The sequence below is a fragment of the Falco peregrinus genome, chromosome 5 (assembly GCF_023634155.1).
Source record: "Falco peregrinus isolate bFalPer1 chromosome 5, bFalPer1.pri, whole genome shotgun sequence".
Classification (NCBI taxonomy): domain Eukaryota; kingdom Metazoa; phylum Chordata; class Aves; order Falconiformes; family Falconidae; genus Falco; species Falco peregrinus.
Genome location: NC_073725.1, coordinates 14,633,350 through 14,699,393, shown reverse-complemented (window position 1 = coordinate 14,699,393; position 66,044 = coordinate 14,633,350). Strand labels below are relative to the sequence as shown.

General features: G+C 42.7%; 2 protein-coding genes across 4 annotated transcripts; both read left to right on the top strand.

Moving 5' to 3' along the window:
- Positions 1-26,695: 26,695 nt before the first annotated feature.
- On the top strand, positions 26,696-51,697 carry ENTPD3 (ectonucleoside triphosphate diphosphohydrolase 3). Of its 3 annotated transcripts, none has more exons than XM_055803924.1 (11): positions 26,696-27,001; positions 27,682-27,732; positions 30,883-31,003; positions 36,233-36,350; positions 39,912-40,062; positions 40,832-40,991; positions 43,023-43,253; positions 43,686-43,958; positions 44,055-44,165; positions 44,648-44,785; positions 47,796-51,697. In XM_055803924.1, the coding sequence occupies exons 3-11, from the start codon at positions 30,884-30,886 to the stop codon at positions 48,027-48,029; spliced, it is 1,536 nt and encodes a 511-aa protein (XP_055659899.1). In that variant the 5' UTR covers positions 26,696-27,001; positions 27,682-27,732; position 30,883; the 3' UTR covers positions 48,030-51,697. The 3 variants fall into 3 exon arrangements, with proteins under 3 accessions (XP_055659899.1, XP_005242311.1, XP_055659898.1); XM_005242254.3 differs by lacking the exon at positions 26,696-27,001 and adding an exon at positions 27,281-27,479; XM_055803923.1 differs by lacking the exon at positions 26,696-27,001 and having other exon boundaries at positions 27,281-27,732.
- Positions 51,698-53,212: 1,515 nt separating this feature from the next.
- On the top strand, positions 53,213-56,816 carry RPL14 (ribosomal protein L14). Its single transcript, XM_055803935.1, has 6 exons — positions 53,213-53,512; positions 53,996-54,097; positions 54,730-54,824; positions 55,528-55,627; positions 56,005-56,058; positions 56,629-56,816. Exons 1-6 carry the CDS (start codon positions 53,510-53,512, stop codon positions 56,794-56,796), a joined length of 522 nt encoding a protein of 173 aa, XP_055659910.1. The 5' UTR covers positions 53,213-53,509; the 3' UTR covers positions 56,797-56,816.
- The last annotated feature ends 9,228 nt before the right edge of the window (positions 56,817-66,044 follow it).

Here is a 66,044-nt window from a genome sequence, read left to right as displayed (position 1 = left end):
AAAGAGGTTTCAAAGCTAAGTTTCCGCTGGTCTGAAGAAAAGAGGCAGAGATGGCTGTGAGGCAGCAGGGATACCACAGGAGAGGCATGTTGGTGCATGCTGTGCTACCCATTTGGGTTTGCTGCAAGCTACCCCTTGTGAGCAGAGGTGAATATTTCTTTCTAAAGAAAAAAATCTTTTGTAGGAATTGTAGGGAAGCCCGCAGCAATTGCTACTTTTCGATCTCAAAACAACCTTCTAAAAAAACCAATCAACCCAGTCTTTCATAACACTTCTAAAATCACTGAAAACATTCTGCACAAAATATGCCAGTTTTTCTCAACAGAGTTTCAAGAATTACTGTGATGATTTTTCATTCAAAAAGCATGTATATTTTGAACAAAGAGAAGCAGTTTTCTCCTAAAACTTGTGTCCCTTTTCATGCAAGACTTACTTAAATATTACAGAGTCAGTTGGTTGACAAATGAGAAGACCAAGACCCTGATCTCACGGCTGGGCTTGTGCACGTGAAAGCCTTCATTAGCAAAGGTAGTCAGCTAAATTACAGTCAAATTTATGGAAGGAGAGTCAGTTTAAAACACTGTCACTTGCAAGGCTAAGTATTTAATCCCTCCAAAAAGCATTTTCAAATTAAAATGTGTTGACATTTCTATTTTTTATAGACTGTACTGAATACCAAGCCTATTCTATGACCCAGGAGCAGTAGCCAGTATTTCTAGGAGTGTAGTTTTGGTGTGCGTAGTGTAAGTTGGTCTTGCTTATTCTAGATACAGCATGATGCTAAATCATATGCTGTTGGGGTAAGACCTAGATTTATAGTGTTTAGATTACTTTTTAATTGAACTGAGTCAATCACTTTGCACTTCTGCAGCCCATTTCTTCCCCAGCACAGCCCATGGCAATTTAGAAACAGCACATTGAGCCTCTCAGCTATTCATGAGGGTGACAGACATGAGAGCTGAATTGGAAGGGCTGACACTGCTGGTGTGAGTCAGTGTCACAGTAAGCTTTGGCTTTAAACTATCTGGAAAATATATTTTATTAAGCCCTTCTTTAACAAAATCTTAAAGCTGTAATTGATTAGACCACCCAAATTTGCACTGCATGCTCTGAGCCAGTCGGCATTGAGATGGTCGATATCTTCTGGAGAGCACTGAACAGCTTATAGAGGTGAGGTCTCCTGAGCCTACAGAGCATGCAAAGCAAACTTTAAAGCAGAAATGTTAACTCTGAAACCTGTCAGAAGAAAAAAATAGTTTTTTATTGCTAAAAAGGTGCAAAGGCCTGTGTTCATGCTCACTAGAAATCAGCTTCTGAATTGTCTGTAGCTTCTCACCACAGCACTGTGAGGTGGCACAGCTTAGGTTGCTGTTTGTTTTCATACTCTCAGGCCTGAGATGGAAGAAAAGTACTTCTGCTATGAGCCAGAAAAGGGACAGAAAGCCCTGGGTAGGTCTGCTGAGGCATGCTGCAGGTATGACCCTAGGAGGGGCCCCAGCTTGGGTCTCCCTGGTGCCAGTAGTGCAGTGTGGCCAGTCTGATGGTGAGGCAGCACGGAAGTGAGTTTGGTCTAGAGGGAACGCTTTGGATGTCTTTCCGCTGATGTATCTCCAAGTCACGGCCAAATGGCTGTACGTGCATAGGAAAATACTTGGGCACTATGGGCAGACCATGCTTTGAAACCAAGTTTCCAATTGAAAAAGAGGGGTTCCTCTGGCAATTTGAGTAGAAACCTGCAGAGCTTTGGTGGTGCTACTAGATTTCACACTTCTACTGGTTCATGACCTTTTCAGGTGAAAATCAACCCTCCTGGAGAGGAGTTTGTTAAATGAAACCCTGTTTTTTAAAAATTAAATCTGTTCTGGAGTCAAAAGCTATCTTCAGAGCTGCTGACATGAGACCTTTGTTAACCAGTTTGAAGCCCCAAACAATTTGGCAGCATTGTTCCCCTTGGATATAACTACAAAACCTGTGCAGAGTAAGCAGTCAGGAATACGCCTTCTCTTTGGGAGCTTCCCAAACATGGGGGAAAGCTCTGGATATCCACAGCTATTTGTGCATTGTCTGCAGAGGAGATCAACAGCGTTATTTATGCAAAGAAAGCAGGAATTTGTTTCCATCAGGTTTTTATCCCTAGATGCAATATAGTCCTCAGCATATCCTACTTAAGTTTTTAGGAGGGGGAAAAAAGGAAATTAGGAAAAAATAAGATGTAGTGGGGTAAGTTAAACCTGCTGAAATGTCTGCCAGTCACTCAGTGTGCCTCCCCATCACTCCCTCTCCATCCCATGATTGTCACAGCGTGAGCTTTAATTGATTTTATTTTTTAAAAAAAAGAGAACCTGGAGGAATAATAAGGGCGACTAATGCAAATGAACCGTGTGTGCAGTCCTCCCCGCTGCTTTTCTCTCCTCCCTGAGGAGCCCTAGCAGGATGTCCTCTGCAATTAGTATTTCGTTGAAATGAAACCTTTTTTGCTGCAAGATGGTTACAGCTGGTGATAGCGTCTTAATACAGTGTGCAAGGTCTGTGGGTCTGCAGAGATTTCATGTTCATGCAAATGAATGCAAATGATTTTACAAGGTGTCCTGATGTTGCTGTGCTTGTTCCTTCCCTACAAAACAGGGACTACAATGTCCTGCAGAAACCCAGCCTCCTTGCCTGCCCTTCCTGACAGAACAGCCACCGACACACAGGGCTCATAACCCAGCTGACCAGGAGCAATATCCATCGTTCATTTTGCAGTTCTGTTTTTACATGTTTCCACAAATAGCGTGGGTGATCATTTAGAAGAGGTGAACTATTAAAGTGGCTGTGTCTGTGCATGTATTCACTTGCCTTTTTTTATGGCTCTGTCCAATGCCAAAGCAAGTTTTGGGCCCTTCTTGAGGCATCCCCAAGCTTTCCCTGGCTGTTGTGCACTCAATGTAGTCCTGAGATGTCACTTCATGGTCTGTGCCATTTGGGGTGGAGAAAAGGACAAAGGGAAGGGACAGCCAGCCACGTGAATCCCCCTTCCAGATCAGATATCGGAAGGAGGAAAGTGTGTTGTGCTTTTGCTTGCACTTCCTAGAGCCCAGTTCTGTACAGACAGACCATGACGAGCTTCTTGCTGCCTGAGCTCTTTCTAACTCTTGGAGGGAAAAACATATAGGATCTATTTGTAAAAAATGCTAAAAATTTGATGCACATGAAATCTGGACACTTGAAAAGTGGGAGAGAGCTTTCGCAAACAGATCCTGGTGCTTGCAGTCCTGGCATGCAGCTGGCTTTAGGTTTGGCTTGTGAGGGCATCTGCTCTGCTCACAGACCTACAAGTACTTGCAGGTGTGACTTCAGCAACTCGTTTGAAAATCTTGCCAAATATTACATCAATTTTCAAAGCAGGAATTCTGGGTTATACTGCGCAGGCTGTACTCGGGGCCCAGTATTTTGTCTTGTATATGAATGTGCAGTGGGAACAACTTAATGTTGGATTTCTGCTCGTCTTTGTGTAAGTACGTTCAAAATCTGACTTCTTTCCTATGACCTAGTGTTTTACTTCCCTCGTTGTAAAGCTCTTCTGAATTACAGCAATTCTCTACTTATACAAAGCAAACAGTTACAGGAGATTTTGTTGAAATAGTTTACCTTGTTACTGAAACCTTTTAGTTTGCTGTGTCAAGAGGAGTTTGTCAGTGTGACGTTTCGGTGGCCTGTTGGCTCAAGGTGCATTAGCATCTCCCACCGCAGAAGTGATTGCTTCTTTCACAGGACCAGTTTGCATTGCCATCCACCTCTGGCAGGGACTTGTGACTCTCCAAACACCAAGCAGGTTGTCTCTTGGGGCTGTCGGGTACTTGAGAATTTTTTTCCCCATGAAAGTTATGACTATTGAATGTAGACTGGCAGATGAAAAGGCTGTATCTTGCTGTCTATAGGCAGCTCTGCTATGTAGCGTGCATTTTACAACCTATTTCTTATTTTTTTATTATATTTAATTTTTATTATTATTTACAGTTTAATGTTCCTTTGCTTTCTTCCCATCCTTTTACCTTCCATATGCTGAGAGCACTCTTGTTTTCTTTCACTCTTTGTTCTCTTTCAACACAGGAAATGTATTGTATAAATTCAGTTCCAGATGGTATTTTCCAGTTGTCTTATTAACCATATGGCTTTACATTTGAACCCTGCAGTGTATTTCACATGAAGTAGGTTGGTACTTCTTTTGCACTGCCATGTCTGTAGCCATTTCTGTGCTGCTAACCTTCAGCCTGTGGAAGACATCGCATAGCTCCAGCCACCACACAGGAACATTCCTCACAGCCACATGCTTTCCCAGAAGCAGCACCATTGCCCTTCTTGAGCTCTGAGGGAAGCTATGGCCTGGGAGGTGTTGGGATGGAGAAAGGCAGTAGCATTCCTCTGTTTGCATAAGCAGTGCTAGAATTGTTGCAGAAGCATGTGACATGGATGCTAAAACAGGCCCTGGCTGTACTGCTCCTCTTGGTTCTGCACAGACCTTGCAAAACATGGTATGAATCCCTACTGAGTGATTTTGGGCAGAAATGCTGTAGCAGTTATGAGTAAATTTAATTCAATCCTTCCACTAGGCTGGTGGCCTGTGTGGATGTTTTTGTTGTAGAGGAAAAATGGCACTGTTTTTTCACTTGTTTTAAACTCATTTCAGCACGACATAAGCTAAACCAGAAAAATCCCTGTGTATCAGAAAGAGAGGCTGACCCTCAAGCATTGCTTCTTGTGACAACAGCAGATTGAGCTCACACTGTGGCTTACCATTGCTCTGCTCTTCTGTGTAAGCAGATCTTTGAACCAGCAACAAAACCTGGTCCAGCACAGCTGCATGATACTTGCCTGTGGTTAAGGGGTTGGCAGTGTCTTCCTCACTCTGGCTGTGTGATGCAAAACCAGGAAGGGAAGAGAGCAGGCTGAGGGCAAGCTCTGTATCTCCAGAGAAGATAGGGCAAGAATATTAATGCTCCTATGCCATCTACAGGCACATCTCAAGGAGAAACAAGGAAGAGTAAATCCTTTGTCCCTCAAAGCTGTTTCTCTTTCCATCTTGCACTCCTACATTGCAGTCTTTGAATGACTGTATTCTTCGCACTTGTTCCCATTGATGGAATGCTCTGCCTGCAATCTCTCTCCCCTCATCCACAATCTTTCTTCTACAGTCACTGCCATTGCATCAGGGTTGCAACCCTTGGAGCACGACAGGAGAAAAAACTTGCCAGTGGGAAGGGTGCTGGCACTTCTTTGCTTTCTTCACCAGATGAACCTTCCAGGATACATCAGAGATGCATCATGTACTATCACATTTCTGTTACCTGGAGGGTTTCTTGGTTAAAAAAGCCAGAGAAGCTGTCTTCAGGCTGTACCTGCAGATTCCAGTCTTCATTAAAATTGATTGCAGTGCTCACATTAAAGTCACCCTTTCTTCAGTTACTTCCTGTGCTGGTGCAATGCCAAACAGGGAGATACCCCTCTCTGAGTGCAGCTGTGGTGCTTGGGAAGGTGAGCCTGGCACATAGGAAAGCCAGCCCTGATGGATTTTGCATTGTGGCAGTTGCTGTATAATTGCTTCATCTTCACTCTCATAATTTCTTTGCAGAACAACAGCTGTGGAGAGCTGGATTTTGTTTCATGCAGCCCCAGATTTTGTAGTCTGTTTTCCTAAGGAAGCACATTTTGTGCTATCACATTGTGTGCCAGTGCCACTGTGTGTACATCCTTCACTGCCCATCCTAGGGACTGCTGAACATGCTGGGCAGCTCCTGGAACCAAGCCTGCAGAGGGGTACCAGTCTCCGAGACCATACATTCCTTTGAGTTTTAGGAAAGGGCGCATCTAAGCAAAAAGGGAGCAGTCTGAGTCCAGCTGCTTTTAGAAAAGACCCTGCCCAGGAGCAAGACAGTGTCCTAGCTGCAGAAAAAGATCCAGTAGGAGTTTATGTTTGTCAGAAGTAAGGGGACAGACAGCCCCTCAGTCTCTGATCTCTAGTGAAACACACTCCAGCCATATGGAAGTCACTCAGCGACAAGATCTGAATTCAATGAAAACAGGCTGTATCAGGTTCAGTGCTTTGTGTGGGCTTGTTTTTCTGTTCATGTCTCAGAAAGAGCCCCTCTGCACCAAAAATTCAGCTTGCCAGACAAGTCAGTGATGTGAGGAGCACCCCTGACAGAAGGTCTGCCTCATAGCGCATCTATTATTCACAGGGTTTGCAGAGTGCAGGGAGTTACAGAAGTTGTGTCCTGCCGAGGCACAGAATGTCTCAGACAGGAGGAGAATAACAACCTTTTTCTTCCAAGGTACATGTGGCCCTAAGCATCTCTAGAGATGCACAGTTAGTAGCTGATTGGAAATAGGCTTATTTTATTTATGCCTGCATAGGAAGCCCTGATTTTTTTTTATTTTTTTTTGAAGCAGTCGGGAAAAAAAACCAACATGTTTTTAGCAAGCTAGGAGAGGTCTTAATTCCTTCCTTCCCAGTCGCAGGAGCATAATGAGTGGGTAGGGAGGCTGGTGCACTGCAATGATAGATTGTGAATTGATGCTACTTGCATGATGAGAGTCATCGAAAAATAGTGAGTTACAGGAATAATTGCAGCCAGCAGTTGTCACTGAGCTAGTTAATCAGGACTGCTTTATACAAAGTGTTCCCCCCGTCATTTCCACTGTACCAAGCGTTCAAAAAAATAGTAATGAAAAATCGGTTTGTGGCTAGTGCAAGGGGGGTGTGACCACCAGGTGCCACTCTCGCTCCACGGGGAATACGGGGCAGTTCTAAGGCCGGGCATTGTTTGCCGGAGAAGCCCAAACAGGCAGCCATCACTCATTTTGTCCATCGCTGCAATTTCCTACTGGCTTTAGCTGGGAGAGTAGCTGCTCCCCACCCTCCAGTAAGGGGGACATTTGGAACCCCCCCGACGCTGGAAGATCGTGGGTACCGCTTACCCTGGTCTAAGTTTCGGTTTGCTGGCAGTGTTTCTGTGCAGGGAGGGAGGGCTGTAGGTGGAAAGCTGCTGCTTGATAAGGCTGTGACCTCCTTCACCATCTCCTCATTCTGCTGTACATGGGAAAAGTTGGGTGCTTCCTCCAGCCCACATCGCCTCCAGGAGGGCTGGACACCCTGTGGTGTTATTTAGCACCAAACAGATTTTGTAGTTGCTTTAAGCACAAGTTACCTCTTCAGTTCTGGCCGTGGAATTCAAGCCTAAGTTTTTCCACAACATGGCCTCGCTGGTTTTGCTCATCTTCTGGGCACAATTTTCTGTGTCCTAGGGAACAGAGTCCCAGCATTTCTTGGTCCTCATGTTCACTTGTGAATGAAATCAATCCCTTCCGGAGCCACAGTCACTGCCAGACTCTCTGGGGCCCCAAGAACACTTCAGTTTTCTTGGAGAGAAGTGGGCTTTCCTACATGCTTGCCACAAGAGTTGCCCTGAAGGCTGACTGGTGTTACCAGTGGCCCTGGTGGCTCGTGGTGGGGTGCAGTAACTGTTCTTATTTTTCAAGGTGAAGGGGGTGGGAAGGCACAGTCTGCACTTCTACTCTTGCTTTTCTGATCGTGGTGATCTGGGCTGATTTTTGAGTGCAACAGTGTTTTGAGAAGCAAAGGGCTTCTAGACATCTTATGGTCAGGTGGGCACCACGTGTACTTCTCATGTGACCCTAAATTGCATGAATAAGCTCAGTTTTTCCTCTGCTTCTGCTTCCCTTGCTCTTCCTTTCCGCAGCACTCCATTTTGTCCTGCCCTTAAATGACTCAGACTTTTTTGCTATAGCCTGTAACAACCCACTTGAGTTCTCTAATCAGATCTCTTTCCATTTGAGTTCCCTGTGGACTAAACAAGCCTGACCTTGCCAGCCTCTGCTTCAGTTGAAGGCCCTTTGTGTCTACTAGTTTATCCTTTATGCTGTTTACCTTATCTTTTCCTAGATCATGAATAAAGATGTTAAATACAAGGTCGCTGGGAGCTTGCTGATTTCCACACCCTGGAGCCAGTGATATTTCAAGACCAATTCCATTATGTGATTATGTTTCACTTGCTGGGTTTTCTCAGGGAAACCATTTGTCACAGAACAGCAGACTAGCTTCTTGTATGCCTCTTAAATCAATCCCATCATATCACAGAAACCTCATTTTAATATCTTCCATTGTAATTGTTTAATTGTTTGCTTGAAGAGACCTTCCTGGTATATTTAGTAGCAATTGGGTTTTTCAACGGATTACAATTTTAAAACAAAAGAGAGGGGGGAAAAAACCCTCACCAAAACCAACACAGAACCCCCCAAGCAAATCCAAATTTCCTGGAAAAATGATGAACTGAAAAATCTGTTGAGAAATGTCAGCCTTGCATCGATGCTGGCCAGCTCTTTGGGGTTCTTCAAGTGGTGAGTGAGGTACCTCATATAGGGCTGACAGGGATTTACAATGTTTGACAGGGTGGAGAGTGGGAAATGCAACACCCTTATTTGAATGTAGGGTGGTTACCCCATGGAGACTTTTGCAAGGGTATTTTCATGTCCCTGTTTTGATGTGTTCCCTGAAGGAAATTGGATCAGCTGATCTGCAGAATAAAATTTAATCTGCTGTTTTACGTTTTACATGCATGTCCTGTGGAACCTGTGCTTCTGTTAAGACAGGGTGATGCGTTTGTTAAGCTCAAAGTGGTGTTTCCTGAGAAAAAAGAAGCATAGTCTCAAGAAGTCCAAGTTGCTGGCTTGGGATTCTGCTTCACATCTGATGTGAAGGATTCATGTCAGCATGGGGGAAAAGCAAATGTGCTGTGGCTTTTCCAATAATGTCTGGTTGCAGCTGTTTGTACAAGGATGAGAAGTTGCTGCTGTTTCTAAAATTGATGCATTTTGTTGGGTTTGGAGGCAGCTGTTACCAGCATGTCTGTGCCAGTGATAAGGACTCTATCCTGGCTCTGGCAGGTTTTGTTTAGCTAGAACATTTCACTCTTTTTTCCATGTCTAGTGTCAAAATCCTTCTACAAGCCTGCCTACTGCCACATTTCAATATAGAGACCAATAACCTGTAGATTTGCCTGCACCTGCAGAGAATCCTACCTGTTCTGCAGAACAAGTTCTTCCTGCAGTGATAAACACATCAGGGAGTTTAAAATGCAAAGCTATTATTAGAATAATCACAATGGCTGATCAAAATTTGCACCTTGTTTTCCCCATTTCCCTCTGTGGATAGAAGTGAGCTTGTACAAACAAGAAATACAATCTGTTTGTTTTCTGCACCCCTAGTCCAGCTTGCCTCCTTGGAAAGGCTCTTTGCCCATTTCTGAATCAGGAACCAGGTGATCTACAGCATCAGCCTTGGATCTCCTGCTCCTTTGTAGGCTTCTGATCTCATCTTCCACCCCGGCTCTTACACGCTAACAAGTTGAGTGAGCCAACCCTGGTACATGCCCTCAGCTTGTTGTTTTTTCACATGGTGTGCTCCCTCAGTGTGGTGAAAGAAAGGCAGTAATGGAAAGAACTGCCAATTGCCCGACTGTGTCAGGGCAAGAGGAAATGAAGTACACCCATTACTGGAAAGACACAGCGGGGGTGTTCTTGCTGGTTCTCATGTTGCATGAAGATAATACAGGGTTCTCACAAGTATCTTTTTGTCCAGGCAAAAGTCCAGCTGGGGTCACATCACTGGGGGAAAATACCTGTGACTGTAACTCCAGAAAAGACCAAGGACTGACTCAAAAAAAACCACCAAAAAGCCCCAAACAAACAGATGCATTTAAATGACCAGCTGTGCATCCAATGATGCCTTGGTCTACCTGATTGAATGCCTTTCCTAAAGCAGAACTTTCCCTCAGACTCTTCTGTGTTAAGTGCAGTCATTTTCTTTTGCTCTTGAGGGCTATAACTATTCCTAGAGCTAATTTAAATTAGCTGTCCTAACTAATTAAAGCATCTTAATTAATGGAACAATACTGAGTCTTTATCAGGCACTCCTTGGCTGGAACACAGACTAAGATACCAGAGCTGAGCAGAAGAGAGATGTTTTCTCTTATGCTTTAAATAGTTTGCTAATATGAAAATGCATTTATAACCAAACTCTCATGCGGATGAAATTGTTTTCCCACAAGCTATAACCCAAATCCGGATTGTTACTCCATTTCCACTCAAACTCCCACTGAAGGCAGAGTGGTGTTACCTGAGGAAAGGCTGGGTTTGTGTGGGATGGCTTGCAGAGGAAGCACAAGCCAAAGTATAAGCTGGGGAGAGTGTGAAAGCAGTATTACTCGCGTCCCTGCGAGAGGAGCAAGAGGGTGATGCACTGGAGGTGGCTGGCATCCTCCCGCTCTGCCCTCCCATCACTGCAGTCATCAGTTGGGTCAGAGATGGCAAGGAGGAGGACAGGGGCAAGCCATGATCCTCCCCTGCTTGGGCACCTGCTCCAGGCACGTACAAAGGCCAGCGGTGCCATCCAAATAATCCCATGTGAGCCCTGCAGTTGCATGGGCCAGGCAGTTGAAGCCACAAGCTGAGTTTACACCAGGACTTGCATACTTGCCTTCTCCTGGAGACAATATTCTTGTCTTGCTAATTCCAGATTCACCAGCTGAACAGGATAATTTTATTTGGTCACTGGCCTTCCTTCTCTTCAGATTTCCTTGCAGTTTCTCTGTTCCTGAATGTCTGGTGCTTTTTGTTTCTGTCTTGCCCAGGAACATCTGGCTCCTGACAGAGTGGGTCTGAGCAGTGATGGATGCAAATGTTGGAGTCCCCAGGAGTTCCCTCTGACCACCGACAGCAAAAAAAAGAGAAGGATTTTATAAGCGCTCACCAGTCTGATGACTACAATGGTACAATTTCTAAAGGGCATGTTAAAACAAGCAAAGTAATTACTATCCAGTTTAATTAGCTCAGAATTTAATCACCCTTGCAACTGAGGAAAAAAGACCAGAGTCTGTTTCTAATTTAAGCAGTACAGAATTTCTCGGTGCCTGTCCTGGAATACCAAATAGGTGAATCTATGTACCTGTTATCTCTCAGACAAGTGAGCTAACCATCATTTGAATTCCCCATTCCATCAGTGATGTGTAGTGTATTCCAGTAGTGATCCAATGTATCATTTAAAACAATCAGTACTAAACTAGAGTGATTGTGAAGCCCCGTAAGTCCTAGTTTGTGTGATACTTTCTCCAGCACTCATTTTGTTCTGCTGCCACAGATAAAGTATTCTTGACTGATCAGGACAGGAGAACCCCATTTTTGTTCCTGCAGTGTTTGCAGGAGAGTGTGCCAATCCATTCTGGTTTAGAGAGGGAGAGGGTATGAGAAATGTTCCCCTTGTGAACACTTTCCTGTGCAAACACCATTCCAGATTAATAATTTTTGACCTATTAAATCAACAAAGCAGGTAATTTCTTGCATTCTTCTTCAAGTTGTTGTAAGCTTCTTTATGCCTGACTCAGACCAGATCCCTCTATTCCAGTTTGCCTTCATTTTTCTTTCCTATATTGGCTTTTGCTAGGACTGGGAAATTATCTGATAGCCAGCTGGTGCCCCATTCAGGTGCATTAGAAAAGGAAAGTGAGGAATTTTCTGAGTGGCTGAACACATTGTGTTTTGCAGTATTACAGACAAGGTCCCAGAAGGTAGGAGCACAACTTCACTACAGTTTTCTAGGTCCAGCTACTCTTACATATAGCTAGGCAAGAGGCATGTATCGAATGAAGTCCAGGGACATAAGAATATAGGTAAGTTAGAATGCAGATTTGCAGAGTGTAACAGAGGTAGCTAGAGCTGCTCTGAATTGAAAAAAACCCAGCTGATAAATGGCCATTAATGTGAAGGTCAGAAAGTTGTATGCAGAAGCAGAGTGGACTTTAGCAAAATGTTAAGAAAAATTATTATAATGAAGAATGAAATCAAGTCAAGGATGATTTAATCTGAGAGAGCTGTGTGATACGCTGCTTGTTGGTACCTCGTTCTTAGTATTGGCCATCATTCAAGGTGTCTTGATTTACTGGTAAGCATGTGCTACTTCTGGGGCTGCATAGAAGAACTTTATCCACAACTGCACTCCATGCCATATGGCTCTTCTAGCAAGCTGATTTCTTTCTCTGTCAGAAACCTTCATTGTGATGATGTAGCCGTTCATATTACATTGTAGATGGCTACATATCCAAGCTCTGCATAATGATACTTCTGACTCTTACCCTTGGTCCTTGTCAAGGGAGTAGACATAAAGGAGGAAGAAAGCATTGCACAGACTGTACATGTCATTCACACTTACACCTTATTTCATAAGGTCAAGAGCTTACCTTGCCTTGGGAGGGCTCTCTGGCAAGGAGATCAAGAGACGTTCCTCTGAATCACAGTAACTATGGAGTGGCCATTGCTAGCAGCAGGCCACGGGTTTTCTTCTAACATCACAGCTTGGGCTTCTGAGCCTGTCGGGAGTTTTGTGGGCGGTTATGAACCTGTTCAGCTCTAACTGCAAAACATTGCTCAAGAATCAGGAAAGCATCAGGTGCCATTACACCATCTTCTGCTACAGCTTAATGCTGATTCTACAGTGGTATGGTTTGGCCATTTGTGACAGAAGTCTAACAAAACTAAGCAGAAGTTTAACAAAACTAAGGGGTTATTGTAACTAACTTGTGAGCTAGTGAGGGAAGAATGAATGACCACAAAAAAACGAAGAGCATGTAAAAGTAATGCTAAGTGGACACCAAACCAAGGAGGAACAGGTGCCCCTGCCCACATGAACACATTGAGCAGGTACCTCCCAAGAAAAAACTTGGCACACTGGTGACTCACTTTGAACCTTCCCTCTTAAGACTGGCACAGTCAACCCTAGGACCCAGGAGAGCATGGAAAGAGAGAGCATTAACAACAGAGAAAGGTCTGAACACCAGGAAGCCTGCGCATAATGATTTTAGCTCGAGAATTAATAGGAGTGGGCAGTAATTGGATAGCTTGGACTGTATGTATTAATATTATTGTAACTATTAATAATATGTCTAGCCAGTACAGCAAAGATTCAAGCCTATGTGCCATACGTGGCATCCAGCACAACACTGTCTTGTAAGCCCTACTGCAGAAACACAGGTGAAGAGACCCAGTGCACACAAGAATATATATATATGAAGAATATACATACATGTAAAAGTGTGTGTGTATGTATGTATGCGCATATATATATGTATCAGATATATATGAGCTTTTCTGTCATATTTTCAAGAACAAATTGCATGAAAGTCAAAGGGACTATGGAGAATTAAAGGCAATGGAGCAATGAACTCCCTCATCCCTTCTATCCCAAACTATGTAGCATTGACACACAGGAAATATGCTCTCAAGAGTGGTTTGCCTTCCCTCTGTCCATGACACACAGGTATTGGGGGTTGCCTTGTCTCAAGATCAAGTAAAATAGGCACAGCCACCCAGACCTGGTCAGTCTCAGTGAAGGAAGGAGGCACAGGCTATCTTCTCTTCCCAGGCTCTTCTCAGGAGCAGAGAATCTTCTCTTGTCTGGATGAATTGTTAGAAGCTCCTTTTACTGTGCTGGATTATTTAAAACCTGTTCAGTTTTGCAGTAGGTTCCCTGGGATTAATATTTTAAGCACTCCTGTAGTGAGCATAACAAAATTTGAGAGGTCATTGCTGTCTTGTTGGATATTGATTTCTGTCTGATGAGGAAGCATTTTAACTGGGTTACAAAGTGTTCATCTCAAAGATGCTTAAAATAGGACTGAGGAATCATTATGATATAAAATAATCAGCTGGACATCAAATTCAGAGATGATCCTGAAATTGCTTAGACATCATTTCTTTGTTACCTTTTCCTGTGGAGCATATTGCTCAATGCTGTTAGCATTGAACTGGTGTCAGAAGGCAATTTCAGTGAGCAGCAGCAATACAGAAAACCTAGATTATTTTTTTTTTTCCCTGCAGCAGATTTTGGTCTTTTCAGTATTTTAACAGTAGGGGTGTGTGATCAGAGAAATTGCAGCTTTTGTATGTTTTTACTGCTTCTCAATGGAACAATGTTATTATTTATGATTACCATGCCAGTTAGGCTTGAGAGAATGGATGTTGCAATTATACCTTGATACTAATATCAAAACTGTAAAAAAAGACATCAAATTAAAAGACATCAGATAGTTGACCCTCTGAAAGTCCTATTAAACCTGTCCATGCAAAAAGAGGGCAAAACTGGGACCTTTCTTCCTTCTTCTAACTTCATTCCTATTTCTTTAGTACTTTTGAGAGCCAAGGATGAGAGGAATAGTCTGCAGCATGTGCTGTGTGGGCCTCAGCCAAACCCTATAGAAGTCAATTTGAAAATATCTTCCTTGGGAGGTAGACTAATCTTGGTATTAATCAGAAGCTGCCAAACCTTAAGTAGTTGTCTCTGTGATAATGCAATGTTGTCTCCCATCACAGCTATTGTTCTGATTTAAATCTCCTTTTGCTTCCTGGAAGGGGTAGGTTTGTTTTATATTTTGAAGTGCCACTGGCATGAGGTTAGCAGAAGCTTCCAAGAGCTTGTGGGATGCTTTTTGTATCTGATATGGTCTTATGCTAAGAGGAGGTTGCAGTGCTGATATGAGCGCACAAATACAGTTGAGATATTGCAAAAATGCAGAGATGAGACATTGCAAAAATAAACATAGGCAAAGAGGGCTGATCCACTGATTCACCGTGCTTTGCTAGACCTGAACATTGCTGCTGTGCTCTGACAGTTCAGCAGACAGCAGGGAGCTCTCTCCCAAAGTCCAAGGAGCACACAAGGTTCTAGGTGGAACACACAACTGATGCAAAGGAAAATGCCTCTTTCCTGGAGTGGCACATGATTTCTCAGAGTCAGTCTGTGATCCATGTGGGGCAGAGCCTGTGCTGGTCTGAAGTTGCTGATTGCTCTGTTGCTTAATATCAATTGAGAGTTTTGCGTATAAGTCCAATGCAGAATTTACTTCTAGGAGGCATTGCTAGGAGCTCCATGATAGCTAATGACTGCAATTCTCTATTAAGACCTTTCATTGCAAGTAGAGATATTTCTTCTTTTCCTTTGTTCTGTCTTCTAGTTGTGTTTTCTAACTTTACTTCTTTGCTTTCTGTAGCTTTCTTTGCCCTGTTTTTCCAGCAGGGTAAAAAAAAAAGGATCTTTAAATTGGATCAGTTCCTCTGTTGTGCTAGTTGACCACTGCAAAGTACGATCTGCTTCCTTTTTCAAGCTTTTGCATATATTATTCCCGGTCTTCTTAGTACCTGCTGGCATGTCATGGGCACTGCTCCCTCTGTTTTCCAGATAGCAGTGAGAATGAAAGTTAAATCCTCATAAGCGAACTGGCACACTGGAGGACCCCCTGCCACAGGTCAGAGAGATGAGTGTGGAGACAGAGATATGGTGAATGGGATCTAAAAAGCACAGGGAATGAGAACTAGAGCAGAGGAAAAACCCATGGGTGCTTCTCTTTTCCTTCTACTTTTCTCTTCTATTGAAAGTCTAGATATAAAACTAAGGCATTCACAAAAAGTCTCTGGGAATAAGTGCTTACAAGGCAAGTATTTGTTTGGAGACAAAATCTTTTTCACTTATTTAAAAATAGGTGTTTTTTCCTCTTTGCTCAGACCATGTTATCTTGCTTATCAGGATGGGACTAGCTGGCAAAACCAGTCTAACCCAAGAGCCTAGACCACAAGCCCTGCCCTGGGAAGGAAATGAGGTTTTACCGTAGATATTTCCTTACCACATGTATCCAGAGAGGACATACTGTGTGCCAACATTTACTGTCCTTGCTCAGTCGGTGGTTAAGGTTACAAGTCCAGACCCAGTAGAGAATAGAGGTATCTGCCACGCATTTGTCTCCTGGTGAAGTGTGCAGCTGTCAGTTAGTCCCTATGGCTCTCTAGGTTGTGCGTGGAAGCAGAGAAGTGCCTCCAAATGGGATTCATGACATCCTTCTCAGAAATGTCAGGCACAAGTAATGGAGGAGAAAATGCTGTGGAGTAAATCTTCATTCCTGTTTGTGTTTGGGAGGGAATAGCCTTACCTGATGTCACAGAGAAGCACCTTGTTCCACTCAGGATGAGCAGTTTGTCCTTCTTTCCTGCAAGTGGGTGTCAAGGTCCTTTTTGGGAACTGGCAGAGGAAAATCACCTTTGGAAGATAAGCAAATGGAAGGTCTTTTATCCTTTTTGCCAGTAATAAGATCTGTTAAAAGCTCCTTTCCATGACATCAGAGTCCCAGATCCAGTTCATGCTTCCTCCAGTCAGGATTCACATACACATTTCCTGTTTCCTGCAATCATGTTGGGACCAACAGATAATAAACTACTGTGAGGGAAAGGCTGAGGGAATATTTTTGGTCTCTCCTGTTGACCTGAGCCCATTTTCACATTTACACCATGGTGTCCGTTGACTGATTTAATGTCATTTGGCGCTGAAATGGATATTTTTGCTTTGGAATGAAAATTTTGATCAAAAACACCCATTCTGTTGCCAAATTTTCATCTTCTAGCAGCAGACTGATTTTTAAAAACACTTCTAGTTGGGGAGGGTTTTAGAAGTCTCTGCAGAAAATGGTTTCCTAGTCAGTAACTAAATTTTCAAGTTATGGAGAGTCCCAGTGCGTTATTTATGTTACAAGTGATGTGAAGAATGTATGAGACTCTCCCTTTGTGTCTCACTGGCAGGCGTAGAATGAGAGAATGTATTTTGCAGTAACCTTTAACTATCACTGAAGAAAAAGTTATTTGAATTTGTTGCATGAAGTAATCAGTTCACATTGTTAGCTTCAATGTTTGAAAAAATTCTGCAAAGAATGAGTGAATTTTAATTTTTTCTGTGAAGTTTAGCTTTGCAAAATTTATTACTGCAAAATTCAATTAAATCAGGGGAGTTGAGCCAATAGAGAATTTGACCTCAAAAGAATAAGTATCTCTTATGGCCTCAATAGACCAGTTAGCAGGCTGTCAGTTCCTAAATTCAACTTCATTTGTTCTGGAAAACAAAAATAACTTTAAACTCTAGCTTTTAAAAAATATTATTTTCTTATATTTTAAAAAAAGATTACTTTCTTATTTTATTTTTCTATACCTGAATTTTCTGTTTCATTGTGGGGCGAATGTACCCAGCTCTGAATTAGGCAACATTGACCCTCTGACTTAGAAAGTGTATTGGGATGTCTCCAGGTAAAAGAGATGAGATGACACATAGGAGGGCAAAGGGACAAAATAACTCAGTGCAACAAATTTGCTGTATATACTCTATTGTTTTTATCTTAGAAATATGAGGTGCTTAACGAAAGCTGCTTCTCATAATACCATGTTTCAATGCCCTTGGCAGTAGTACAGAGGTCACGTTCACACAGAACAATTCTTTGGTAACCCCTCTCTTGTGCTGAGCAGAAATATGCTCTTCTTTGCCCTGGGCATGCTGTACTTCTTCTATTCCCACTTGTTTCTTCAATAAACATACATATTTTGTCAGCTATAGAAAACTGCCGCTGGCCTCATTTCTGAAAGCTGCCTTGTGTCTGTCTTAATACAGCTCACTGAGGAGCCTGGCAATTCAGGAGAGCACTTTTCATTTGAGTGGTTCCTTAATTTCCAGTCTGTCATCTGTGGTGATTAGCAGCAGGAACATGGATAACTCCTGTGGGCAGACATGACAGCAGTAGGTATAATGTTTGTTAATTTTTGACCCTTCCAAAATGACAGCAGGCGGCCCCTTTTTTGAAAGAGACCAGAATGGAATCATTGTGGTTTTGCTTGAATCTTTGAACTTTCGCTCTAATTATTTTTTGGGTTTGTAATTAGGATGAGGTGGCACTAACTGGTGAGGCTGCACCTCAAATATACTGTGTTAAATTTTGGGCCCCTCACTACAAGAAAGACATTGGGGTGGTGGAGCGTGTCCAGAGATGGGCAATGAAGCTGGTGAAGGGTCTAGAAAACAAGTCTGATGAGGAGTGGCTGAGGAAACTGGGGGTGTTTAGCCTGGAGAGAAGGAGGCTGAGGGGGAACCTGATCACTCTCTACAGCTACCTGAAAGGAAGTTGTAGCAACGTGGGAGTCAGTCTCTTCTCCCAAGTAACAAGCAACAGGACAAGAGGAAATAGCCTCAAGTTGCACCAGGGGAGGTTTAGATTGGATATTAGGAAAAAATTCTTTGCCAAAAGGGTTGTCAAGTGCTGGAACAGGCTGCCCAGGGAAGTGGTTGAGTCACCATCCCTGGAAGTATTTAAAAAACGTGTAGATGTGGCGCTTAGGAACATGGTTTAGTGGTGGGCTTGGCAGTGCTGCGTTAACAATTAGACTCCATGATCTTAAAGATCTTTTCCAAGCTAAATGATTCTATGATTCTTCTGCTGGACTTTTCCTGTGACTATGTGCAGGAATGGGTGCAATTCCCTCATAAGGTCACATTATTCTAGAAATCTATGCAGAGTCATGCAAATGGATACAAATTAATGCAAAAGTGAATCTTACATTTCTCAGAGTGTATAGGTTGGTCTTTAACTCTTGTTAGTTGTTAAATTCTGACCCTGAAAGCTCCTAATTCATGTAGTTTCCTCATGTGTTTGTCAAGAAGCCTTGCAAAGTTATACCTAGTGTGTATTAAAGGTCTGCTAGAAACATGATGGAGTGTCCAGAGAGGCCTGCAGGAGGTGGCCCATGGGTTGACAGCTTGCTAAAAAGATGTGAAATTTCAAATTCACATCTGGGTCAGAAAGCCCTTCCAAGGCTTGGCTGTAAAAGTGATATGTGTAAATATGCTGATTATGAGACAGTTTAGTAGTGATGAAATTCAGTTTGTGCAGGGAGCCAGAAAAAAGCCTCTGTACCATCCCCATTATGCTGCCATTAAGCTCTTTTGACTGCTGTGTGCACCCCATGAAGACACTTCACCTACAGCAAAGAACGTATATACACATTGAGATTTTGTCTATGATGCTGTCAGAGTCCAATATTCTCTGACCTGGCTCCTTCAGATATTCCACAAGGAGAGTTTAATGTTTAATATCAAATTGACTTCTTTGATATATTTGGCTTTGCACATGATTTTGATTTAGAAGAGTGATAGTAGCAATGTACTGAAGGCACAACACAAGCATGGTATCGCAACAGTAATATGCATTGGAATCACAATACAAATCTGATTCCTGGTCTCTGCATGATCCACTGTCATCATGCTGCATGTCCCCAGTTGCCCAGCCTGTTTGGTGCTGCGCTTTGCTGTATGCACACAGCAGTCGTGTGACACAAATCCTTTGGCCACAGGATAAACTTTGCAGTTGATTGTAGTGGAGGAGCCTGCAGGCAGCTCCCCCTCGGCATGGGTGATTAGGCCTCCTGCACGTCCTTGCCATTATCTAGGTGTGCAGCAGCAAGTTCTCATGTGAACATCCTTTCTTTCTGTTTGGCAATGGAAATGATTAATAGAGTTGTTGCAAGAAAATCCTGTAGTATCTCTTAATGACTGAACTGGGGAGAACATCTCCTCTGCTGGTGTCTGCCCAACAGGCTGCGCGTGGGTTGGAGGCCCATTTGATGCTACACCACCTGTGGTTCCCACCAGCTAACAGAACACAATATTAATACAGGCTGGGTTCAGAATGGACTGAGAGCAGTCCTGAGGAGGACTTGGGGGTGCTAGTGCATGAAAAGCTCAACATGTCCCAACAATGTGCACTTGCAGCCCAGAAAGTCAGCTGTACCCTGGGCTGCATCAAAAGGCGTGGCCAGCAGGTTGAGGGAGGTGATTCTCCTCTGCTCTTGTGAGACCACAGCTGGAGTACCATATTCAGCTCTGGAGCCCCCAGCATAAGAAGGACATGGACCTGTTGGAGCAAGTCTAGAGGAGGGCCACAAAGATGACCAGAGGGCTGGAGCATCTCTCCTATGAAGACAGACTGAGAGACTTGGGGTTGTTCAGCCTGGAGATGAGAAGGCTGTGGGGAGACCTTATATCAGCCTTCCAGTACCAAAACGGGGGTTACAAGAAAGGTGCAGGGACTTGTTTTACAAGGCCATGTAGCAATACGGCAAGGAGTAATGGTTTTTATCTAAAAGAAGGTAGATTTAGATTAGATATTGGGAAGAAATTCTTTCCTGTGAGGGTGGCAGCGCACTGGAACAGGTTTCCCAGAGAAGCTGTGGATGCCCCATCCCTGGCAGTGTTCCAGGCCAGGCTGGATGGGGCTTTGAGCAACCTGGTCTAGTGGAAGGTGTCCCTGCCCATGGCAGGGGGATTGGAACTGGATGATCTTTAAGGTCCCTTCCAACCCAAACCATTCTGTGATTCTATGATTATCTATACTACTCTCTCCTTATTGAGTTAGCTATAATAAATAGCATTTTAAATGACATTTTACAGAGTCTGTGTGCCTTTTCTACTATTACCAAAATAGATCTGCTCCTCTTGGTGCAAAACAGGATGAAAGGCTGGCTGCCTATAAATTTAATAATTGTTATTATTACCATTATTACTGCCCAGGCTTTTCTAGTCCTATTTGAGCTTACACATGCAGACTTAGGAATTTGAGGCAGGAATATTAGAGCATTTCATGATTTCATTTTTCATCATTATACTAAAACTAATAACCTAATCATAAGCAGTAGCAAGCATAAATATGCCCTAAAAAAATCCCAACAGTTATAACAGTGGATAAATATACCTGGGTTTATAAAGAATTAAGCATGTCTCAGAGAACTAAAAAAAGATGGTTTTGAACAAGGTTTCTCTGTGCAAGTCTGGAATTTACTGAGAGAGCCAAGCTGATTAAACCAGACTGCTTCTGGCATTCAGGCTGCTCTTGAACTTACAAGAAAACAAACAGGCACTGTGTGGATTTACCTGCTGCACATGCATGTGCTCGAAAAGCCATCAAATACATTGAGGAGCAGAGAGGTCCATCAGGAGCTACTAGAGCAGATACGACATCTGGCTCCAGAAGTCTCTAAGGCCTGAGATGGCAGCAGCTGAGAGGGTATTTCAGAGGAATTGCCCATGTGTGGCAGCTTAGTCCCGACAGCCTTCTCATAGACATCTGCTCTTAGTGATGTTATAAGAGAAGATAATCCACCTTCTGTCTGATCTAGTATGTCTGTTAGTTCTTTTGTATTAGTCATGGGAAAGCAGGGTTGAATTATTGAGATGAAGAAAGAGAAGCAAACTGAAAAGCACAATATTGAAGTATGCATAGGCATGTTTCCAAAATGTGGTTGACCTTGCTCAGCAGACAGAAGTCAAAATGAAAATGCCTGTCTGGCAGCCTCTCACATGTGAAACCTTGCATATACAGGCTTATGTAAAAAGCTGTATATATACAGCTCAAGATGAAGCTGATTTGTTCTTGGCAAATAAAATAGCTTGGAAACTGTAGAGAAGTGATTTGTTTTCCTGTGGGTGATAATTGTTTGTACTGATATGAAGGGACCCCGGGGAGGTCAGCTTTTGTGCTCATGGATCTTAATCAAAGTCAGCTGGCCTATAAGCATGTACGACTTCATGGAGCCTTGTTTCAGGTTTGTGGTGATTAATGTCTTTTGTCATGGTTCTGTCCTGTACCCTGGCCAAATGAGGGCTCCACTGTTCTTGGCACCATGCCTCTTCAGAGATAATCCCTTCCTCAGAGAGCTCACAGGATAGACCATGATTGGGAAGAGATCAGAGGACAGTATCCTGTTTGTTGTCACAGAGTATTCAATGCACACATAGAGTTTTTTAAGGAGAAGATTTTTTTTTTGTCCTGAATTTATTTAAAAGAATCTGCCACCACTGGTAGATGGAAACATTTTGGAGAGAGGTCTTGTATGTGTGAGTTGTTCAGGCAGAAAACCATTTCACCACAACAGCACAACCAGCAGGAAGAGCTGAAGGCTGAGTGAGGAGCAAAGCAAGACAGGGAAGAAGATGCAGAATTACTGTTATGCTGAGTGGGGCAAAAAGTAGATTTGGCTTTGGAGGAACAACAGGATACCATTAGGATACCTGACTTGGGGAGACAGAGGAAGAAACGGATACCTAGACAGCCTGACACGAGCTTTCAAAGTGTTCATATGAAATTACCACCCTTCTTATTTTGTGCTTATACTGCTGATATGGCCCAGCAAGTAACTGGAGTGTTTGAGAGACAGCACTTGGGTGTGGCCAGTCCATACGTCAGCTGCCTTTAACATGTCTGGCTTTACTGTGCATGTACAACCTATCCTATGGTTGACAGAGCCTGTTGCTTAGGACGAACATAACAGATTCAAGTTGCAGACAGGATCTCTGTCACTTAGATTTTATTTTGCTTCTGGCACTCACACCCAGGGCAGACTCAGAGCACTAACCTGCCTGACATAAGCCAGAGGCACTGCCTTGAGAGGGTTCATAAACTCATAAACTAAAACAGTGTGTGTGATGTGCCCTTATGCAGGTCATAAATATTCAGGATATCAAAATGGCAACAAAAGGAAAGAACAAAAGGAAAAATCATAGATATGCCACAACTGGATGCATTTTTCACATCAGTGGTATTATTTACCATTACTATAATGAACTGAAGAGATGGCACAGTGCTTGTGACTGCAAAGGTAGAATGAAGATGATGAAAGACAGCAAAGATTGTAGGAACATCCCAATCAATGGACACCTCACCCTCCACCAGACCCAGCTTTGCACTCCAGTTAGCAAGAAGTTCTCTTCCCCCATACTGCGTAAGAAAAAGCTTTTCAATCTGTTAGAATCAAAACTGTGATTTTACTAAGTCTCTCTATATTTATTCAGTTGGTGACCAAAAGCTATTTAAAGCAGGCTGTTTCAAGCAGGAACTGCATAAAGGTGAGTCTGTAAATTAGAAATGGTTGTTATAATTGCTATTGCAGGGATCATTCTTCCCCTTTGTGCACTGGTTGTTTTCTCCCACAGGCTTCTTGTGCTGTACAACTGACTTTAATGTGTATAATCACATTTCTGAGCCATGTGTGAGGCAGAAGATTCAGAATCTTCTGTGATTGTGATGAATCTAAGACACATCATTAGATTTAATGCTGCAGTAAAGGATTAAAAAAATAAACCAACAAGCAGCTGTCTTGAGGTATTTCAAAGAAGCCATCAATGAAACTCCGAACTATGAACAATCCCAAAGAATTACAGTTTAATATTAGTGCATAGAAAGCAGCAAAAATAACTTGTTACATTGACTGAGAGTTAGCAAAGCAATACCTTAAAAAAAAAAAAAAGACAGTGAATAACAATGCTGGCAGGTGGACTTGGGAAGAGTTGTAACAGAACTTCTATCATCCACAGATCTTGTACTCAAGGAGATAACCTGACCTGCATGGAATTGCAAGGGAAAGGATTTTATCTAAGAATTTTAGAATTGCTCAGCCAATCTGGTCCATTCCTGGAAAAGCACAAAAAGGTGATAGAAATGTTGCTACAAGGACTACTTCATACTTTTTTGAAAACATAGGGCATGAATCTCTTCTCCTGAGCTAGCAATTTATCAGTAATTACTTCTGAACCATGAAAAGTGAAACACTATTCACTTAAGAGTCGTCAGCCTCACAGCAATATTCCGTGTCGAGCAGTTTTTCATATAGCAATTTTTAAAGGATTAAGTCCCAAGGAGTAGTTTCTGGAATTTATCCCCATTCACGGGAGATGGTGCATTTCTTTGAGTACAACAGTGAATTTCTTGTAAAAGAATGGCATTTCTTTGTCAGATTCCTGTGGTCAGTTTTATGACAATGGAATATGTATGTCAGGACATAATATATGTTTGCAGGCATGGCTTAACGAAAAATGGAACAAGTTTGCTGTAAAACTCTTGAGTTTGGCTTGCACCTTAGCGCCAGGGAGCAAAAGGCATGGGAGCGGAGAGCTCCTCTCCTTCCAGCAGTGTAGCATGGCAGACCCACACCCGCTCCTGCTGCAGCAGCTAGTTTGGCTTTCTAAAACTCTGGCATAGCAAAATAGACAAAGAACTGCCTTTTTCTGCTGTACCAGCAATCTGCTGCCCTAATTACGTGCTTATTGTGCCCATGCCTACAACTTGTGCTGGCTCATAACCATGTGATCAAGGCTGTCCCTGAAGGTTTTAAATTGATTAAAGCAGCTCTTGATTCTTTGGACAAGCTATGCAAGTTATAAAGCTTTAAGTCTCAGGAAGGGAAATAAATAGATTAGAAAGTATTTTTGTTCAGCTTCAGAATGAATTTCTTATTTGTTTCAAGGCCTCACAAGAAGAATATGTAGACCAGAAAACTTGTTACCACAGAGTCATATGTGTGAGGCAGAAGATTCAGAATCTTCTGTGATTGTGATGAATCTAAGACACATCATTAGATTTAATGCTGCAGTAAAGGATTAAAAAAATAAACCAACAAGCAGCTGTCTTGAGGTATTTCAAAGAAGCCATCAATGAAACTCCGAAAGAGAAAAGGCAATGTCTATAGCCAGCCATTATTCAAAACAAAGAGGGACAAACTGGATTTCTCATGACATAGCTGTGAATTTGCTTTATGGGTTTTTTGTCAGTGATGATAAAAAAAACTATATACCAGAAGATGCTTTTAAAGATTATTAAAAATTAATTTTGCAACTATGTAAAAGAAAAAAAATGCATTCTTGATCTCTGAGAAGAATCACATCTGCCATTCTTCTAAATGTAGATTTCAGATGCGGTTTGTGACTTACTTGCTTGAAAACCTAGGGAACCATCTTCCTAAATTTGGCAATTAACAAGGTATGCTGCGATAATCATAGACTCATAGAATCATACAAGCATTTAGGTTGGAAAAGACCCTTAAAATCATTGAGTCCAAAATACCTCAAGGGATGGTGACCCAACCACTTTCCTGGGCAGCCTGTTCCAGTGCTTAACAACCCTTTCAGTAAAGAAATTTTTTCTAATATCCAATCTAAACCTCCCCTGGTGCAACTTGAGGTCGTTTGCTCTTATCCTATTGCTTGTTACTTGGGAGAAGAGACCGACTCCCATATTGCTACAACCTCCTTTCAGGTAGCTATAGAGTGATCAGGTCTCCCCTCAGCCTCCTTCTCTCCAGGCTAAACACCCCCAGTTTCCTCAACTGCTTCTCATCAGACTTGTTCTCTAGACCCTTCACCAGCTTCATTGCTCTTCTTTGGACACATAATATGTAGAAGGTTTGTCTGAAACAAATGGAAAAAGTGCATTTTGATTTGGAACAAAATGTTGCTCGCAAAAATGGCCTAGAAACTTAATTTAAATTAATCAATAAATTAATAAAAATGTCCTGGCTCCTGCTGGTGCAGAGGGTCCGAAATTCTTTAGACAGCTCTGCCTGCATTGGCAGTTCTCACAGTTGATCCCAAGGTAAAGAGGTGAACATGAAGACAGGAGGTCTTTGGGAGCAGAAACCTAATGAGTGAAGGGTCTTTGTTAACCCTGATGAAAAGTCCCAGGAAGAAAGTGTTCAAGAATATTGATGGAAATGATGACCTGAGCTAAAGGGCATCACACCCATCTGCTGATATGAACGCTAGTGGTGAAAAAGGCAGTGAAAGCGTAGGAGCAACAGGAGAAGCCCTCTGTTCACTGCACTTTGCAAAGAATGCACAGAAATGGGGGACGGGTCTTGCTCCTGTGAGATGGCAAAGTACCATGCAAGAAAACAGACTGATTGCAACCGCCAGTGTCTTCTTACCTCCGTTTTTATTTTAACATTCCTCTCCGTTTCACCCTATTGCTGTCTCTTCAGAGGATATTTTGAGGCTTCTTAATATTCCAGCATCAAGTGCTGTATGCGCATTACACAAGAAGCATATGCAGTTCTGTCATCTCTTGAGATGTATAATCATTCATCCCTTCTCCTGATGTTGCTGCTGTCAGTCTATAGGGAAATGGAGCAGTATCTGCTGTGTAATCTGTGTAAATGTGATATCATAAATGCATTGCAGTGGTAATACATTTATGTTACAATGCATCTGTAACAAACACTTTATTCATGTCTGTAATATTTTTGTTTCTAGAGATTTGCTAATTGATCATTGCAACTGGTATTCATGTATGAACCTGCCAGTATCAATCGTCTTTTAACTCCACATACTCATGCTCAATGGCAGCAAAAGCAATACTTCTTTTTCTTGGATCTGTCAGCAGTCCAGCTCATTTGTCATTTTTAAATGGACACCTGGGGCAGATTCTGAGCAAAACAAATCAATGCAGTTAGCTACACTGAATACATTCAACCAAGGATGCTTGGAAGGGGAGAAGAAACAGGTGGTGCAGCAAAGGAAATGATGGGGAGGAGAGGTATGCTACAGGCTTGGCGAAGGCTGGGAAAATGGCAGCAAAACTCCAGAAAAAGTAGTGCCAGTATGCCTGAACCTGAATGGAAAGGTAGCCCTGAGACCTGGGGGCTCCTAATTTCCGAGGGCCGAGGAAAGCCCTCCTGGGAAGGCACTTGATCCTTTCAGAAGAGGCAAGGACTTACCATTCTGCCACCCACAGTGTCATCTCTAGACGCAACCCTTTTTGTGTCTTTGCTTTGGGAGGGGAGTGAGGAATGTGCGTTAGGGACAGCCAGCGACACCCTGCCGCATCAGCTGCCGCCAGCGCCAGGGCTGCGTTGCCGCAAAGAGGAGCAGCTGGGGCGGGGGCCGGCACGGCCGTGCTCGGGGCTCCGGGGGTGGGGTGGGGCGGCACGGCCGTGCTCGGGGCTCCGGGGCGGGCGGCACGGCCGTGCTGCGGCAGTGAGTTTCGGCAGGCGACCGGTCGGCCTCGGCACGGCACGGGCTGCCCCCCCGTTGGAGCCGGTCCAACAGCGGCAGGGCATGAGCCAGGCTGACAGGAATGGGCCGCACCCCGGGCCCCCCTTCCCGGGCTCTTCTCGCCCGGCGGCGGCGCTCCCCGCTAGGCACAGCCTCGCTCCGCACCCCTGCGGCTCGCCGCCACGGCTCTGGGTGCAGTAACGCTCCAGATACGCCGACTCGCCGCAGATCATCCTCCTCGCCTTGAATCGATTCATCCGGAGTTTCTACCTGCAAGTGTGTTTGGTTTTTTTCCCTTTAAACCTATTTGGAAATAAGGGAGTAGAGGGCGAGCCACCAGCGAGTGACTCCGCAAGCCCCCTGGGTGCGAGGGGGTCCGGCAGCCGCCGCCTCCCCGCTGCCCGGGTGCCCCCGGTGCCCGTTCTCCTCAGCCCGCGACGGACGGGGCAGCCGCGGCTGGCGCAGGCGGGTCGGGATGCGGGAGAGGCGGGCGGGGGCCGGGGATCCCGGGTCGGGGAGGGCCAGGCTGAGGGGCGGTTTCCCGCCCAGCGGCCGCCCCGCTGAGGTGAGGCGGCGGGGGGGAGCCTCACTCTATCCCTCCGCGGGCGGCGGGGGGCAGCGTGTCTCTGTCTCTCCACGTTTTTTTCGGGGGGAGAACTTTGTGCTTTCTCGCAAGTCACAATCGTTGTGTGAAGCTTTCTCACCCGGGACGACGGTGGGCTGAGGGAAAGCTAAGTTCAGCTGCTAATGTTGGGTCAGCGTGCTGTTTTTACTTGATTTCTCCTCCGAAGGAAGGCCTGTGATACCTCCTCACAGGTTTTCACTGTGAGTTTTGAAATGCTGTGGGTGTTGAGGTTTTTGGCGTTTTGAATTTTTTTTTCGGCTGTTGAAAAACATTTACCTGTAGACCACGCCTCAAATAAATGCTACTGGTTTTTTTATCTCTCCGGTTATAGTGTGAAGAAAGATATTTATGGTGCTTGCTTACCCACCCTATGAACAAGCAGGTCAGTACCTCAAAAAAGTGGGGTTTGATGTTTCAAGTAACTTGGAAAAAGGATTTCCAGCATATGATATGCACTGTCATTTATACAAATGTGTATTTAACCTAGTTAAACTCAAAATGTTGGTGGCATGAAGAAGTTTAGTCCATTTGCCTTTGCAGGTAGCAGTTCTTTTTGCTTGAAGTAAGATGTAGAAAGTGATCCTTCTAATATGCTCCTGTGTGGCCCAGTGTACTTAGTTGGGTGTGGAAAATATGTATTTATGCTGTTTCTCGCTTCAGGATGACATTTTAATAATGGAATGCAACTGCTTTTTGATAATTCATTAAAATCTTTTATTTGGCTTTTTGCCAACAAGTGTCCAATGTTAGCAAGAGTTACTTGCATTACAATTCTGTTTAAACTGTGGAGTGAATGAACTCTTCTCTGGTATCTCTACAGACTTTCTTGAACAGACAAGTATGATTGTATTGCCTGATATGTCTGTGAGACAGTTGAGTGTAGCTAAAAGTAAATATGACCCCGTGCTTCTGATCTAGTTATATGAAATCCTGCAGCATCTTGCACAATCCAGATAGCAAAGATGTCAACTGTGTGACAACTTCAAGTGGGCATGGCGTGTAAGGTGTCCTTCTGACACAGAGGCTATTGCTTAAATCAGGATTTAGAGATCATTCTCTGATTAAATTGTTCTGATTGCCAGTGGGATAAGGTTGTATGAGGAGTATTCATCTTAAGAGGTGTTCCCTTACCTAATATGCTCCCTTTCAAAAAATATTTTAAAAAGAGAAATAATCTCTGATGAAGACAAATCCCAGTACCCAGGAAGCATGTAAGAAATTCAACAAACCAAGATTTCGATTTCCCCTTTACAAATGGATGCAGCAGAAAATACTTCAGCAGTCATCATGGATGTTCTTCAGTGTTAATAGTATAATAGTGGTAATTGCTTTGCCCTTTAGTAATGCTTTAGTTTTTCAAAGAGTCATTTGCCCTGAGTTTTTTCCTTTGATAATGACTTATTTTTTCCAGCGCTGAACATCAGTGCTTTGATCCAGGAGTGACTGGTATATATTAGTTTGCAAGAAGATAGTTCTCCTTCAGTCACTTTACAGTTATAGATAACTCCATGGACAGTTGAAAGCTGAAGAAAAAGATCTTTTCTCCCTCTAAAGACAAGTATTTTATCCAGATGGTTATTCATAAATTTATAGTTAAAGTCTGCTGTGTCTTCAAAAATGAATCGATCTGTTTAAATGTTTCTAATTAGCATGCCCTGACGTCATCCACAGGTTACAGTGAGAATTCATCTTAAGTGTTAACTTATTTTCTAACAGTAAAAATAAGATTTCATTCTGTCATTTATGCAATGTGTACATGATGTTTGAATGCCTCACGATAGTAAAGCAATGGACAGCAGTAAATAAATCATCAATGTGGCTGGTTAATTTTCTGTTAAAACTGGCTGATGATTAAGATAAAGCTATTACGAAGCCAAGAAAAGAAAGTATTGGAAGAGCAGATTGGCAGTAAACCTTGTTTTTTAACCATATGTTTTAAAACCGTATGAGCCTCTTTGGATTTAGAGAAGGGGGTTAATGAGTGTAAAAAATGACGTTCTGGAAGTGAGATGTGTCAGGCTGAAATGAAAAGTTTCTGAAAGCCAATCTGAGATTTCACAGCAGAAATCAGAAGACAAGGAAGGAAAGCAGCAGCAGCGGGCAACACTCAGAGTGAAGCTAGTCCCAGAGCAAATCAAATAACTTGCTTCTCTTTTGAATATGAACACAGATGTTGGACCGCAAGTAAACAGGGTGAAGAACCCATGGGGTTTAGAATATGGAAATTGTGTGAAGCATTTATTCTGACTTGTCCCTCAGCCCTCTGGCTCTGGTTGGAGCTAAGGAGAAGACCATGAGTTAGTTGCAGGTACAATGGGGCTGACCCAGTGCACTGTGGCTGTGAACTGTAGACTACCTTTTTAGCTCCTGTCCTCAGTACAGATTGGCACTGGCAATTGCTGAAACAGCAGGGCAGCCCTGAAGAGCCACTGATATACTCCACCATCAGTATGGAAGAATTAGGAGATGGGAGTCAGGATAGAACATGCCAGGCTAACTTGATATTTCTCTGCCAACACAACTGGTTTCTGAAAATGGAAAGTCAGGAAAGTTCTCCTTTTGTGTTCCTCTGACATTTCTAAGCTTGCCATCTCCCACCAGCCACCTCTTTTGTCCTCAAGCCCTGTGGAGCATAAGAATTTTTAACATGGGGGTTGTCAGTACTTGGAGGTACTGAAAAGCTTTTTGGGGTGAAGAGTTGTCTGGCCAGGGACATGCAAAAATAAAGGATGAAAAGAAATTACAGGAAACCTAAGCCACTTTTGAGTCCTAGAAAGCCTTTCTAGAGGATATGAACATAGAAACAGCCTTATAGTCAATATGCATGTTTCATGTCACCTTTGGGTTTGCTTAATGTAACTACATGTTGATCTACTTAGAGTAACTTTTCATCACAGAATCTGTGAGTTAAACTGTGTATTTTATGTTTTATATGTAGTGCAGAGTAATAGGCTCTGTATTAATATGCACACACACACAAACATACTTCATGAGCACATCAGCAGCTAGAAGAAGGATGACTACTTTAACATTTTTAAAACCTCCTTTGTTTCTTACTGAAGCAGCCTGTATCTATTATAGACACCAACCTTGTGTCTCTGGCAGAAGTATCCAACTCTGCTCTGCAGCTGCCAGCATTGTGTGTACATGGCTGTGGTTGTGTCTAGTTGTAGGCGTACATGGGATCGTTGAGTGTGCACTAGCCTCAGCCTGCCCAGTACTCTCATCTCCTGAGGCAGTGGGAGATGGTGAGCATGTGTCTACATGTAGGCACTGGGGGAAATGAGCAGACTAGCACCTGAGGGTGAAATCTGGCATTATTAGCATGACAATATAGACACACCCCTTCTAGACAATAAAAAGGGCTAGCAAAAGACCCAGCAGTTCTTGACAAGAACACAGAATTTCCATGTAGTGTAATCTAGTTGACAAAATCAGATTTTATGAGGATTCTCAACTGATTCAGGGCTTCAGACCCTGAATCACTGAATCCTATAACATTATTTAAGTGTCTCCCTTTTTGTTGTTTCAGGATGCTGACCAGAACCCCAAGTGTTATTGCCCAAGTGTTCCTTCTTCTAAGCATAGTTCTTGTCATTGCTATTGCAGTGATTCAGATAAATCGGCAACAGATCCTTTCCCCAGGGCTTAAGGTAAGTCTTAGAATACCTAAGGAAGGAGAACAATGTTTTGAACTGATATTTAATAATGTTCCTTTCTAAACTAATTTTTATGGGGTGATTCAAATGAGCTTACAGCCATAAAGTTTAGTCACAACTTTGTCATGGGAAAACTGAAACTGAGAGAAAAGAGGATTGGTCTAGACGACAGTCACTGGCAAAGCAGGAGAAGCACTCCTTGACTCCCTGTCCAATGCCTGTCATGCAATGTCAAGACTGAAAGGCCAGACAAGGAGAATATGCCACTGATTTTTTATTTTTTCTAGAGATTGGAAGTAATTTTAAAATATACTTTATAATTGGAATAAATTTTAAAATATAAAAACGCTGGGAAATAGCCAGCGTTTAAATTCTGCCCCCAGGTACAGCTAGGAAGTTTATGCTGAAATCTTTGCAGACTGCCTCTGTGTATCAAAAGCATTTGGGCTGTGAGAGTGCACTTCATGATTTTCCACACATTGGTACTTGCTGGATATTAACAGAAGCAAAGTAGCTTCATGAGGAGGGGCACAGCAAACTGGGAAAGACAAACTGAAGTACTCTGGAATTCAGGCTTTGCCTTGTGCTGCTGGAATATGTGTGCAGATTCTTCAATGAGAGATGTACACAACTGAGGGCAAAGCTGTAGAAATTAGCCTTCTAGAGAAGCTGTGCAGTCTGGCATTTTGAGTTCTCTGTTTTTCCCCACAATAGCTACAAGCATATAAACCTCATCAGATCCTTCTTTGAAGTCCTTTCTACCTTTCCGTCTGCCTATGTGTCTAACTGGATAGTTCACATACTGATAGCGATAGGCTAATGTCTCATTACACTTCATGGGATTATAAGCACCTTTGGCTTTGTCTGAATTGTTTGGTGGTGTATGAGCCAGACAATAGGATAAAACTGTATTCTTATACCAGTTTTATGTGTATTCGTGGTATGGCAGGATGTGTGTGCTGGGATCTGTTATGGTGACATAGTGCCTCAAGTTTACTCCCCGTTGTGCCCCAAATCTCTGCTTGCAACAGCCTTACTTCCTGCAAGGCAAGACTAGGCTGATGTGTAATGCTGAAGCCACTCTCTAAAGCCTACCTATCACTTCTGTTTGTCATTAATTAATTTTCACATTCAGAACGATAAAATTGTCTACCTTACTCTTTGAGCAAACATCAGACCCACCTTGACTATCTGGACCTAGTTTAGGTGGGAAGATATGCTTTCCTGTATCACAATGGCTTCATGGCTTATTCTGGAGGATAGACTGGCGGTTCCTTTGCTAGGTGCCTTGGCTTTGGAATTCTTTTGGGGCTGTAAGCCTGCCAATGCAGAAAATCCCAGCTGATACGGAGGACCCTATGTTTGATTCCTGAGATGCTGAGTCCTTAGTAAATGATTAGCACTCACAAGAAGTAATTATTCAGGAGCAGAGAGAGGACCTCGGTATGCCAGTGTGAAACTCTCCAGTTGATATGATGGAGCCTGGAAATGGCAGTGTCCTGAAATTAGCAGTTGATTAAAATTAAATATGGCAATAACATAGTGAAAACAGACTTACTCTTTGTAAATGGCTGCCGCCGCCTTCTTCTGGCTCTTCTCCATGAAACCAAAACAGCTACTGAAGGACAACTAGAGTCTGTGTTATGTGTGGCATAATAGCCAATTTCCAGGATACATGTTGAGAGTGTCCAAGTTCACTCCTCTGTGGCACAAGAGATAAATTATCTGCTACACCATTGATGTTTTAAAATGTTGCTGCAAAATTAAATATTTTGGTTCCTTGGTGGTTGGATTATCTGAAGATTAAGCCAGTGATTTGTGAAGGAAGGACCTGCCCATGTGCATGAGGCTGAGTCCCTGAAAGAACTCGACTCATTGGCATACACTGTGAAGTCAGAAGAGTGACAAAGAGAGTGCAAACATCCTTAATAACATAGTTTGTGAAGAAGTCCAGAATTGTAAACAATGCTAGTCAAAGAAATTTGTGTTTGTCTGCTGATACTTTGTGAGACCTGAAGAGAAAAAGCCCTCCCTTGGTTATTGTGTTTCTTTAATTTGTCTTTCCAGGTGGTACAGTTTTCTACACCTAAATTTTGCATACCTCTTTTGGCTCTTAGGAAGTGTTTTGCTTTGTTTGTGGATGTTATACTTCATTAGAAGTAGTTCAAACCTATGTAGCTGAACTGAAGTGTGCTTCTAGCATAGATCCCACTTTTGTGGCCTCGATTTTCCCTTTCACTGGTTTAGCTTATTAGCTTCCTGTGGCAGTTTTCCAAAGTGATTGGAAGGCGGATTCAGCCATCATAACAGTGCCTGCTTTAAGGGTTTGTGCATTTGTACATCCTTCTATGGGAATGGTATTCAGTCTGAAAAGGTGATTAATCCTGGGGCTTGTTCTTGCTTCCCCGTTGGGATTATTACTCTTCAGGATGTACTTGCAAAGCCATTCATATGAATATTCCTTACCTGTTTGGGCCACAACCAGATTGGTTGAGTGAATAGCATGAAACTGTCTCTGAAATAGTATAGGTAGTTGTCACTCACACAGGTAGCTGTGTGAGCAAGGAGTACCCTCTTGCAAGGGAAGGACAGTTGATAGGGGAAGGGGTAGTTGTCTCTTTAGTCAGCCCAGCTGCAGCCAAAAAAAAAGGTGAGTGCGCCTTTAGAGACACAAAGTGATTTATTGTTACCTTGGTTTTTATTCAGCTTCTGATAAGTGCGTACAGTAGTCATTCTGCCAGACCCAAGAAGTGAAGTGTCACATTTATTTCATGCTGTAGGCAGCATGGTCACCTCTGTGTTGGAGATACATTGGGCATGAGTAAACCCAAAAATAAGCATTTTCTTTTAAGTCACTTTGTTCTTCCTCCCTGTTCCCATTTCCCTTAGAAACCAGAACTGTGAAGCTTTTCAGGGTTAATGTTGTCTCCCTGTCTTGTCTGACTAATCTAGTCCATTGACTAGATGGTGAAGTTCTTGGATATTGGGGAATTCCCAGGCCTTTATCTTTCTCCATTAGTGTTTGAATAGAGACATAGTAATCCTCAGAGGGAAAGTTGAAATAGAGGGGAAAGGAAGCAGAAAAAGTTGTTCTGTTCTTTAATAGCTGCTAGCCCAGGATAAGGGGTTGCCTGTGCTCCAGTCCCATGCAGTGCATTTGAAAGCAGGGAGGCACTGCTTGTCCTTAAAAGGCAGCCAAAGGTGATCTGACTTGCAACTTCCACAGAAATGTAATGTCACCAGAGAATTTTAATTCAACCAGTTTGTCTTAGGCAGCAAGCTGAGACAAGGCATGTAGAATTCTTTCACCCTCTTAAAATGCTACATCTTCCCTAATTTCTTTTTAAAGATTAATCTTAGTCTTAACACCTGGTATACTTCTCACCGATCACCACCACTTCATGAGGCTGCATGGGCCAGTTACACAGCGTGACCTCACCCAAGTTCTGAGGAGCTTCCAGAGTCACCCTTAAGTTTTCAAAAACATCTCTTTGAAAGCAAACAAGAGGCTGTGTAGGAAAAAGAGGAGGAGGAGGAAGAAAGTAAAATTGTTAGTCACACATTGGTTCAGATAAGTGTACCACTACTCTTTGGGATGGAAATCTATTACTTTCAGGAAGGAAGCTGGGAAATTCAGAGGAGGATGGAAGTAGGTCAAAAAGCCCCATGGTTAGCTGAGGTAACAATACTTAATTTATGTATCAGCTCTACTTGAACATGATAGTTAGCTCAAAGAGTAGCTAAGTTAAAAGCTTATGGGTGGCACTTCAGGCTGACTGAGACCAGATTTAATTAATAGCTATTGAGCAGATTAACCATTACTGTATTATGTGTAACTAGAGTGCTCATCTCTCTTTCAAGGAGGGGGAAATATACTCAAAGTATCTTTGCTCAAGTAGTTACTTGAATGGAACCTGATGACATAGTGGTTTGATAGTATCTGGGAAGCCTTTCACCTTTTGGTTATCAGAGTAAATATAATCTGGGTAAGTATAAATGGAATTTTCATTATCTAGCAGTCCTCTAGGAAACAGACTAGACTGGTATTGCTGGTAGTTCTTTGAGGGCCAGGGGTCTGCAGAATTACAGTGGAAGCTGGGAACTAATGAGGTGTGGAAGCTGAATGGTTTGCCACCTGAAGAACTGATCTTTATTGGTCAGACTTGAAGCTCCCCAGGGAGGGAGTGGGATGAAATTTCTTGGCCTGCTGCAAGGGCACTTACTGCTTTGCAGCCAGATGGATGCCCTCATTTTTCAGTATTGTCAGGCTCCTGGGCATCTGTCTTTTTTAAAAGAAAAAAGGTTGACAGAGAAATGAACCCTACACTGTGTGATTCCTACCGATTAGATCACTTTGGAAGAGGGGGGCAGCTAAACGTCCTTTCAGGGATCATAAAGCCGTTAAGCAGAATTGTAGTTTTCTTCCCTTTATGCAGTTTGCCTTCAGTTGCTACTGTTGTCTGCTGCCATAAAAGATGGGAAAGGGGGGATGACTGATTTGGTAGAGTAGTAGAATGGGATGGATAAACCTGTGCTTTAATCCCACAGACAAAGTGACCTGGGGCAAGTCACGTAAGTGTTTCTCTTTTACTTCATAAATAAACATGTAGTAATATTGATTCTCTTTCCCTCTTTGTTGCCTCACACGCTGGCACAGCCTGTTTTCAGTGGCAAACTCTCAGGTGGACTGCCTAAACCACTGAAAGGGAGAGGTTTATGGGGCAATTAGAAAAGAACCAGACTTGTCACATCATTCTCACTGTGGACTATTATGTACTTTACCTCTTTGCTCATAGCTTTATGGATCCCTTGTGCATCCTTGAATCTAAAGCCTGTGCTTAGGCATCAAACCCTTCAGTGTCCAGGGAGTGTAGCTGGGATAGTGGGAAATGAACTTTCTGCAAAATCAGGCCCTAACACAGTGTTATCTGTGTGTCATTGTGGATTTTGAACCTGATGCTGAAAGATGAGCATTCTCCATCCCCACTGAATTAATTATTGAGGATATGTCATATGTTCTTTGTTTTGCAGCCAGATTCATTCTGTGCTTGGCTGTTGGTCTCATGCCTAAGTGCCTAACACTAGAATTAATCTTTCTTGTTAATATGCTGTGCATACATTTCCTAAAGTGTTTGATGGTGCAAAGAAGTACAGCTGCATATGGGCCTTTAAGCTGTCACTGTTTGTTTCTTGATCTAATGTCTTATTTTTTTTTCTCCCCAGTATGGAATAGTCCTTGATGCTGGATCCTCTCGGACTACAGTCTACGTCTATGAATGGCCAGCAGAAAAAGAAAATGACACAGGAGTTGTAAGCCAAACCTTCAAATGCAGTGTGAAAGGTAAGCTCAGATGGAAGTTTCTTCTTTCTAGTCTCCAAGAAGAGGTTATCTGGAAACTTAAGACTGCTTTTTTTGGTTGTGTTCCCTTTTCAGTGCTGGGGAACAAGAACTGTTAAGACTCTGTCTGTATCTGTCAGTGTCAGCCCTACTGATACAGCAGGGTGCTCAAATCTGCAATGGAGAGAGGAAATTGTAGCTAAACTTGATTTACTCCATTGCAGTGTATTATTGGTGCAGATAGAATTCAATCTACAGAAAATCAGGCCCTGTAAATGTTTAGTCCTTGTGCACTGAAATAATTTCTTTTAAAAGGAAACTATAAAATATATTTTAAAATAGCTTGAAATAAAAGATTGTTTAGAAAAGTGAGGATTGAGCCCTTGTTAGGTGTTGGCTATTCATTTTGACAGGGGAAAAAATGGGTGTCAGCTATGCTATAGGAGTTTGACAAATTGGTTCATATTTTCCAGAAATCTGAGTGATGTTTATAAAAACCCCACTCTGCTGTTTTGAGTCAGGTTTCCTAGAGAAACAAGGTTTATGCAGTTCATCTGGAATTGTTCTGTAATTACTTGGAGGGAGGCAAACAATGGGAAATTATTAAAGGCATGCAGAAGGTGAACAGGAGGAGCTTCTCCATGCTGCAGAACTAGGAAGCATCTAATAAAACTATCAAGTAAAATACCGGAATTGCAGAACTGTTTCTGGCAGGATGTCACAGTTGTATCAAATATGCAGGTCTGGCCTTTGGCTCAGGAAGACCTGCAGTTGTGCCCTGCTGGAAGGTGTTCCACAACAAGTACTACTGGCTGCCTGCCTTGTTTTAGTCTGAGGTTTTTCATTGCTTCCTCCCAGAGGGAGGATGCTAGACTAGACTGACTTTTGTTCACACTTTGGTATGGTTAAGTATATGTTCTAATAGCTTGTTTTGCTCCTTTATAACAGCTTTTGAATCTCTTAGTCAACTCCAGTGACATTTGACTAAGCTTTCAAAGATACCAAAATTCCACACGTCTTATGAAGACAGGTGGCCAGGCAGGGGAGAGAAATCCACATTATTAAACAGTAGCTAATCCATAAGGGATTTCTGCAGGAAGCCAAACTTCCTAAATTCTGCTATGCTGAATTAAATGAGCTTTAGATTATCCTCTAAGATACTGACATCAGCAGTACTGCTTTGTTTAGTGTACTGGTTTGTGTGTGCAAGTTAGGTAAGAGGAGAAGGTGGGGCAACTCAGGAAGTCTCAGCACAAGTTTTGTTGATCTCTGGTAATGACTGTGGTGTTCAAAGCAAATTTTTCTCTTTCCTTCTTCGTTAGTCATGATCATGCAAAATCCTGCATCGCTCTTTGTGTCAGGAAATAGATGCTGGAGATGTAGCCATAGAGATCCATGAGTAACTAGGAGATGAGTAAAAGGCAATGCTTTCTTAACAGCACCAACATTTCTATCTTCAGCGTTAAATATATGTATGGACATTCTTACCAGTTTTAGAACAGGGAAAGAAAAGCAAGTGTAATGTGCACAGAAGTAATGCACTATCATGTGCTTGATGGTATGTCCTTGAAGACTGCAGGAATGGCAGCCAGCCTGCCAGGGTGGGAGATACGCTGTGCTAGCTCATGTCTTGACTCATCAGGAATGTTGCCTTTAAGAATTCTGGTGTGAGAAAAATGCACAGAGAAATTGCATTATTCTGCTCAAAAAATGACACAGAAGTACTTTATGAATTTAATTGGTTTAGATCTTGTTTTACCTCTGGAGAATACAATAAATTGCAAAATGGAGGAATCTGAATTGCTGTGAAGTGTTCAGGTCCAGAGGGGCCTTAACCATGGTCAACCAAAGTACTCCTCATCCTCCAGCATCCAAAATTGCAAGGGTTCACTGCTCCAGTCTCGGGTGACTCTGCACTGGAGGGGACGGAAAGCCTATGGAAGAGGTCCCCAACTAAGCTATGTGGGGGGCAGCGGCGAACACATCTGTCCATATTTCTTTAGGGACCCTCTAACCATAACCTTAAGCACTTAAATTAGGGGGTGGTTGTGGGCATACTGGGAGGCAGACCTTCACATACTTACTGAACTTGAAAGTCAAATGACCAATTACTCTGTAAGTTCCATGGTGGTTTTATGATTTCATTTCTGCCTTTATTAGGTACCGCTGCCCCTGTGTGTGGAAGCCAGCCCCAGTTCAAAATCCTTTCTGTATATTGCAGTTAATCTGTCCTGGTCAGGCTCTAAGCATTGGCAAAGCAGGCCGTTGTCCAGGACAAAATGATCACTTCCTTGTGACCTGCTCTCTGTGAACACTGGGAGATGGAGGTTGCTGCCACCAAAGGAGTGTGAGGCAACAGCAGCTGCTGGGGATATAAAACAGCAGTTGCTGCCATTTTCCTCTGGTAACAGCTTTCCTTTCAGCTCCAGGCCTGGCTATGCTAGATTTAAGACTTCTAGAAAGTCTTAGTCCAAACCAGGGCTGTGAACATCTAATGATGACATGGTAATGTTTAAGTTCATACTGTGAAAAAGGGAGTGGTAGAGTGTAGAGTCTGTAAAGTCTTACATATTTTTTCTTCTGCTTTTATTAATGCAGTGTGGCTGAACATGTGTGGTTCACCTTTTGCTTAACTTGGGATCGGGTTGTGAGAGAGATGGCTGTTACAGGAGAACTAGGTGGAGTTCTGGCAGATTTCTCTGTGGGACAGTGGCTTTGTAGGAATGCCTGGATCCCTGTGCAACTTCCTTAGCTAGGGAATTTAGTAAGGAAAATTTTTATGCACACCCAAGTTGAGCCTGAACAAGTTGAGGTCCTGCTGGTCCTTGGAGTGTTAAGCAAGGGAAGAAAGGGTTTGATGTTAATTATTCAAATAGTTATGCCTTATGCAACATGGCATAATTTTCATTCCTGTTATTTGGAGGCTTTGGAAATTGGAAAGCTGTGAAACACTTGGTAGTTCATGTACCAGCCTAGACTTGGACCTCTATGAATTCAAGAGCCGTTTGTGTGCATCTTGAAATTTCACCAGCAATGCCTTGCGGAGCTTCTTTATTCTATTTTCAGTCAAGAGCAGTGAGCTGTAGAGGTGCCATGGTGTCAATGACAGTTGTGGCAAACCAGATTAGGAAATTTTTGTCATAGGTTGTGGAAGTAGGGATTTTCTGTACTTGAGCAGATTGGAGAAATTTTGCATCCGTTAGACATACTATTTCCTACAGTGTCTGCTATAAGTAAACCTGTTTTCCTCATCAATTATAGCACTGCTGTCATTGTGTTGTTATATGGTTACACTGTATATCTACGCTAGGTATGGTACTATGGGTGTGTATGTGTACATACAGAAACACAGGCGAGCAGTTTGCAAGTATCTTCTCTTGTCTCACACAGCTGAGACAGTTGCTACACTGTTTATTCCTTAAGCACTCAGTTTTCAACCATCCTATCCTTGTTTGCAATTACAGGAGGGAAGAGGGAATCTCTTTCTCTTGACACCTGTTTGTTAATTGGGCTAATTTGTAGTTGGCAAAGCAGAATGAAATCAATTTACTTGTTCTCTTTTAGGTCCTGGTATATCCAGCTATGAGAGTAACCCTGGAGCTCTTGCCAAACCCTTTGATGACTGTCTGAATAAAGTCAAGGAGAGAATACCAGTTCATCTGCATAAAAATACTTCTGTTTATCTGGGGGCTACAGCTGGCATGAGACTACTGAGGTATGGCAGAAACTTGAACTTCTCTGTATGTGTACTAACACAGAAGTCTGTGAAAACAGAATTTGAAAAATGTATTGGATGCATTTTTATCTATTGGAAATTGGCTGTCTCAAAAGGAAATGGAGCCCAGCCAATTTAATTTAATTAGCTTTTTTGATAGGAGAAGCAGGGCTGTATAAAAATCCTGTTATGCCATATTGAAAAAAATGCTTGCTTTATTCTGGAGAAGGCAAGAGTTTAATTTTCCTTTCCATATCTGTCTTAAAATTCAGTGTTACATAAACAGATAATGTTTGTGCATACCCGTGGGCAGCAAAGGCAGGTTAAAGCTAGACACTGCAAAGTTTTCTGAGTGTGAATGTGGTGTAATGTGGCTTTTGGGGCCTGTCTGTGGCTTTAGCCCTGGCACAAACTGGCTTTTTATATTTGGTCCGTTGCTAAACGGAGTGGGAAGAAAGGCTCCAGGACTGTTTTAACCAGAAGCTGTCATATCAGCACTCAGTTCACTAAAAAGAATTTATATAAGAAACAAAACACCAATGGACCTGTACGATAAAGAATGAACCTTGTACGTAGTGGGGGAGTTGCTTGCTGAAATTATGCTGGATACTTGGTTGTTCCCTATCATAGGCTTCTCCTTTAGGGAAACAATGTCTGTTTTTTCTAATTAGGTGATTGTAGGAGTTTTCTTGAATTGCTAGTCAGTGAACAATAAACATGAAATTGCCTTTCCAGATGCTCAGTGTCTCATGTTTTGTGAATTGCTTAGGTTGCAAAATGAAACGGCAGCCAATGAAGTCCTTGCAAGCATTCAAAACTACTTCAGAACACAACCTTTTGAATTTAGGGGTGCACAAATCATAACTGGGCCAGAGGAAGGGCTGTATGGATGGATAACAGCCAACTATTTAATGGGCAATTTCTTAGAGGTGTGTGGAAAAACTGCATGCTTTTCTTCTTGCTGTTTCTCTCTTATAAATGAGATGTTTGAGAGGACATGCCTGTTAAAAACATAGCTATAACTTCCATTTTGCACTGAAATATATAACAGGGTCTTTCTGTGGCAGTAATAGAACAAAGCAAACACAAATCAAAGAATATGATGTTACAGGAATGTGATATGGCAAAGGTAAAATTGTTAACCCACAAAACAGACTCTTCCCTAAATAACATCAGATGCCTTACCTAGAAGCAGAAGTTGCGTTGCTTTTAAATGCATTGCTATGTGAAGTGTGACAGATATTGTCTTGACAGTGGTGCCAACTAAGATGTTCTACTTTTCTGTGCATTCCTCAGGTGGTTGCTGTCCCTGCAGCATTACTGGTGAAGGATCTGCACAGCTTAGGTGTCAACAAATTATTTGGCAGTGTTGGCTCACTTGTTTTAAGCAGACAAGACTGTTTGAAACTGTGAAGGTGGTTAAGTTGATGTGGCCAAATATGCCTCAGCTGAACCAGAAATCACTCGCATACAGTTCATTCCAATACTGCTGAGAAGCTGCAGGCTATGAGCAGTGATCTGTGATACTGTCTTGTCCAGGCAAAGTGATAGCAATACAAAGATACTTCTGCTGTCGTTGAACTCAGAATAGGGTCAGGCAGGAGCCTCATAGCAGAGAGGGAATCAAATGTGTTGGAAGGTCCCTTTTTATATAAAGATATTCAGCATCATTTCAGTCCCAGTAAAAGCTGTACAAGATGATCATCAAGTGCTCATCTGTATTCGTGGCAGCAGTGTACTCCTTTAGCATTACCTGCACTTCTTCCAGATAGTCTTGCTTTCAGCCAAACCCCTGAGTATTGTTAGCTGTCCTGTTGGACAGTTCCTGGTAGATCATGGCAATTAAAAAGCAGGAATTAGTGGTTGGTGGTCTTGAGTGATAACTTGCAGTGAATATGTTGACTCTTGCAGAGTTAAGAAAAACAGTATTGAAATCACACGTTCTGGAAAAGCTTTTCTCATTGCAGGCAACAAAAATGATGTCATGAACTTCAGGGTGCTGTCAATCTTCTACCACATGAATTTTAATAATCCAAACATCAAATTGCATATGGCAGATTCATAAGGACTACTGAAGGGACTGCAAGATGTTGTGAAGCCAGTTTAGTATAGTGAGTTTTGTGAAAACTTGTGTGGAATATCACTAGTAGGAGAGAGAAATTTTTACCGTTCTTGTGACAATAGGCTAGGAGTCAAGTTCTGCTAGGGGCTGTTAATGGGAATCTTTCACTGTAGAATTTTCTTGGGAGTGTATTTGTTACCCCATAAAGTTTGTCCCCTTCTTATTTATACATTCATATCATGCTCAGTAAATAATAGTAAATATTGAGATAGATAATCACACAAAATCTATAGTCTGCACTGGGACTGTGTAGATAAAATACAGAATTTAGGGGATGTTTTTGGTAATAGGGAGAAATGCCAGCTGAATGGATCAGATTTATTGCCCCTGCAGCTTCAGTGAAGGAAATGTGCAGATTAGGGGTCCTTGTTCTTTTGACTTTGATGAGCTTTCATTTGACTTTTCTGGGTTTCTATTTTCACGATCTCTTCCTGTGTGATCTCTTAATATTCTGTTCCTTTAATAATTCGTCTTGCCTTGAAACAAGCAACTCATGCTGTTTCCATCCAGAGTTGTTCAAGATCTCATGGGTATCTGGACTTAGTACAGATACTTGATCTGGCTAGTCCTGTGCTTTGATCATTGTGCTGTCCTCTGAGTTGAAAGCTACGTTGCATTCCTTTTTCCATCTTTAAAGATCATTTCACTCTTTGAATGTATATCCCTCATATGTAAAAAAGCATTTGCATGTTTTCCTTAGAGATAAAGATTTTTTTGTTAAGTGTGGAGGACAAAGACGGGGGAAAATCTCAAAAAGTTAAGTAAAGAGTAGAAAACCTTGAAGGAACAACAAGCAGATGGTATTTCTAATTAGCCTTGCTTTTATTTTTACATGTAGAGAAATCTTTGGAGGACATGGGTCCATCCTTACAGAAAAGAGACTATGGGTGCACTGGATCTTGGAGGAGCTTCCACTCAAATTTCATTTATCCCAGAGGACTCTCAGAAGAATTTCAACAGCACCTTGCAAGTGAAGTTGTATGGTTACAACTACAATGTCTACACTCATAGCTTCCAGTGCTATGGGAGAGATGAAGCTGAGAAAAGGCTTTTAGTGTTGCTGTTCCAGGTCTGTTTAAAATCCTTTGCTATGTTGCTCTTGCAGGTGTTCAGTAGTTGTCCGAGCAGGTTCTCAGGCTTGTGTTTGCCTTCCTTTGGTGGAGTTTGGAGGCTAGAGTAAGAGCTCTTTTGTGCTTAGTTGTGGACAAATGCGCTTAGGTTTCATACAAAGATCTTTGTTAAAAATTGGTGAGAGTTTTGTACCATTTGACAAAAAGGCCCAGCTAGTCCTGTGTTTTGCTGATCTTGCCAATGAATTTTGGAGGAAGGAGTTTCTATGCATTTTAATGATCAGCGATGTTGTATTGATCATGATAGAGAAGAGAATGAAAATACATGCATACGTGGTTTAAAAAGATTCTCATAGTTAATGTCAAATTAGGTCTTTCTTGCTTTTGAGTAGCCTTCATTGACTGGGGTTTTTGTTTGTTTGTTTTTCCAGAAATCAAACAACAGTTCTAATGTGGATAACCCATGTTACCCTCTGAATTATAATACTGCATTAACGATGAAGTACTTCTCTAGCAGCCTTTGTACACAGTCTCTGAGACCAGCAAATTATTACCCAAACCAGCTTGTGAAATTTCGTGGAACAGGAGATCCAGGTCTGTGCCAGGAGATGGTTTCTTTATTGTTTAACTTCACTGCTTGCAGAGACAGAGAAGACTGTCCATTTGATGGAATGCATCAGCCAAAAGTTAAAGGGAATTTTGTGGTAGGTTTGCAAACACAGCATTTCTTTCTGAGCTTGTTTGCTTTTCATTTCTGTAGTTCTGAAAGTAACAGGCTTGTCATCTACTCCTTTCTATAGGCTTTCTCAGGATTCTACTATACAATTAATGCTTTGAATTTATCTGGGCATTTTTCCCTAGCTGACTTCAATTCAAGTATGTGGTTTTTCTGTTCACAGAGCTGGGCACAGGTAAGTGGGGTTTTGGGTTGGTTTTTTTGTTTGGTTTTCCCCCCCTTTTTTATCTGTAAAAGGGAGATGTGACAAGAATATGGACTGGACAAGTATCCAGAAGGTCTCTATCAACCTTAACATTTATTTTCCCACTGTACATCAAACCATGTAGTATTTATAGCATGCCTGAAACTTGGACTAGGTTTTTAAATTTCATTTCACTGTTTTAACCATGCTGTAAAGGTGATGTGGAAAATTTAGGAACCATAACATCTCCATCTTTTATGTGCAGTTTTATGTTTATTTTCAGTTTTTTCCACATAAGCTGTCAGGGTCCTTCTTTTACTAAATGTCTGTATCTAGTTATCCACAACTTCACTTTGTGTTTCTGAAAAATGCTAATAAATTCTAATTAGAATTCAAAGTTTTCTCTAGTTATGAGAGGCAAATGCTTTGGGTTTTTATAATATACATGTTTTAAAAAATGCTTTTGCTTTCAGCTCCAGTTTATGTTGCCTAAATTTGAAGAAGTATATGCTAGATCCTACTGTTTTTCAGCCCATTTCATTTATTACTTGCTTGTACACGGTTACAACTTTGATACAGAAACTTGGCCACAGATACGTTTTCAAAAGGAGGTAAGTAATAATCATTTTCTCTTACTGTTATTTTAATCCAAAGAAGTTTAGAAGGAGATGGGAGATGCAGCATTCTACAAAAATACAGTGATGGTAAACAGCCTTTGTAAGTGATTGTCAAATGTTTGGTGTAAGTCAGACACTGTTTAAGCTTCAGTAGCAATTTCAGCCTGTTTCCAGGGGTTGCAGCATTATTTGGAGATGCTGCCTAGATTCTTTTAAGGAGCTTTAAGAAAGGATCAAATTAATAGTGTTTTAAACCTTGCCCCAGTTTGTTGAAGTGGTGGCTTGCTCTAGGCAGTGATCTGCCTGAACCCTGCTGAGCTGGAGAACTGCTTTTCTGTCTGCTGGCAGAGCCTTGGTGGAAGTAGGAGAGTTGGTCTGTAGTGAGCAAGTGGTGATGAAGCAAATAGGAGAGTTTTCATCCTCAGCTGGCATATCCATCTGTGCCGTAATCAAGTTCTCTGGAATAAGAATCTGTATTGGGATACTGGCTTTCAGTTGGCAGAGAGAGAAAGCTTACAATGTTTAATAGCTGCATTTCTCTCTCCCCTGACCTCAGTTTTTCTGATAAAGAACGGAGTACTTGGAACAAACCTTATATCCATTCTAAAGCTACTGCTAAGAAATCTTTGCTTCCAAATCAGAAGGCATGGCCGCTATAGAAGCCGAACTGTGACATGAAGAACTGTGGTCCCCACAGCACACTCTGACTCCATCCTTTCCTCTCTGCTACTGTACAGAGCCTTATTCTAAAACTTTGTCCCAGACTGACTCTTAATCATTGTACAGTTTGGAAATGCTTCAGCACTTGCATGCAAAACCAACAAGAGAATAGGTTGTAGATCTTTATGGAGTATTCTTAAATGCAGGCTATGCTGGCAAGCTGTGCATAAGAAATTACAAGCAATGTTTTCTGAGCAGTCATATCTGTTACTGGTGCAATATCAAGTAGGATTTTTTTTGCCTTATTTTGTCCTCTGGTGGACAACCATTAGCAGCTCTGGAGGAGCATCCAGAATTTAGTCCTTCTGCCAGGAAATCAGTGTAGATCTTACTTTGGGATCTTAATCTGGACCTGGTGCGGGTGGATTTGTCTTGATATTTAAATATCTTGTATTGTCCCCAGCAGATGGGAGCAGCCAAAAACAAGCAATATTTTTCTCTATTTAGCCAAAACTATAAAAATAGTGAGCAAAATAAAAATGCAAAAGAATTAATTGAAATGAACAACTTTGTTACCTCGATTTTGTACTACAGTAATCATGAAACTCCAAAAGGAAAAACTACATTCTTTTAATTAGATCTGCCCCTAATTAAATGTTGACTGATCAACTAAGCTACCCCAGAGATAACAACACAGGTTTTCCAAGAGTAGATGGTGGGGGTTTTTGCCTATGCAAAAATATAGGGGTTTTTACTATATTTCCTTTTAATTAAAGAACATAACCAATGAAAAAAAACCTTAACCCAATGCTAAGATCTGGGTGAGATCTAGAGCTAGATGATTTGCAAAAGTTCTAAATTTCATATTGAGAGTTTTTGCCATTGCTTAGCAATGAAAAAACACCTTGATCCATCTTACCCCTTTGTTCATCTGTCATGTTCCAGTTCCTGTTGCTGTAGCTTGCTTTTTATCAGTTAAACAAAAGGTATTGGGATATGTGCAACTACAAAAAGGACCAAATATTGTAAGCTCTTGTGATCTCCTACAACCAGTAGGTGACTGCTTGAAACTGTTCATTAAAGACATTGAATAATTTGTTAAAGTTTATCCCTCAACTTCATCATGATGCTTTTTATACAAGAATAACCAAAGAGGCTGGTTTCCAAAATTTGCTTTTGCAAATTTTAAACAAACCACTTTAGGGGCAGCCATTCAGGCAAACTCATCTCTGCTGTTGCAGGGTGAGATGACCTGTAATAAAGATGGAAAGCCAAATGAGTTTGGGAGGGATGGCTGGTTGTAGGACAATGCAACTTCAGCTTTGTTTGTCCTGTTGTATACCCTAGACGACCTACCTGGAGTGATCTGAAGGTGGTGCGGGCCCTTTGAAAAAGAAAGCAACCTATGCTAGAGTGTAAACCAAATATGTATCTTGCAGCTAGCCCTCTAGGCTAGCTCTTGTTTAATGAGTTCCAACAATTTATCTTGAAATGCTTACCTCCCATATTTTTGCATGCTGTTTAACAATAGGTTGTTGGTTTTTTTTAAGTTGTCATTTGATTTGTAGGAGGCAGTGATGTGTACTTATGTTTTATATAAATAGGCAAACCAGTATTGGTGCCTGGGCGTCTGGGAGGATGGCAAGGGACACTCTACCTTCACCCTTCGATCCTGTGCTTATCAAGTGGCAGGATGATGGTTTAATGAAAAAGACAGTGGAAAATTGATAAACTGTGTTGCTCATGTTAGAAGTGGGGAAAGACTGTAAAGCAGGACCATGGAGCAAATACAAACCTACCCCCCTTGCTTTTGTTTCACCTGTTCCAAAGTAGTTTTCCACTTATGCTTATTTTTTAAATGGAGAAGCCTAGTGCTGGTTTGTGATAGAGTTCCTGCTCTGGGGACTTTACCCTGGCCTCCTTTGTCCATGTCAGTGGGACTCTTTGTGGGGTTTTTTTGTTTGCTTGAACTAAATAACGTCCTAGAATTCGGCTGAGATGAGGGGCTAATTCTAGGAATTAGCACAGTAGTGTTGACTTTTTAAAGCATGGTTTTTGCACTGAAAATCCCCTAACTGTGTGTCTCATCTGTATGACAGTCCTTGTATCCATCCATCTAATACCTGTGTCTCATTTCTTTAGCCCAGTGACCAATTTTATTAGCATCCTCTGCAACTACAAAAAACGGGTAATTTAAAATAATTCTGTATCTTCTTTGTATACTCCACAAAAGTGTTCTCCTTGCTAACTTAAAAAGGTGGTTGTCAGCATCAGCAGTTGAGCTTTTGGAACCTCTGTTCTTTGAAAAGTCCACGGGAATAGGACTCTTCTGTCTTTATTTCAGGTTGGTAACAGCAGTATAGCGTGGTCACTTGGTTACATGTTAAGCCTCACGAACATGATTCCAGCAGAAGGCAAGCTGATTCAATTACCTCTGAAACCTCCTTTGTTTGCTGGGCTCCTCGTCTTCCTCACAGCTACGGCACTGTTGTGTCTTCTCTTCCTTGTTTACTTGTGTATTGTGTCACGTAATCGGAAGCATATCTGTCATGTTGAACATGTATTTATTCCACAATGAATGAACTTTACTGAAGACAAACCAAGAATTTTATAGTGCTATTAAGTAGGACTTTATTTTTGAAAAATGGAGGGCGAAATCAAGAAGACTTCAGGACCAGAAGCGTAAACAGGGAAGGGACACAAAGGAATCTGTGGTATGGTGGAGTGCTTTTGAAATATTTTGGCAATTGTTGCTGTAAAACTGATTTGTCCAGTGTGTGGCAGAGAAAGCATTGGCAGATACATCACTTTGCTTGATAAGGGATTAACAGCCTTTTCCTGTCAGGTATGTATTTTTTTTTTTGTTCGTTAACTAACGGATAAACTTAAGTGCTGATGCATTAGATCACGGTGACAGTTGTTTAAGATAAAATTAAACAAGTCAATAGGAATTGTGGGAGGCAGGAACATGATAGCTATTCTTGTGTGCAGTGCTGACACTAAAAGCCCTCAAATAATCTAATTACTGAAACTGGAACAAGCACTGGCTAATGACGGGAACTGAAAGAAACAGCTGGGATAGAACTGGTTTTACTGCTGTTCCAAACTGTTTGATCCCCACTACATAAAGGTGTAATAAACTGCCAACACCTGACAGGACTTTCAAGCTTGTCTTAAAACACAGCTGTATTTTCTGGTATCATGGAGATCTCTGGATGCCTCTACTATGGTACATAAGATTTGCTTTGAAGATGGAACAAAATGCTTTCATGCTTTAGTAACTGAACCTAAATCACAGCTACCTCCAGAAGCCACTAGAGTTTTCAGTGTCCTTTTCTCTAACTTTCACATAAATACTTTTTGTAGGTTCTCAAGCACTGACCTGTATTCCCCACATACTGCTCATCTCAGGTGGTTGCAGTCAGTGCTGACTTGTCATGTACATACATTATTTTAACTGTCTGGATAAAGTCTCAGACCTAGGACCTTCTGAAGCATTAACTTATTAAGGTCTTCATTCAAGGCCAAGAGGAATAGGAGCCAGGCTGCAGGCCAGCAGAACACCTGTTCTGTAGGGGATTGGGGAACACATTGCTGGAGCTGCAGTCATGGCTGTGGTGCCTTGATTGGCCTTTCCACTGTCCTGACCTCAGTGTTCCTTCAACAGCACTGGGACCTACCTAGCAGATGCTTCTGTTAAACACATTATCTCCAGAGCTGTCCTGGAAGTGCTGCTGCCTTCCTGCTGCAGAGAGATTACAGCCTTGAAATCCCAGGCATTCTTCACCAAACCTCTCATTCCCTTAAATTGTAAGACTGCAGTTTTACCTGCTGCTTGGAGTTCTTCATGGTCAGTGCCCACCCCTTTTACCTGCCTGTCTTTTGTATGGTTTTAGTGGTCTTCACCTGGCTTCTGAAATAACCTTTGAAAAAGCCTCCTGCCCCATCATCTGCCATCTCTTCTTCCCTTTGTACACTGTTTCTGTTAATTCCACCATAACATGGTCTGCGAAGCTGCAAGGGGATATATCTGAAGAGCCTTAGAGTTAGCAGAAAGAAGGGATCGCTGTACTCTTTAGGGCTGCAAGAGAAGAAAAGAGCATCTCTGCTTCACTTCTCCCCTTCTACCATCTCCTCTCGCCCAGATTACCTACGTGGAGCTCCATATCTCCCCAAACATCCTACAAATAGCTGCCACTGAACACTTTTTTGTATGTTCCTCCCTCTCTGTCTTCTCAGGATTCCTTCCTTCTGTATCCCTTGCTTGCATCTTTCCTCTCTGAAGGGATGGTTATCAATTTCATGCATGGAGCTTTTCAGTGTGAGAAAGTAAAAACGAAAAGGGAGATCACCATATTCAACCCCCACTGCTAACAAGCGCTAAAGTCTGTGAGGCCATGTGAGTAGTGGTTTCTGCACATGTGTTGCATCTAAGAGATCTGCTTGTTGATGCATACACTGAGAAGTCAAGCTAACATTGAGTTATGAATCCCAATGGCACATAATGTGTTTTTATCTCAACTTCATCTATTCCATGTATTGATTAGGTTATGAGATAGAAGAACAATGGCCAGTATTTTTATCCATGAATAACATTTTCAATTTATGTCTTTTGTTTCTATGTCACCTTCTTACTTTCAGGTTTGATTGTGGGGTTGGAGTTTTATTTTCTTCTGCTTTTCAAAGGCTGATAGGTGATTTGAAGGGAAAGAAATATCTTTTTAAATGTGTGTGTGTGGGGGGAAAGCTAGTGATTTTTCAAGAGGATCAGCAGTGAGGGCTTTGTTTCTTCTCTGTTGGTATATTACTATGTCCTGTCAGTCTTACTGGAGTAGCATTATCAAGGCAGAAGGTATTAAACGATGATGAAGTGCTGTGTAGCACCCAAGTGACATCTGATAAAATTTACTTCATAATGCATGGACATTACAGAGGTTGGCATGAGATAAAGCTTCTGTCTTTTGTGTGGGTATCTGGAACTGCATTAAGGGTAAGGAAAAAAAAGGCAGTTGGATGAAAGCATTAAAATATTCTCTTCAGTTGCCAAATTTATGTGGGAAATGGTATTCTGGAATATTTACTTGCCTCACAAAACCCTTGCTTTCCTTTGTTTGTGAATGGCAGGGCCATTCAGATGTGGGTTTGCACAAATGGAATGCTTGGATGCTAGTCTCCTTAGAGTTGGCAGCTAAAGAAAGTAAATTTGTTCAAAAATCATTTGGACTTCCAGATGGACTTGGATAGAGCCAGTACCTGTTCAAAGAATGCCTTCCCTCCATGAATCACCTTCTGTTTTCCTTTTTCAGTAGTTCCCTCTTCTCCCTATGTATATAATCTCCCTCCCCTATCACCAGGATACCCACCTGCTTGGTCTTATCTCTGCTGTCAGCTTCAGCTGAGCAAGCTGAAAGCTATTGAACTTCCAGCCAGGCAGCTGCACTGCCATAGCATACAGCTTCTTCCAGGCTAGCACCGTGGCTGCAGTTCAGTGTTCCAGTAAACAAACATGGCTCGGACATGCAGCCAGCTTGGCTACCCTTGGCTGTAGTGGGCGCTTCTGAAGGGGAGGTGAGGCAATGGGGATGGTTATGGCTTCAGTAACCACCGCTAAATCCTCCACCAAGTTCAAGTCGGAACCAGATCAGTGGGTGTAATGTTAAGATCTCTGGAGAGCCAGTGTTGTTAACAGCATTTGGGAATGTGTGCAAACTATAGATTATTTATTTTTTTATACTCTTTACTGCCTGCTTATGAAGATTAATAAAATTGTGAAAAGCTAAGCAAGTGTACTTTTTACTTTGTGTTGGGTTTTCTTCCCCTAAACCACTATTTTCATCCTGATAGAGATCTGCTATCCCTCTAATAAGAATAACTTGTCTGAAATGCTTTGGACAACAGAAATTTGCAAACTGCACAACTGAAGTTCTGGAGTGAACAGTGCTCATTGTCTCCAGAATCCATATTCTCAGCAAGGTAACCCTCGTGGTTAAAACCAAGTTACTCTTCTGATTTATTTTGTGTGTGTGTGTTACATACATACACACAAACAACTTGTAGATGCTATTAACATTTCATTCAGGGACACTTGCTAGGGCTTCTTTTAAGTTCACCATCATAATGTAGATCTGAAAACTTAGCAGCTGAAGAGCAGCAGCAGTTCCAAGTTAGAAGAAACCCCACCTTAAAAAGAGAAGCAGCAATAAATTAATTGCCCATAAGAAAGAGAAATGAAATGCATACGGGTATTTTTTTTGGGGGGGTGGGGGGGGCAGGCAAAAGTGACAAACTATAAACCATATGCAAACATGGCCGAAGAAAGCAGTAAGCCGTACTCTGTGGCATAATTCAGCATTGATAAGATGAGTGAAGAGGACAGAAAAGTAAACAACACTGAGCATGATAGTCAATCATACCCCAATAAGGGAAGTTTTATTCAGTTTTTAAATTCAATTACTGTTTCAGGAACAATGTATGTTCACTTGGATGGCAATGAAGACTGTGTATTGCAAAAAGTGCTCACCTATACTTAATTTATGAGTGTTTCTGTGTAGTAAGAGGAAGGTAGTATCTAGTTTCCTGCTCAGCAACATTTCTGCAGGCTGACTGTATGTTTTCAAAAGTGTATTCGTGGGAGAAAATGTTTTTAAGCTCAAATTCCTGAACGGCTTTCAGCATTTGATGTTAAGACAAAATGTGTTTGATGTTTTTTTTATGATGTCTCTTCCAATTGTTTATGTTCTTAACAGATGCAGAAATGCATGCATGCAAATTATAGTTAAGGAGAACACATGCAACCCTCACATATTCAGTAAGTCATCAGTTTAGTTGCTAGTGACATTTAAGTACATCTGTCATACAATGTGTAAAGGTCATTAAAAAGACCAAGATTTTGGGTAACTTCCCTTCCTTCCTCTTAAGTAGTAATGGGAAGTAGCATTAAATCAAAGGAGGAAAACGAAAAATAGGTTTTTTCCAAATCACTGCAATGGAAGAATCCAAAAGCCATCACCTTCTACTGACTTGACCTAGAACATGTTGTTTAAAAATAACTGGTTTAATAGATGTATTACTATATTACTGTTGTAAAGTACAGTAAAATAATATTGCTATAATGGTATTCTGGATGTTTCAAAGATACGTGATGCAGTGCTCATTACCATTGTAATGATCCATCCCCTGGGCACTTGCATAAAATATCGACACCATTTAAAGTTGCTGAAGTGCATTTTTTCCTTGCTGTCTTTTATTAGAAAAGCAAACCCGTACAAACAATAAACACCATGCTTTAGACAGGTAAATTGGGTTGTTTTGTTCCACTGTTGACAGAAGAGCCAGAAGAATGAAGGCCAGAGCTGTGTGCTGGCAGTGCTCCGCAGTACATTTTGCTTACACTTTGCTACCCTCAAAGCCCCTCTTCTCATTGCAAGTGTTTTGGCTGACGTTTATGCGAGTGAAAATCCTGCAAAATGCGATCCGCACACACATCAGTATCTTGATGCACGTATATTAAAGCCAGCCAGTGAGCTGACATACACCCACGGAGCTTTTCTGCCGTGCCCTGATGGTCCACGGGGCCCTAACCGCCTGCCTTCCCTCAGCAGCAGTGCTGCTTGGCAGAGTAGCAAGACCAGCGAGAGCTGCAGGGAGCTCCGTGTAAAACGCCTTGGCTGGGATCCTGCACCACTGTGAGGGTGCCCTTCGGCGAGTCACCCCGCGGAATGTCTCTCCATGCCGCATGCCACCTCTGCAGCTCTGCTCTAGGTCGGACAGGTCGGTTCCACATGCACTGCAGACTGCTCACGCTGCAGCTTCACTCCGGGAAATGCCGTTCAAGTGCCAATAGCAACCGAGCAAGACACTGCTCGCACGCACGCGCGCGGCGCGAACCCCGGCGAGCACCGCCCCTCCGGCCGCGCCGCGCGCCAGGTCCCGCGTGGCCGCCGCACGTGGAAGGGGCGCAGCGCGGGCCCCGCCTCCGCACATGCGCAGTCGCGGCTCAGAGGCGGTTTCCGGCCGCCGCCGGCAGCGCCCCTCCCTTTCTGCTCGCGGGCGGCCATCATGGTACGTGCGGGCGGCCGGGCCTCCCCGCCCCGGGGGTCTCCTCGCGTCCCGCTTCCCTGCCCCCCCCGGCCCGTGCCGTCCCGCGGCTGCCTCCCAGCGCCGGGCCGGGCGGCGGGGGGGAGCCGCGCGGCGGGGGGTCGCTGGCCCGCCTCCCCCGCGCTGGGCTGCGGCCTGGCCCCGGCCCCGCGTGCGGCACCGGGCGGGCGAGCAGGGCCGCGGCCGGGGGACGGGGCCTGGAGCGCTCGGAGCCGGCGCGGCCGCCCCGGCGCTTCGCGGCCCGCGGGGCTCGGTGCTTATGCTCGGCGCCGGCAGAAAGGCGTTGGGAGCGTTACCGTGGGGCTTCGGGGCTTCGGCCCCAGCGGAGGGTTTCTGAGCAGCTGGAAAGCTTTGGAATCAGTTTTAAAGGCTGTGAGGCAGCCTTGAGTCTAGCGATGGCCGTAGGTACGTTGTCGCCTAATTCCTGTCAATTCCTACTGCTCCCAGGTGTTCAAACGCTTCGTCGAGATCGGCAGAGTTGCCTTTATTTCCTTTGGGCCGCATGCTGGCAAGCTGGTGGCCATTGTGGATGTTATTGACCAAAACAGGGTAAGCTATGAGTGCCGTTTGCCGTTTTCTGCCTTAACAGAAGCTTGTATGCTAAGGCAAGAGTGTATCGATTTTAAAGGAAATTTTCTGTGAATAGGACTTTCAAAGAAATAAGTAGTTGACAAAAAGGTGGGATTTAACAGCTGTTGTTGTATTTGAAACTTTGAGTAGCAAGCTTTTGTCACTGGCAAATGATGTATTCCCCTCTTTGCTATGTTTCCTAGGAGTAGAAGTGGACAAGTGATGTCAGTTGGAGTCTAAAACTTATGAATGGAATGGAATTAATGTATGTTCAAAACAAATTTTTGCGCTAGGAGACTCTTTTTGCTTAATATTGGTAAAGAACCTGGGGAAAAAAAGATACGTATTTCATCTTAGTTCTCAGTGCTTTATTAAAGTTCAGTTTGGGGTCTTTTTTTTTTGCCAAAGACAAAGATGAGCCTTTAAAATTCCTTCTGTAGAGCTTGGGTTGTGTGTGCAAGACTTAATGCTTGGGTTTTGTCTGCATAATGCTTATTTCAATTTTGGACCGTTGTTGTCAAGACACTGTTCATATATTACTAGGTAGCTGTTGTCTAACTGCATGATAGGAAAACTGTTAGGAAGCCCCCACATTTGTTTTCCTTTTTCAGGCACTAGTTGATGGCCCCTGCAGTGGTGTCAGAAGGCAGGCTATGCCCTTCAAGTGCATGCAGCTGACAGACTTTGTTCTCAAATTCCCACACAGGTGAGTCATTGGCACTTTCGTTGACCAGGGTAAAAAAAAAATGTGCTGTCACTTGATGGCTGAATTATGTGATCTGATGCTTGCTAAATCCAGCAAATTTGTACAACACGAAGTCAGTGGATTAATGTGTGCACAGTAAAAATCTGTATTATCACAGTTGCATATATTTTCATTACCAGCATTGGTTGATGGCCGCTGCTAATGAGCAAAGCCAACAGCACATTGGCCTAGGCAAGTTGCATATAGTTGTGGGATGGATGGTGCTGGAGGAAGCAGTTGCAGCAAATACTGTCCAGCTTCACTTTTGCCACTGCTTAGGTCACCTTCAGACATTAAATATGTTCCCTGCCTACAGAACTACCCTGGAATTGCAGGAGGCTGAACTCATTCTGTTCTCTTCAGCTTAGTTACTATATGAGTTTATGTAATTTAGAAACAAATTACTGCATTTCTGGTTCTGAGGCAGTGCAAGGAATAGTGTGCAAATGTGCCTTTTGGAGTTGCTTGTCTGTCAGTCCCAGCAAAGCATTTATGCAACAAAATTTTAATTAGGCTACAGAGATGTATGTAGCATTGACTTAAAAGTGTCTGAAGTAATGTAGAAGGGTGACTTTCCCCTGTATGAAGTTTGACGGGCTAATGTTGGAGAGACCTTTTTTTTTATAAGGACAGTGAATATAATTTTGTGACTGTTACAATGCAGTGCTCGTCAGAAGTGTGTGCGACTTGCCTGGGAGAAGGAAAATATAAATGAAAAATGGGCAGCAACAAGATGGGCAAAGAAGATTGAAGCCCGAGAAAAGGTACAGCTTTCACTGTATGAGTAACACACGTTGTACTGCCTCTGCTTATTAGAATTAGGTGCAATCTAATAAACTATGAGTTTTCAATTGCAGGCTAAGATTAAAGATAGACAAGGCATACATTGCCTATCAGCTTCAACTTCTTGGGTTTTAACAGTAAATGTGGTTTTGTTCAGTCATTTCTATAACGGCCTGGTTTTTTCTGCACCATCACTTCCCAGCAAAGGCCTTAAATAGTGCACTAGTTCCCGATGTGCAGCTAAACCTAGTTTGGAGATGGTCAGAGTTACTTGTGGAATGCTTTGAAACACTTGAGTTTTACTGCTTGCATATTATAAGTATATATTAGAACTTCATGACTGATTCTTTTCAAACAGAAAGCCAAAATGACCGACTTTGATCGCTACAAGGTTATGAAAGCAAAGAAAATGGTAAGTGTTTGAGTGTCGTCTTCTTATGGTTTTAATGCCTGTAGATGTCACTTCACAGTCGCATACAGATTTTAGTAGCCTTAGTTTTATGGCTGGTTTGGGTTATGGTGTTACACAAAGTATGTGAATGCCTTGAATTTTTCATGCTGCTTTGACCACCACTTTCTGTTCAGTAGTTGATCAAACTTGAATCAGTGTGATCTGTGTGTCAGTCCTCCAGGTTATAGCTGAGAAGGGAATTGCCCACTGATGAAATCAGATATTCTTGATGGGTTGCTGTTAGTATTTCATACTATAATGAAAGTTAGTACATATGAAATACTGGGGTGCCCAAGTCACCAGCCAAAATGATGTCCACTTGGTAGATCAGAACAGTATTAGGTGGAATTTGACATTTTAAATGCAATACGTGATAAATCTTTTGACTGTATAATATAAATATAATTGATTAGCAAGGGGTAGTTATCAAAAAGGGAAAAATCTGAAATCTTAGAATTTACATTAAGGCATAATATTTGAGCTATTGCTATTTTCATTCTGATGAATAATAAACGTTTTCCTTCTTTACAGAGAAACAGGATCATCAAGCATGAAATGAAGAAGCTCCAGAAATTGTCTTCTAAAAAAGGCAAGAAGCCGGAGAAGGCGCAGAAGCCGGAGAAGGCGCAGAAGCCGGAGAAGGCGCAGAAGCCGGAGAAGGCGCAGAAGCCGGAGAAGGCGCAGAAGCCGCAGAAATAAAGTGAACTTCTTGTTATGTATGACTGTGTCCTTGTTCTGATTCTTTAAAATTAACAAATGGTTAAACATCTGATTTAAATTGTAATCATAAGTTCACTTTTGTTTCTGACCAAGAATTGTTGTCTGTCTCATTTATTAACATCCAAGTGTTGGGTTCTAGTGTTTCTCAGGAACATGTGGAAGTGTTTGTTGTTGCATTCTGTGAAGAAGACCATATATGCTCAGTATTCTGTACCTAGTGCTGATTGAAATGTTTTTATACTCAGTAATTTGAAACAGGTCGGATCCTGACATTTTAAAGCAGTCCATTGAAGTGGTTGGGAATGTACAAAATTATTTGCACAGTCTTGAGCGTGAAAGATAAATAGTTACACTTAATTTTTCTCTTATGAATTAAGGCATAAACAAAGTGTGTATTCTGGTTAGAATATAAATAACGTCAAGTATTTAAAAGTGACAGATTTGCTGTTCAAATGCTTTAAATTACTCCATATTTTCTAAAAAAACTTACACTGTTCTTTAAGTAGTGACCTTTGGAATACTTGTCTACTTCAGATGTCTAACACCACAGTTGTCCTGTAGGTGTGGTTACAACATACTAACAAGCTGGAAATGGTGACTTGTGTTAGGCATGCTTGCTTTTCAACATGTTTAAAGTTCAGGGTTTATGTCAAGACCTGAGCCTAATTACAATTCCTTAAATTATGCAGCATAAAAGTGCCATTAAGTAAAAGGGGGTGTGACCTAAAAATTATTCAATCCATCTGAAACACTGAAGTGCTCAATTTAGTTTTTGCACTATAAAATAATGTTTACATATCTCAATGTCAGCATCCATCTTTTTCTGTTTTCCCCCGTGTAGCTTGTTGGCAGGGGATGTATTTTCTTCATACTGAATGAAGAAACTGGAAGTCTGAGATCTGGTAATGGAAAAGCAAATTATTTTTACAGTCAAATACAAAGTGGAGGAGGGAGAATGTGTTTTAAAAAACTAAGGTTGTAAGACCTTTAAATATATAATTAAATACATATATTTTTTATCTATATATACAATATATACTTGTGCATATTGTCAAGTGTATTGGTAAGCACGTGCTTTTACAAACGTGTGCTGTTATGTCGTGGCTAGTGTTGCTTATTTTAGCCAGAACTGAGCATCTTCATGCTCAAACGCTTAAAACTATATAATGTTGTCTTGAGCTATTTATAATTGATTTCAAGCACAAGGTTTATACAAATGAATATAGCAGCTCAGGAAAAAAAAAGTCTGCAATGATGCAAATTGGGATTAAAACCCATGTTCAAGCATCTGGAGATCTTGATACTAAATTTGATTTTAAAGTGATTAAATCCACCTACTCTGAAACTTGTAACTTGAAAGGTGTATCGACCTTGAGGTCCTCTAAGGTGAAAGATGTGTTCCTTAGGGTTATTTGGGGCTTTTATGTACTTCTGTTAAGCTCGGTTACATAAGACTGGAGGAAAATTGGTAAAGGTGCCCGTAGAGAATAGATGTGCCTTAATCATAATGCTTTTTCTATGTTACTTGCTTGGGATTGAAGGTACTTGCTTCCAAAGAATAACTTCGGCTTTGACCGGCAGTTTATCCAGCGTTCATTCCCACCAGTACCGCTTGGCACCTACGGAGGTCTGTGAAGCTTTTCCCCTGTACGAAGTGCGCTGTAACCTGCCTGGCATCTGCCACTTGCCTGAACACAGGAACAAAAGGTGCCTGGTGGGAGGGCTGCCAGCCTGTGGCCGGCAGTGTCCGCCCTGGCACTGCACCCTGGAAGGGGGTGGGCACTGTTTGAGGGAGAGGGCTTTATGTGCCTTAGAAAAAAACTTGGTTCTGTAATGCCATGTCTGCTATCAAGTGCTTCTGTGTAGGTACCATATTAGTTTGGAGGAAAGGGGAGAAGAAAAACAGTAACAGCCATCTTTGGTACCTGTGCTGTGTCATTCTGGCAGCGTGTTCCACGTTGGGAGCATCTGGTGCCCTTTCTAGTTACTCGTGAAACCTCTCAAACCTTCGGCAGCTCTGTATGGTTGGTAGTCTGCTGTCCTTTCAGTCCCGGAGTGTTGGACCATCTGTGCTGGTTCGTCCTTTCTTTTTAAAGCTATGGGGATACAGAAAATTTATGGAAGTACAGTTTTGTTCCTGAAGGTTACCACACGATGGCAACGTTAGCACTTCACAAGGTTGTTCCTAAGGCTTAGCCAAACCACGAAAGCTGCTGAGCTGCCTTTCCATGCACGGAACAGCGGCAAACAAAGGGAATGGACAGACTTACCCACTTTTTTGCCTTTATAGTTGACCAAGGTGTGCTTTGCTGAACTGAGGATATGCTTCTTTAATTTGCTTTGTGGAGCAGTGTGTAAAGAAATAGGACCTGCTGTTTGGAAAAGCTTAATGTGAAGTCCCAGCATTTTTCTCAGTTTATTTCATGCAGAACATATAGGGCACTTACTGGGGGCAGAGAGGGGAAATGTACCTGGTTTACTGCTGAGCTTAGCAGATAATTGCCATACTTCCTAAATCGATAACAATAGTCGGCAAACCCAGTTTGAGTCTCTGTGCTGCAAAGTCTAGGAGATGAGAGCAATTCTAGGAGTAGGATTGGGCCTCTTAGCATAATCTGTAGTTAAAAGGCATTAAATCTGCTGTTACTGTGAACCAGCTGCTGTTCTGGGCCAAGTGGTTTGCTGGTGATGCCTGGTTTTTCTTGTTCGAAAAAGATCTATATTTAAGTACTTCTGGTGCTTGTCTCAACATGTCTGTTGCGGTGTTTGGTATCTGAATGTGTTTAAATTATTTTTTTGAGAGGTAATAGACCTGAAAGAGGAACCTCTGGATTTACTGATCTTCCTGGTTTTCAAATGCTAGTTAGTATTCAGACTGTCCTGCAGTCGAGGTTTGCTTGGTGACCATGACATTTTCAAGTCACTTGGTTTTGTAGTTACCTAGGTCTTAGTAGTAGATAACACAGTGTTCTGAACTTCTGTGCCACCGATGCTGACCATGGACTTGTGGCAAATCTGGTCTGGTTTACAGCTGGATTTGCTCTATTCTGTCTCACCTCACTTGTAGTGCCCCTTAAATGTTTCCAGCCCTGTATGTTTCTCTCCTTCCCCCTACTCATGTTGTTAAGGTGCATCTGAAAATAACAGATGCCTGTGCCTGCCTTTTGTCAAGATGAAAAGGTGCAAATTTCTGTTCACAGCATTATGGGTACATGAGTAAGTACAGCTTACAAGCAAGAAGTGGTAAGTGGAGCAAATTGCAGGGTTGGCTATGTGGTGGGTTCTGCTCGTTTCAGGTCTTCAGCTTTTGGTTCTTCATATATATATTTTTTTATAATTTGGAAGTAGTTTTTAATGTTTCGAGCTTGAAGTTGCGTATACTGTTGTATATCATACTCAGGTACTTTTGAGTTCAAACTGGGATTTCCTTCTCTGGAGCAGAAGGACCTGCTTTTACCTGTTTGAAGTGTGGCATCCCTAGTTGTGCTGAAGTACCACAGTCCCCGTCCCTGCTTTGACACAGGCAGTGGTCCTGTGGATGCTGGTGATGTACCCACACCCTCTCCTTTTCCCTAAACTCGTAACAGGCTTCACTCTTGCAAGGATGCTGTGCAACCTGCAGTTCATGGTGTCCTTAAGTGGGAATTTGACTCAATCTTCACTTTGTGCAGGTCACCCCTGTGTCATATTCTTGTTTTAAGTAAATGAAGACTTGGTCATTTTTTCCTCATGTCTCTTTCAGCAATCTTAAGCTAGTCTGAGTGGTTTCCAGGTACGTTTTTGTAGCAAATTCTCCCTCCTCCCCCAAAAGCTTTCAGACCACTATGTGCATCTGAATTAGAGAAGGCTTCTGCCTACAGTCAGCTATTTGTGCTGATCACCAGCCTAAAAATTATGCCATTACCACCAGCACAGAGCTACTTGCTCCTTTGTGAGATGCATTGACCCAGTTCTTATTGCAGAGGAAGTATTTTTTTAACATTTTCCCAGTGGTCTCCTGGTATGAGGGTATTTTTCAGGATATTTTGTTCTGTAACTGGGAGCACCTCTCCTTACCTATTGTGAGGAAGACCCTGACCTGGTGCTTATCATGGCCCTCAGCAGAGCTGAGTTCTTCCCTTGTGTCGCTTTGGGCTGCTTGTGGAGCGCAGGTGATGTTTCAGGGAACTGTGCTGCTGATAAAAAGTTTTATATGGCTGGATCTCATCAGGAAGCTGTGCTTTGATGAAAATTATTTGAAAGAGTAATAATGTTCATATTTAAATAGCATGAAAGAATATTATCTTTTGAGATCAGCTGAAGCTTTACCTAAGGACACACAGTGGGAGGGCACAACATCTGAATGTTTTTCATGGTAACTCAGCAGCCAAGACTTTTTAGAAGCACTATTTGAACCTCATATTTACAAAAGCCATCAAACAAAAGAACAGACCCTTGCTAGCTGTGTTATTGCAGTCAGATGCTATATAAAGGTGATTTAAAGAAAGAATAGGAAATAGGCTTGTGGACTTTTTAATTCTTCCTTCTTTTTCTCTCTGGAGCCCCTGAATAACTTTAAAGGGATTTGTTTGTTTGTTTGTTATTGTTTTATTTCTGCTGCTCCTCTCATACACATTGCACATGTGAGTCTTAGCTCATCCTGGAAGTCTCTGCAGAGAATGGAAAAAAATCAGAGACTTTATGGCATAATGAAGTAAATTAAATCTGACTAGCTGAAAGTGGCATCATTTTTTCTCTGGTTGCTTGAAGCATTTTTCAGGGTCCAGGGGGAGGCTGGCAAGCTGCTGCTGCTGGCGATGCATGCAGGTCCTCACCCCAGATGTGAGCAGGCTTCCTCAACTCCCAGCCACCTGAACGTGACCTTGGAAGGGGAGATGTTGGTGCAGTGGGTGTGCCTGGCCTCTGCTGACAGTGCCACGGTTCTGTTTGAGTGAGAGGCAGGTGTTGGGGCACAAGGGATGGACACCAGGAAATGTGGGGGTTGGTGTGCTTCTTCAACCCATAGCTTCACAAGAAGTGGGGCACGGTCCCTGTCGTGGCTCAGTGATGTGGTCCTCTGGCTCCCTTTGTTCTCCTTGGTCCCCCCTGCTCACCAGATAGTGTTGGTTGCTCTTCAGAAAGCAAAGGCATGCATAAATCAGTTGGCAGGTAGCAATGACTGCTTGGTTGTGGCTGCGCTAACCTTTCTCATCGGCACCAAACTGCACTAGACTTTGCCGGCAGCCCTGCTGGGAGCACAAGTGGTGCTCTGCTGGGTCAGACCAGCAACCCATCTAACCCCTGTCTGGGTCTCTGATGCTGCCGATGGGAGATGATGTGTAGGGAGAGGATGTGAGTTTAGTCCCTCCTCTTGCAATTCCCCAGCATCTACAGTGGCGGGATTAGGGTGCTAGAGGAGGCATGCCTGTCCGTTCCTCTTAGTGTCTCTTTTTTGTTCTACTGTCTGTGCATTTGTTCAGCGTTTTGACTCTGCTCATGCCACCTTCCTCCACAACCTTGTACTAACAAATTCCCGAAAATCACTGCTGCTGGATAGAAAACTGCTCTATTTAGTGTTTCAAACCAGTCTCCTACTGTGAGGACTAACCAGTGCTTGAGACAGGAGCTACTATTAAGCACCGTGACACCATGTGACATCCTTAACAGGTGTAAGCTTGGAGGTGAAGGTGAGAAAATGTTAATTCACAGAGGAGTCCATGGAAAGGGGCTGAGTTACATTGAGTCCTCATTCAGAGTGCCATGACTTGGTATTTGAAGGACCATCTGAGTTGCACTTAAGCGTCAGTGTGGGCAATTGTGTCATAGGACAATTATTCCAGTATGACACTTAAAAGCATCCACACGCTGCATGGTGCAAAACACATTCTAGCATCCTATAGCAAATCGGAGATTGTGGGCAGAAGGAAGTCCCAGAGCCATGCCATAGAATGAGAGTGCCCAAGGTCACAGGCACTGCCAACAACCCTGGATCGCTGCTCAGGCAGGAAATTTGGTGTCCTTACGGCCCTTGGAAGAGGACCTACAGCTTGGAGCAAGGCAGCTCCTGACAATCTGACCTTTCTTTCTGACCGTACTACTCAAAGCCTGCGAGGAGCTTGGCTCCAGGACTATTGCTTTGTATCATCTTATGATGATGTATTGTCTTTAGGAGATGATACAAAACAATCCCTGGGGGCATGGACAGGGCGAATGCTCCAAGCTTTCAAGATTCCCCTCTCTTACACTGCTCTACTGGGGTGCAACAGAGGGTTCCCTTCCTCCTGTCTGAAAGCTCCCTGAACTTAATTAATCTGATCATTAGAAACTTTCTAACTGTCAGCCTAAACTTATTCATGACCAGTTTATAACGAAGAGGCTTCACTTCTTGCTTCTGTAACTGCAGGGCTGTCAGGAAAGATTCATGAGCCCATATGTTGGTCAGGCCCTATTTTCTGCAGCCACAATTCAAAGCTTCAGACGTTTTCTCCCATCCTACCATCATGGTGACAGAGGACTTTCCCTAATGCAAAGGTATATGCACAGACAATACAGTGTCTTCGTGGATCTGAGTCAAGCATATGCTAGTAACTCCTTCCAGGAAAAGAAACAGATTGTTGCTTTTTCTCTCTTTTTTTTTTTGTTTTGGTTTTTTTTTTTTAGGGCGGGGGGGGAGAGGGAAATGTTCTTTGCATCAGCTTGTGTTCATTTTTCCCTTGTTTCTGTCTGATCCTGCGGGTTAGAGCTGGAGGTTTGCTGAGATGTTTTGAGGGAAATGAAGCCTCGTTTTAGCTTGATGCCCCCTGCGCTTGGACACTGGCACATCTGCAGTGAATCCAGGAGACTCTGCCCTCAGCGTCTGGCTTGTTCACACACAGAGGTAGGAAACAAGCTTTCTGTCTCGGGAAAGGTCTCAGAGCACAATCATGCTCTCTGGGGCGTGCTGCACCCATGCTGACTGCACCAGTTGTGCTAACATGAATCGCAGGCAGTGCAGCTCCATGCTCCTGCCTGGCACCCACTGTGCTTCCCAGAAGTCATCCAGCTGCAGTTTCAGGGCACACGCAGAGCTGGGGATGGCGCAGGAAAAGCTGCGTTCACCCTGGTCCTGCCTACGAGGTGTGAAAGCGGGTGGGGAGGAGCTGGGCTGTCCCCTGCAGAGCCCCACCACGGCTCCTCGCCTCTCCCAAAGCACCTCCCAGCTAAGATGAGCTTGGTCGACTCCTGCTCAAGTGGCCGAGGGGATGAGCCAAGCAGCTCTCTGAACCTTCGGTGCTCGTTCTTAGCCCCTCTAAGCCTGAGTCATTTGAGCCATGAGCAGAGTTTTACAACTATTCAGGACTTTTTTTTTCCTGTGATGCTACGCACAGTTTCCAGTGGACTTTTCTGAGGCTTGTCTGTGGTTTTTCCTAGCCAGTTTCTGTGAGTGTCGAAGCATGGGTGAGTGGCTAAACAAAGTCTTTGCCAAGAAGGAGCGAGGAGCAGAGAGTGTAACGATCACCAGCTAACATGGTTTCATAGTCAGACAAATTTGTTCCCTTCCTGAGGAGACCATGGCATCTGTGCTGGCAGGGCACATTTGGGTGTCTCCAAGGCAACGGGCGCAGCACCATATGCCATTTTGATTAGGACTGCGTTACATATCAGATGAGAAACTGTTTCAACAACAGAACCCAAAATGAGACATCAGTGCTAAAGGTTTTTTACGCTGTGGGCTGGAATTGTTCTTCATCCAACATCCAGTATTTTTAAACAATGACTGAGCTGAGGATACACAGACACACGCATGCATTTATTTGCTAGTAAAGTTTGCAGATGGTGCAGGATTAGTGGGATAGTAAATAACAGAAATCTGAATCCCTTGATTTACATGGTAACTGTCCAAGAAAATGGTGTTTCAGATTCATCTGGGTACTGGGGTTTGTATCTAGGAAGGAGAAAGAGAGAGGAAGAAAAGGTAAGGCTTGTATTGAGACAGGGGGATCTGCCTCAGGAAGGACAGACTGTGAGGACAGAGATGTCTAGGGTGAGATACAGGTAGAAACTCAGTGTTGAAGTTCAAGTTGCTGTACCAGCTGCTGGGAGCGAGGGAACCCAGAGGAACGGGTGTCCTATGGGGCACCCGTGTCATGCCACCCTGGGCAGGCTTGCCCTTTCCCATGGGCTTGGGTTGTCGTGACATAGGCAGGCTCTCAGCAGCTGTCTGCTTTCACACAGGGCTGAAGTTCAGTCATTTCCAAAAGCTGGTGGAGGATGGAGGCTGACAGACCTTTGGCGACGCAGAGTGGTAACAAAAGCTGCCTTTTCTGAGGGAGCAGGCTAGCAAATAGTTGCTTCTTCAATAACTCATTAAATGTGTTGGACACAGGACAGAGGTGGTAAGAACTATTTCGGGCTGAAGATGGGAGAGCTTTAAAAATAGCCCTGAGAAATGAAAAAATGTAAAGAAAACCCTAACTCATTTGAATTATCACAGTTCATGTCCTGCAAAAAAAATAGTGCAGCCTGACAAGCTATTCAGAGTTTCTAGCATTTATCTCAAATATAAGCTAGAGGAATGAGTAATCACCTCTGCAGGACTTAATAACTCCTTGTCCCTTCCTCCGTATACTTGTTTGAGTGATGATAGCAAGGAGGATACAATAGGTATTTGTGGGAGGCATAAAGCCTGCACACTCAGGGAACGTATAGTTCCTCTGCAGATGTTACTGTTTTCTCCGTCATCTTAAATGCTGCTTACAAAGAATTTCTCTCCCTTCAGGATGTGACCCCCTGCCTTTTGTCTTGAGTCAGACAAATGGTGACAAAAGCATCCTGGCAGCATTAATTTACTCTAATTATCAACCTGGGGGTGTGCTGCTTCTTCAGCGTATTTGCGAAAACTCAGTGCATTCTGTAAGTGACCTGGGTGGGCTTATTTCCATGTGAACAATGAGGAAAACCTGAGGCACAAGAGTCTGCTCCCACACACAATGCATTGAAAGAAATCGCCCACATCCAGCATTTTCTTTATGTGAGGGACTCTGACTCGTCTCCTTTAGGGACAATGGCTGGGGAAGTGGGGCACAGGTACTTCGAAACCAGATGCATTTTGCAGCTCACCTGCTTCTCAGTGCCTTCTGGGTCCCAGCACCAAACGCAGACCCACAGTGCTGAGCAGGAGCCCAGCTCTCTCCCCATTCCGCTTGATCCTTAACAGCCTTAATTTCCCATCTTTTTCACAGCTGCTGCAAAGACGGCCTGAAGTATCA

What these genes read in the sequence shown, in the direction of transcription:
- ENTPD3 (XM_055803924.1), top strand. Translation starts at nt 30,884, where the DNA reads ATGCTGACCAGAACCCCAAGTGTTATTGCCCAAGTGTTCCTTCTTCTA. An exon ending in TCCTTTCCCCAGGGCTTAAG is followed by an intron (nt 31,004 to 36,232) that starts GTAAGTCTTAGA and finishes TTTTCTCCCCAG; the next exon opens with TATGGAATAGTCCTTGATGC. An exon ending in GCTGGCATGAGACTACTGAG is followed by an intron (nt 40,063 to 40,831) that starts GTATGGCAGAAA and finishes TGAATTGCTTAG; the next exon opens with GTTGCAAAATGAAACGGCAG.
- RPL14 (XM_055803935.1), top strand. An exon ending in AGATTGAAGCCCGAGAAAAG is followed by an intron (nt 55,628 to 56,004) that starts GTACAGCTTTCA and finishes CTTTTCAAACAG; the next exon opens with AAAGCCAAAATGACCGACTT. An exon ending in TTATGAAAGCAAAGAAAATG is followed by an intron (nt 56,059 to 56,628) that starts GTAAGTGTTTGA and finishes CCTTCTTTACAG; the next exon opens with AGAAACAGGATCATCAAGCA.